The sequence below is a fragment of the Saccostrea echinata genome, unplaced genomic scaffold, assembly GCF_033153115.1.
Source record: "Saccostrea echinata isolate AGI-Se365-2 ecotype Australia unplaced genomic scaffold, CSIRO_AGI_Sech_v1 ptg000033l, whole genome shotgun sequence".
Classification (NCBI taxonomy): Eukaryota; Metazoa; Mollusca; class Bivalvia; order Ostreida; family Ostreidae; genus Saccostrea; species Saccostrea echinata.
In genome coordinates, this window is record NW_026889782.1 from 34392320 (window position 1) to 34464408 (window position 72089).

The 72089-nt window shown below is 34.5% G+C and overlaps 5 protein-coding genes across 6 annotated transcripts in view; 2 read left to right on the forward strand and 3 right to left on the reverse strand.

The window, feature by feature from the left end:
- The first annotated feature begins 10294 nt into the window (after positions 1-10294).
- LOC133198880 (uncharacterized) lies at positions 10295-11269 on the forward strand. Its single transcript, XM_061334818.1, has one exon. It carries the CDS (start codon positions 10295-10297, stop codon positions 11267-11269), a length of 975 nt encoding a protein of 324 aa, XP_061190802.1.
- A 2356-nt stretch (positions 11270-13625) lies between these two features.
- LOC133198466 (uncharacterized protein F54H12.2-like) lies at positions 13626-14897 on the forward strand. Its single transcript, XM_061334556.1, has one exon. The coding sequence runs from the start codon at positions 13626-13628 to the stop codon at positions 14895-14897; it is 1272 nt and encodes a 423-aa protein (XP_061190540.1).
- A 2015-nt stretch (positions 14898-16912) lies between these two features.
- Positions 16913-19238, reverse strand: LOC133198467 (uncharacterized). Its single transcript, XM_061334557.1, has 3 exons — positions 18641-19238; positions 18371-18516; positions 16913-18316 (listed from the first exon to the last, which is right to left on the reverse strand). Exons 1-3 carry the CDS (start codon positions 19236-19238, stop codon positions 16913-16915), a joined length of 2148 nt encoding a protein of 715 aa, XP_061190541.1.
- A 43073-nt stretch (positions 19239-62311) lies between these two features.
- Positions 62312-70681, reverse strand: LOC133199232 (fibroleukin-like). Its single transcript, XM_061335081.1, has 5 exons — positions 66223-70681; positions 66040-66143; positions 65819-65915; positions 65425-65592; positions 62312-62890 (listed from the first exon to the last, which is right to left on the reverse strand). Exons 1-5 carry the CDS (start codon positions 66326-66328, stop codon positions 62634-62636), a joined length of 732 nt encoding a protein of 243 aa, XP_061191065.1. The 5' UTR covers positions 66329-70681; the 3' UTR covers positions 62312-62633.
- Positions 70682-70745: 64 nt separating this feature from the next.
- The window catches only part of LOC133199223 (fibrinogen-like protein 1), a 6150-nt gene continuing 4806 nt past the window's right edge, over positions 70746-72089 (reverse strand). Inside the window, exon 6 of one of the 2 annotated variants that reach the window (XM_061335062.1) lies at positions 70746-71169. The gene's annotated coding sequence lies outside the window, so the exon portion shown is untranslated. Of the gene's footprint in view, positions 71175-72089 lie in introns of both variants that reach the window. The other variant, XM_061335061.1, reaches the window with a different exon arrangement.

The window sequence follows — 72089 nt, forward strand, 5'->3', positions numbered from 1 at the left end:
ACATCATCAATTTAAGATTTCCTCTCTCCCTCCCTCTCCCTCCCTCTTTTTCTCTCTTCCCCCTCTCCTCCCCCTCTCTCTCTCGATATTGAGTTATCATCGCCTTAGTTTTTTGGTTTTCGACTGGTCCTTGTTTGTGGCAGGTGAAACTTTTATACAATAATAATGAATTTTAAACATTTAAAGAAAGCTGTAAACCTTCAGGGTTTTTGTGTAAAATGGACATTTATGTGATGTTTCATTTCTGTAATCATGATATAAGTTATAAGTATATGATAAAAGTTTATTTTAGGAAATAACTCCTATAGCATGACTGAAAATCACAAAGAAAATTAGCGGTCAGTGTGCATCTTACTGTAAGGGTACAAATAACTTTACTTTTTGCTCTAAAATTGTAACCTAGGTTAAAACTTTAAACTTTATAATATTTTACCGAATGTAATCATGAAAACAAACATAATTTTCTTTTATGTAAAATAGCTTGAATAATATTAAGCATCGATAAAAATCGATAAAAATCCTGCCAACTAATGAGCGCACAGTATTGTGTGACCTTTTTGCACTGAAAAAAAAATATTTTTGGGTATCAAAAATCTAAACTGGCAATCTTGTGTCAAGTTTTTTTATGACTTGACTGCTGATCGATTGAATGTATCGTGCAGTTTAAAAAAATGAAAGAAAAAGTTTGGGCCAGTGATGTAAATTCTGAGATATTGGTCAAAATATGCGATTTTCAAGCGAAAAAACTGTAATTTTTTACATGACTTCTTAAACATATCTTCATTTTTTGGCAAGGACAGTTGAGTGAATATGGAGAATTTGTTTTTAAAATATGAATTGAAACCTATATTTAATATTCCTAGCATACAATAACGAACAAAAAATAAATATGTATGGCTAAAGTTCAAATATATTAAATCAAACAAATGTGTAGATTTGAAGAATTTTCTTCTAAATATCCTTCCAGCGCAAGAAATAGTCCCCCATAAATATTTTATGTACATTCTTTAAATTGAATATTTTGCATTGTTTAATTCATATATGTTGAGAAAAATTGAATTGTATTAAATAATAATGAGGTTCTGACCATTTTTTTTTCAAAAGCTGACGAAGTTTAATTGTTTTCATAATTTTATTTTGATTAAAGCGCTTAATTTCATTATAGTATAACATTTCAAGAATACAATGTAGAATTTTAACTGTTGTCTTTCTCTGAAGTGAATAGACCTTGTGATGGCATATCAGTCATTTCCAACAACTAAGACCCATCTTGAGATTTGCCAGACACAGAATCTTCAACTTCAAAACTTTAAGGATAGCTTTTTTTCTTTGAAAAAAAAGCTCAGGTTCTTTTGTTGTTTTTTTTTTACAAACTGAATTTTTTCCGTTTATGCGATCAAGAAAAGGAGCACAAAGAACGCTCTCTTTTTCATGGCACCTGATCCAGCCTCTGACGTTTTAAGAGGTCCGTGCTTGCTTCGCTCCTAATTTGAATTTTTAAGATAGACTTTTGGGCATGATAACTGTTCCATATCTTCATATTTCATGTTCGTGCAAAGTTTTATTTTTTTATCATACACCTAAAATCTAACCTCTTATGAAAGTAATATCAATTATATAAATGTATAAAAATTGAATTTTTTTTTTGAAGATTAAAAAGTTCTAATTTGATTTCTGTCACACTCAGTGATCTCATGCATTTTTTTTTCTATTAATCCTAGCTTCGTTTAAATTGATGTTCATTACTGGATTGGTTTATAAATTATTCTGTTTATCGAGTAATGATTCTTTAAAAACGAATTGTACAGTTTATGAAAGGAAAAGAAAAATCAGAAACACATTTTATGACAATTCCGTTTTTTAACTAATCACTAAATTAAAACGAGCAGAAATGACGATGCGTTTAGATGTTGCCAAGCAAGGGATATAACTAATGCGCAATTGTTTGATTCTTGGGACTAGAATACATCCAAGTAAGTGGAAGGAGTTATAAATTTTTGATAATTGTTGAAAAAATTGTTGTCATTTATACTTTGATATTAGAAGCATTATTTTTATTCGATTACTTTTCAGGGCACCTTTGTAAATTCCAGAGGTCCACCCTGATCATGTTTCGTATTGTTTACAGGACATCAAATTTATCACTGTTAACGTCCCCTTTTCATTTACACAATGGTAGAAAGATTTCGAACAGAAATCAAGCTTAAAAGTCCATGGAAAGAATACAAATTCGGAGCATATCAAACAGGGACCTCTTAAAACACTAGAGGTGAGATAAGGAGCCATGGAGGAGTAAGCATCCCCTGTCGACCGGTTCCACCTGTCGTGTGCTCCTTGTCATAATCGGTAAATGGAAAAAAAAAACTGTGGACAAATCAGTCTAAAAATAATGGCCTAACAATGTGTATGAAAAACCTCGATCAACATTTTCCAAAATGACAGATTGTCTTTGATGACAGTGTAATTGTATTGACCATAAACGAAACATTGACTTTCATAGGACTATTGATATTCTTGTTTTATTAACTTATTTTTCAAGAGCGTGCCTCTTTTGAGAAATTCAAACTCCCTGTGCAATGATAATAGTGAGATCCCTTACTGCTCAATGGCCCCAAGTGCTTAGGAAAGGTCTGAATTCAAAGCCCTTCACCGGTATATGGTTACTTTTTTTACATGAATGAAATAATCTCCAACGGTATATAAAACAACATACAATCAATCGATAAAACCATTTCTCAAGATAAATTAAGACGATACCTTGACATTCCTTTGCATCATAAAAATCCTTACAAACAAAGATACATTGCTGGGTCCAGCAATTGCTCTACAAAACCCGTATCTTTACTCCTTACAAAAGTATCAACTGTTGAAAAGGAGAGACTTCAGACGTACTTTGCTAAAGGATATTCTAACAGTGGAGTAAATCAGAAGTAAATCCTCAAAAACTCTAAAGAACTTTTAGAAAGTTTAAAGCCTATGACATCAAAACGTACGTATTTTTCACACTTCATACAACAACTCCTCAAGATGGATTAAAAATCTAGACTTTTCGATATCATAGACAACTGCTTCTTCAAAAAACAACGAAACTCAAGTGCGTTTTTCTGTTCACATTTTGTCCGTCTGTAAACTTTTCACCTTTTCGGCGTCTTCTCAAGAACCACTTCGCCAATTTCAACCAAACTTTCTACAAAATACATGGTGTAAAGGGGTTTCAAATTCTTTCCAATGAGGGACCATGCCTTCTTCCAAATAATTACTAATTCGTGAAAAATGAATGGCATTTTTAAAAATCTTCTCAAAATCAAATGGGCCAAACAATGCAATACTTATTTGGAAGCATCCTCAGCAATTAGGGGGGCAAATTTTTAAAAAGGAATATTTAGCAAATAAAATTAATTACTTTTTTCAAGATCAGCAAAGCCATGATTAGTCATATTAATTCATAAGCATCCTATGGAAGTGTAAAGTCTAGTTTGTAAATATTATACCCCTCCCACTTTCTAGCTCTTCTGAGCCAAAGGCTCAAAGAGCTAATGCTATGGCCATTTGTGCATTGTGCGTAAACTTTTTAGAATATGGGCCATAACTCAAGAACCCCTTGGCCAATTATTGTCAAATTTGTCAAAGGGTGTACTTGGTCTAAGGGCTCCCGTTTGTACTAAAGCTAGGGTTGTGACCATTAAATAAGGGGAGATAATTAGGAAAATCGAAACAAAAGCACCTGTTGCTAGAAATTCTTCTTCTCAAGAACCACTGGGTAGATTATCACTAAACTTACACAAAAGGATGAGGATATGTTGTAGACTATAATTTGCACGGGGATTTACCCTGGGGCAAAGGGCGTGGTCTCAAGGTCACTTCAAAGTTGACCAAAACTTACATTTTCTTAAAATGTTGATATTTTGTTTACCATAAGGACAAGGATCACCAAATCTTGTCAGAAGATGCATCTAAGGACCTCATATCATGTTGACTCAAATGTAGGTCACGGTGACTTATTTTTTAAATTTTGCGGTCATTCTTTTTCAAAATGATTAAGAGACATATTTTGAACAATTTAAGGCCTGTGATCATCAAACTTTGTCAGTTGATGTGTCTTGGGTCTTCGGAGTACGTCGACTTAAAAGTAAGTCACCTTGACCTACTTTTTGAATTTTATGGCCAATCTTTTTCAAAACAATTAAGGTTATTAATTTGAATACTTAGAGGTTTAGAATCATAAAATCTTGTAAGATGATGCATCTCGGGGCCATAAAACATATTTATTAAAAAGTAGGTCACAGTGATCTACTTTTTAAACTTTGCAGGCATTCGATTTCAAAGCGTTTTGGAGGCATAATTTGGACATTTTAAGGCGTATGATCAAAAGACTTTGTAAGTTGATGCATCTTGGGTCCTCAAAAAACGTCAATTGAAAAGAAGGTCACAGTGACCTACTTTTCAATTTATATGGCTAAAATTAAATATTTCAGGTACTTATTGTCTAAGAATCATCAAACTTTGTCAGTTGATGCATCTTGGGTCTTCGGAGTAGGTCGACTAAAACGTAGGTCACTGCGACCTACTTTTGAAAATTTATGGCTTTAATTAAATATTTCAGGTACTAATTGGCTTAAAATCAAACATTGTCAGTTGATGCATCTTGGGTCTTCAGAGTAAGTCGACTGAAAAGTAGGTCACCATGACCAACTTTTGAAAATTTATGGCTTTAAATAAATATTTCGGAACTATTTGGCTTAGTACATTAAACTTTGTCAGTTGATGCATCTTGCGTCCTTGGAGTACGACAACTGTAAAGTAGGTCACCCTGACCTACTTTTGAAAATTTATGACTGTATTTAATATTTTCGGGTACCATTTGGCTCAGAATCATCAAAATTTGTCAGTTGATATATCATGGGTCCTTGCAGTAGGTTGACTTTTCAATTTATATGACTATAATTAAAAATTTGCTAATTGGCTTAGAATCATCAAACTTTGTCAGTTGATGCATCTTGGGTTTTCGGAGTAAACTGAAAAGTAGGTCACCATGACCTACTTTTGAAAATTATGGCTTTCTTTAAATATATCAGATACTTATTGCCTTAGAATCCTCAAACATTGTCAGTTGATGCATCTTGGGTCCTCAAAGTATGTCATCTGAAAAGTAGGTCACCGTGACCTACTTTTGAAATTTTATGGTTATAATTTTAAAAATATTTTAGGTATTAATTGGCTAAGAATCATCAAACTTAGTCGATACATCTTAGGTCCTCAGAGAATGACAAGTGATTAGTAGGTCACTATGACCAACTCTCAGGTACTAATTAGCATAGAATTATCTTGGGCTCTCAGAGTGTTTCATCTAAAATGTAGGTCATGATGACTTTCCTTTGGAATTTCGAGGGTTTATCTAAATATACAGGATACTTGGAGGCTTCAAATAGAAGTGATAGGTTGTACAGTTTATCAGAAGAGCGATTCAAGGCCCTTGGGCCTCTTGTATATTTAAACTTTTCAATACTAAAGTGATTTCTGCCTTTTCCTAGCCAATGTTGCCAGGTGAACGATGCGGCCCATTGACCTCTTGTTTAGAAATATATCTTATTAAAATAGGTTAGTAAAAAGCATATATATATATACATTACTTCTTTTTTAAATGCATTGTGAATTTTTTTTTGAATAATTATATTTGATCTAAATAGTGTATTTTGATTGGACAAGACAGTCACGTGCACATGGCTATGATTTATATAGTATAAAGAATGTAAGTATAGAGCCACGCCCCCTGGCAACAGTGAGCCGGAATTACTTTCTACCATAACTTCCTCTTTACATTAGAGTTTATAATAAAATGGTAATCATTTAAAGAATCAATAAATATTTTTGAAGAAAATTCTTTTAAAAATTTTCGGTGCCGTCTTATGGTAAATTACACAATAATTATGGAAATAAATAGTCAAGGCACTAACAGATGGAACTATATGAGTTGTGGTTTGTTGTCGTCTGCACAATGGCAGATTTGGTATATTATATCAAGTCATCAACATTTTTACTATCCGATTGATATTTGAACACAAATTCCCAAAACAAATTGTATGGTTGCTTTACCATTAAGCTATCTGGATTGATATGCATTATGACTTAATAAAGTGATAAAAATGGTCCCACTTTTTGTAGAATGAAGTGTTGAAGCTTTGGGACAGCCAACTGTTTTCCATAAAATTTCTGCTACTGAGCTGAATAGAAGAAAAAAATATGGAAAAATTTATGCAGAGACTACACCTAAATCTAATGCAAAAAAGAGCACAATCTATGAGAAAAAAACCCAAATCACAGTAATACATTTAAGAGCATAAGATCAGCAATTAAGCGCCATGTCCACGACATTGCATGTCAGTATGACATAATGTGTTGCAGGTGTTTCTGCTTAGTAATAATGTGTTAGATGGAAAACTAAATAATAAAAAAATACAAGAAAGGCTCATTTGACCAACAAAACACAATGCTGTTTTTTTCTTTAAATGATATTGATAAAATTTCAAAGTACCTTTATGGCGATGCATCACCTGTGTCTTTTTAAAATTGTGCATCTGGCTTTTAATTGCTATTCAGTTTGTCAGGAGTTGAGTTTAGTTTCACGAGCAGCTAAAGGTCGACTTATTTGAGTTTCACTTCGATGAAAATGGACATGAGTATGCTGTTGTGTCTCATGAAACTAAACAAAGAAAAATGGCGAAAAAAGAATATATGCAGTACGAAATGCATGGGAACACTGTCCGGTCAACTCTTTAAAGCAATACATCTCAAAGATAGACCCTATTGCATCATTTCCTTTCAACAGATGTTCATAAGAAGCGTTAACCTTTCCAAAAAAATCTGTTACACTAACGTTCTTATCAAAAATGCCCGCGTGGCGCAGTGGTTAGAGCGTTCGCTCTAGATTCGCGGAGTAAGGAGTCGATCCATACGTCGCGGGTTCGAATCCCACCGTGGTGACCGTGGAGACCGGTCCTTCGGATGAGACCGTATAAACCGAGGTCACGTGTCGCAGTAGGTGTTGGCACGAAAAAGATCCCTCACTGCTCAATGGCCCTAAGTGCCGAGTATAGGTCAAAATTTGTAGCTTTCCATCGGCAAGTGGCGTCTCCATATGAGTGAAAAATTCTCGAGAGGAACGTTAAACAATAAACAAACAAACAAATCACACATTTTTTGGCTAACATTTGTAAAAACGCAAAATGTGAAAATTCTTACACTGCACAAAGCTTACGTGCAACCTCCATACAAGGCATGAACGATGCAGAATTTAAAGTGCGTCAAATAATGCACATGAGTGGCAATAAACACGATTACTCTGTAAGAAGTTATAGCCGAGAATGCGCTACTTACCAGAAGGAGTCAGAGAGTAGAGATTTGTCTAATCTGATCGCCCACAAACCGGAAGAAACGACACTGTTCCACATGTTACAGGACCCAGTCATGGCGCCATATGAAATATCTTGACGTTTCAGCTCCAATAACAACATCAGCAGAAATACCGTTTACTTTCAAGTCCTCTACCTTCTCCTCTGGATTCATATCAAATCCTGCTTTTCACTAATGTGTCTTTTACTTCACATCTAAGTAGATATAACCTACACTACAGACCTTGTTACGGCTAACATGTTGTTGACTTCCGAGAAAATTGCCGTCCATTAAAGCTCGTCGATCTCTAGATCACCCCGTTACTAGGATTCTTACACTGTTAAATTTAAAATTGTATTATTTTTGCGAAATAAAATTTATTTTGAAACATTAACTGTTGAAAATTAAATTATAAGGAATGATTTCTTTAAATATTCAATACGATATAAAATGGTTCGCTCGTAAACTTTCCCTAACAATTTTATATCGTTTCAAATTTAAAAAAAGTCATTCCTTAAATATTGATGGTTTAAATATATTCCAAGGTTTATGTTTTAAATGTCATCATTATTATATTGAAATTAAGGTTGAAATGTTTTTAGTTATTTGTGTTTTAAAACTCAGTGATTCTGTACTAAATTAATTGTTAAAAATTATTCCAGCTTCTGAGAGACGGATGTAATTATCGTGTAATTGACGAAAAACAATATTTCGTTTTCTTTTATTTTGCAGATTGGTGAAAACACCTAATTGATCGATAGAAGGAATATTTTTAAATTAAGTAATCGCTGTTGCTGTATAATAAATCTAGAATAACATGAAGACAATGATAAATAAGACCTAAAATACAGAACGAAATCAATACCTGCTTCTGCAGGTCATGCAGTTGCGGCTGCACCAAAATCTGTAGCTGTGGCTACATCAGAGCCAGAAGCTGCGGGTAAATCACCATCAACAAGGAGACAAAACAAGTCTCCCTGAAAAAAAGCATCCCCAAACAGTCGAGTCATCGGTTGCCCAAAGGGGCACGAGATGCCATCACTCTCCACAATAAATTGGGGGGCTTCGATGAGATGGGTATTACACCCTGCCATTCCTCCTCGCAAGTTCGAAGTACATCACCCAAGAAAAATAAAGGGAGGATATCCCCCATTTCTCATAATAAATAAAAACTAATCAACCTATGTTTACACAATGGAATTGTCGAGGTATTAAAGTCAACTTTAACGAATTATCTTTACTTATTCAGGACCATTGCCCGGTAGCTATATGTTTACAAGAAACACATTTAAAAGAAACAAATAAAATTAATATTAAAAACTATAGTCTGTAAGTAGTAAAGGGGGTAGTCTGGGGGCACTTTACGGGCACCCCCTCTTAGGGTCGTCTGAGGGCACCCCCCTCTGAGGGCCGTCTGAGGGCATCCCCGTCTGAGGGCACTACGCTTAGGGCCGTCTGAGGGCACCCCCTCTTAGGGCCATCTGCGGGCACCCCCTCTTAGGGCCGTCTGAGGTCACCACTCCAAAGGCTGTTTAAGGACACCACTCTTATATATATATATATAAGTATTTAACAATACATAAACATCTTATTTTTAACCATGGGTGATAGCAACATACAGTACAAGTGGAAAGTTTTAGCGTGGAATTGTATCAGAAGAGATGAAAAAAAAAGGACACTTTTAGAGAGCAAATGGTTTAATAAAAAAGAAGATTGTATTACTGATTTTAAGCAGAAAATGAGAGAAGGATATGATGTTGCAGATTGCTGGGGAACAAATGAATACCTATTGAAACGTCGGATTATGCCTAAAAAATACTGTCTGTAATCAGTAATGTAGAGTGTTTAAGATGAACAAAATGCAGAAGAAAGTTCAATTTGACAATCATGTACAAATTATATCAATACCACTTGAAGAACGGAAAGGAATATGGATGCAGTATGCTATAGATAGAGCACATTTTAAAAGGAGAATAGAACACGCCGAAATATTATTGTCAACAATCCTACATTTAAAATTAAACGACATAAAAATGTCTGAGGTCAATCTGGGACATCAGAGACAGCTGAGGATCTGAACGATATTAAATTTTAGTAAAACGGAAAGTTGTGACGAAAAAAAAGATAATTTCTAAGACCCTAAAGAGAATCAGACTTATACAGTAAAAAAAAATGACATCATACGAGTTCTCTATATAAATCGGCTTGCAAAATTTGAGCAAAACCATTTTTATTTAAGATGGCTGAGCAAATGGTTGTGATGGAAATTCTAAAAAGTGATAGTGTTAAAGATATGTTAAAAGAGAAATTGAAAAAGAATATTGGAATCATGATACCTAGTTTTATGGTGATTGGACTTATCATTTCTCTGTGTACTATTGTCAGTGAAAAAGATATGCATAAAACTTGTTCTTACGTGGATCGGTACCCGCTTTCCAACGACGTATACGCTATGATATGTGACAACGAAACCATACAGATTGACATAAGACGGTTTTATTCCGGAAAACCGGGTGACGAAGGTATTACCTTGACTAAAAAACAGTGGCAATACATGAAAACATATGTAGATCATATGGACGAATCTATTTTGAAAGCACAAAATCAGTTATAAAGTTTGTAAAGTAACTCAGAAAAAAGGATTGTAGAATGTTTGTCTGGTGTTTTTTGTCAGGATCAATGACGTCATGGGTCCGTCTGAGGGCACCCCTTTTAGGGCCGTCTGCAGGCACCACTGTAAGGGCCGTCTGCGGGCATCCCTCGTAGGGCCATCTGAGGGCACCACTCCTAGGACCGTCTACGGTCAACCAACCCACGTGATAATTTGCTATAAAACGTAGTGATTATTTACATTTTTCATCAGATCTAAGCCGATCTTACTAGGCATAACATCGTTTCAACAGACATGGAGCAAAACCAGCAGGATGTTATAAAAAAGAACTATTCGACCCTGGTAAAGAAAATAAAGACCTCCACGGTTGCCAGACATCTTTATGACTCTAACATTATCACAGACGAAATGAAGCAACAAATTGAGACTGAGAAGACCAATTACGATCAAAACAGAAAACTACTCAGCATCATTCTTCGGAGAGGACAGAAGGCTTTTAGGGGTCTCCGAATGGCGCTGATGAAAGCCGGCCAAACAGATTTATCCAAGCTTCTCACTGACAGCGAAGATGCCATGTCCGAGTACGATAAGAAATTAGCTATGGCCAGATCCTTAGCTGTAAACACGGCCAAAAATCAGTATGCTGAAAGCAAACCAAAGAGTGATTCTGTAGCACGACAAATATCTCAAGATGAGCGATGCAGAATCAATCTGGATGGTGAACTTTTCCTCACAGCCGTATATTTCAAAGACAGGATCAATATACACATCCGTCAGTTTACAGCAGCCAACAATGGTCTGATACCCACAAAGAAGGGAGTAACATTTCCATTACCCAGATGGTTGAGGTTTGAATCCATTCTTCCAGATATCCAAAATCATCTGCACAACAGAACAGACGAAGAAATGAAATGCCATATAGGAGGGGGAGTGTACGTCTCGATTACTCCCGGATATGGTACAGTAGATATCAGACACTTTTGGAAGCCCGATGATGCCCTGGAACCGGTTCCAACTAGAAGAGGCGTGACCCTGAACAAATACAAATTGAACAGATTACTACAGGCCCTTGAGGAAGTTCAACAGTCTGTTCCAGAATTAAATGACACCGAACTTTGTGCATTCACAGAGTCCCATCAAAATCAGGTTGGGATGTTGAATTGCCCAGAATGTACTCCATTTGGTTACGAGCCTAAGATAGATGTGTCCATGGAATGTAATGTCGGTGACTTACAAGACACGCTGACAATTGAAAGTGACAATGAATGACAGTGTTCTTGATTAAATTGTATTGCTCATGTGGTATAAAATACTATTATATGTACATACGTATAACTGCATCATGTTATTCATAATAATAACAAAGAATATACTTTAAAAATGTTTTATGATTTATTTGGTATAATACAACAATAAGAAGAAAAAATGATCAGTCAGGTACAGGATGTCAAAGTATACAGATTATTTGAGAAAACTCTACTACACTCCTGGAAATCCGGGAGCATTTGGAGGTCCAGAAAAACTTTATCAAGCCGTAAAACAAGATGGAAAGTACAAAATAGGAAGAATAAGGATCAGACAATTTTTGAACAACGAAGATCCTTACAGTTTAATGAAACCTATTCGTCGTTCATTTCCCCTCTCAAAGGTCGTAGTGAACACCATTGATTCTATGTGGGATGGTGATTTAGCCGATGTCACAAATATTTCTTGTCAGAATGATGGTTACAAATTTTTGTTAGTGTTGATAGATATATTCAGTCGCTTTTTGTTCATAGTACCATTGAAAAATAAGCAACACTGAAATATCACGGATGCCTTAAAATATGTTTTCCAAACAGGAAGAAAATCGAATACTCTTAGAACAGATAAAGGAAGTGAATTTAAAAATCGCTGGGTAAAAGCGTTTTTAAAAAAGGAGGGTGTCCATGTCATATACACCCAGAATGAAACTAAAGCAAACTATGCTGAAAGAGTTATTCGTACCATGAAAAATCTTATGTATCGTTATTTTCTGAAAAATAGAACATACCGTTATGTTGATGTTTTACAAGATTTAGTGACTAGTTATAACCAGAGACCTCACAGATCTCTTGGAGAACAAGCACCTGTTACTGTTACCAAGGAAAATGCAGATGAGGTGAGACTCATTTCCTATCTCAGTACCAAGAAAAAGAATCCTGTGAGGAAAAACAAGTTGGAAAAAACAATCAAATCGATTAATAAAAAGAAAAGAACTAAACCAATTTTTAAGTATAAAATAGGTGATATCGTACGTATTTCACAGCTCAAACATCCATTTCAAAGAGACTACCAGCAAAAATGGACTGAAGAATATTTTAAAGTGTCTAATCGCTACAAGAGAGCTGGTATACCTGTGTACAAAATAAAGGATTTAGCCGATGATCCAATAGAAGGCACATTTTATGAATCGGAACTTCAAAAAGTCATGAAGTCGGGAGATATTCTGTATAGAGTGGAAAAGGTGTTGAAAAAGCGAAAACGCGGGAATAAAAAGGAAGTGTACGTAAAATGGGACGGATGGCCTAGTAAATTCAATTCGTGGATTCTCGAAAGTTCTCTTGGAAACACTAAATAAATACAGTTTTTTAACAAATCATCATCAGTCAAGATGAGCCTTCGAATGGTGTTGAGGTCTACAGACAGTTCCGAATATTTTGACAATAAACCCAATTGTTTTCGAGTTCACTTGAATATACAAATTCAATTGGATGGATACTGGACAGTTGCTTTAACAGAATTTACTACAGAGAGTTGGGATCCAGCCAAGAAAACCCCTGAGGTGTACATATGCTGTGACATATGCGAGGAAACCATTGTTGGTGGTAAAAACGTACCCCTCTTACGACGAGTTTTTCTTGGAGAAAAACAGGAGAACAACATCATCTACACGTTACCTTATTATCTTCCCGTAAAGATTGGTCAATTACAACAGATCTGTATATATATATATATAACGGACAGAGCAGGCAACTTAGTGCCATTTCTAGACGGACCGGTGAGCGCTACACTTCACTTTAAGAAATTCCCTTACGTTTTATAATGAATAGTCAGACGTACATAAGTGACCCTAAAATCTGGGAAGCTTTTTATAAAAACATGGCAGAGAAAAAGTTCAGTCCGTACAAATATAAACCCAAACAAATTGGAAGGGGTATGAGAAAACGAAAATCTTATGTCATTCCGATTAGACCTCATTCACAGTTAGAATCCGTTAACCCTACCCCTCAAGTGACACCGGTGGCTGCCGTGGAAGAGAGAGCCAAATCGGAACATGTGAAAGACGTAAAAGAAGGCGTTCCCTTTGTCAAGGTGACCAAGGGTATAAAAAGACCATCAAAACACTCCACAGTCATTCCTACTAAAAAATTGAAGACGTCAACATCGCACAAGAGGAGGAGGGAGAGCAAGAAATTCAATCTTGGGAAGAAAAAACCAGTCTCGAAAAAGAAAACGAACGGAAGACCTAAAAAGCGACATACATCTGGAGGAAAAAGACATCACAAAAGTCGAAAAAACTCTTTAAGATCGATAGTTACAAGAACGTTTTTAAGCAGTAAAGATGGCCTTCTTAAGCAGTGATAATAAAGACATAGCCCAGCCAATGGAACTTTCTCTCTTTGCGTCACCCACTAATCGGGTAGCAGTCGAAAAAGTGTATTTTACTGAAGCCAGACCGATTTCCAGTATTGGAGTGTCAGATACTCCCATAGAAATAGTCGTATCTGGATCGGGGGCGGAATATATCGATTTAAAAAGAAGCCGATTGTATGTAAAAGCCAGGATTTTAAAAGCGGATGTTTCCTCATTAGCGGCCAATGAGAAGACTGGAATTGTGAATCTCCCATTGCAAAGCATGTTTTCGCAGATTGATGTCTACTTAAATAACAAGTTGGTTTCCTTTAATACGAATAATAATCCTTGGAAGGCATACCTGAAAACAGTCTTGTTTGGTGGAAAAGAGGAATTATCTTCCCAAAAGCAGTCCCAGTTGTTTTTTAAGGACGAAGGAAATTTGGGTGATGCGAATGCCTACAATGGTGGCAATGCTGGACTAGTCCTGCCATACGGCTATACACAGGAAAGTAAAGTATTTGAACTAGAGGGTAACCTGATGGAAGATATTTTTGACATCGACAAATACCTGATCAATGGCGTAGATATCTACATCAAGCTTTTTAGATCTAGTGCACCTTTTGTAATGACAGCACAGAGCACCCCGGCTTACAGACTGGAATTACTAGATGTCGTGTACAAAGTGGCCAAAGTGCGAGTAGATCCTGGAGTTCTATTGAACCACAGCAAGCAGATAGAATCTACCCCTGTAAAATACACCATCTCAAGAAATGAATTGAAAATGAACACCATTCCTAGAGGATCTACTGAATTTTACTGGGACAACATTTTTCCTCAGGCAGTACCCGACCGCATCGTTGTAGGATTGGTAGATCAAAAAGCTGTTAACGGGGATTACACAACCAATCGTTTCAATTTCGAGCATTTTGGTGTAACGGATGTAGGGATATACGTAAACGGAGAAAGTGTCCAAGGAAGACCCTTAAAAACCGATTTCACGACAGGACATTATTCATCAGCATATGCTCGACTGTTTGAGGCCTCTGGAAAATGGAATCAAGACGCTGGGCTAGTAATTACTCGAGACAACTTTGGAAGTGGATATTCTTTGTTCATCTTTACCATAGATCCCTGTGGTTTTGGTGAAGAATATTTAAACCTGATTCGAAGAGGAAACACCAGACTCGAACTAAAGTTCAAACAAGCAACAACAAAAGCTGCAAACGTTTTGGTGTTTGCCACCTTTTCCTCTCTACTAGAAGTGGACAAGTCCCGAGACATCAATTACATTCAACCATGAATTCAAAACAGCTCCTCGATTTTGTGCACAAGGAACCTGTCCTAAAACGATTTGTAAAAGGAGTACATGCCAGTAATACTTTACCGGAAGTCGTGACGCATTACCCAAGTGCCTTCATCATCAATACGCAACCTTTGCCATTTCCTGGAGAGCATTGGATTGCTGTAATCATACACAGTTCCTCGGAGGCTGATTTTTTGACAGTCTAGGGAAACCACTTGGGAATTATCCAGAGATTGAGAACTTTATTTATAAGAATAGTGAATTCTGTAACTTTAAATGTAAACGACTTCAACCTTCCTATTCAGATTTGTGTGGGCTTTATGTACTTGTATTTTTGATATCTAGATTGTGTCTTAAAATGTCTTTGTCACGTGTTTATACTTTATTTTCTAGTAGCATTCAACTTAATGATGACTTTGTACGTAGTTTCATACATGAATTGTTGTATCAATAAACATGATATATGACATTGGTGACTTTTTTTTTTATAAATACTTGTTCAGTATTACATGTCAAATCATTCGTTAATCAGTAGAGGAAAGGGAAACATGGCAACGCAGATCGAATGGTGGAAAACAAAATATCTACTACCATTTTCAGCACCCACCACAATTTTGATTTGTGGTAGTACGCAAAGCGGAAAGACCCATTTCACTAAACGACTCTTGCAAAATGCAGATGGCATGTTTTCCACTTCTGTAGATAAAATCATCTATGCTTATTCTGAATATCAATCCATGTTTGACGAAATGAGGGCAAACATACCCAGACTCATATTACATCAAGGATTACCCTCCAAGGAAGATATAGAACAGTATACTGAGAATGTAAACCACACGATAGTTGTATTAGACGATCTTATGCTACAAGTTGCTCAATCTCAAGATTGTGTACATCTTTTTACGGTGACTTCTCATCACCGTAACGTAACCACTATTATGCTCTCTCAAAACTTGTACCCTCCTGGTAAATATGCCAGGACCATATCTCTGAACTGTCTTAATGTGATTTTATTCAGGAATTACCGTGATTCCCGCCAGATCATCACCTTCGGATCTCAAATATTACCAGGATATGTATCGTGTTTCAAAACAGCATACGAAGCAGCAACAAGTCCAAATTTTGGCTATTTGCATGTGTGTTTAGAACCTACCCAAAACAAAAAATACCAACTGCGATCCCGCATCTTGCCTGGAGAGGACATGGTTATTTATCAACCTCTATAAAAACATGTTATCCATTGTAATTTATTCAGTATACCAATATGAATCGAAGAATACGGAAGCAGAGAGCATTTCTTTCTTTTATGCTAAGTGCAAACACTACTCAACAGAGAATGATTATTAAATCTTTGACTAGTGAACAATACGATGTCATCAGTGAAATAGCCCTGAATATATATACACAGGGACTTTTCCTCTGAGTAAGAAGTATATAAATCAACTGAAACCTTACCATTCGAACATTCGATCACTGGGATCAAGAGAAGTCACTTCAAAGCAAAAGCGTAGAATTTTATTGAACCATCTACAATTGCTGTCCCTGTTGTTGAAACCTATCGTTCATCATTTAGACAAAAATGGCGAGAGAAATGATATTATTGCCTAAATTAAAATACGAACATCTACTTAAAAAAATCGGGGAGAATGAGGAACCTATTAAGCCAGACACTGTGAATGACGATCAGAGACAACAGATACCTGAAAACACCCTAACTGATACAACAAGGAGTGAATCAATCGACAACATCTCACAGACAGGCAGTGGCTACGTCAGTAAAACGAAAACAATAGGAAAACCTCCTGGTGTGTCCATGAAAAGCCGCAAGAAACACATTCCATGGCTTTCATACTGATTGTTAAACTGAACCAAAAAATGAACTATTCTTGTTTAAAGAACGTTTATTTTGTATAATTCAAAGAATAAATAATACAAACATGTAATGAATTTTTAGTACAGATAATAAAGTAAGATAAAAAAAAAAATGTTCATAGTCTTTATTAACATGCTTTTCAACAATATCCAAATGGCAGTGTATCAAGGTTGGGAAGAATTCTCCGTTTAGTGTATACCATTTGATATCGCTTGGTTTCTCTTCGATTTAACAATTTTCTTTTTCGACTGTCCCTGGATATTTTACAAGGGTTGATAATTTCAATCTGCTTATCCTGCGCTGTACAAATTATAGACTTAATGGCTTTAAAATTAATTACTTTGGAATTTGTCCAGTTTAACGTAAAACCACGAACTTTACATTCTTCCCTACCCGAGAGCGTACGATATGCATAATTTTTTGGGCCCCCTGACACAAATTCTACAATGTGACCATCTTCAGGTGTGATTTCGTTCGTCAGTTCCCCTAAATAATTACCAATAGGTAGATAATGTAAGTCGTCAGACTTGAGAGTTTTGAAAATGACACTATCTGTATCAAAGTATAGCACGTTTTCCCCCAATCGATCCAATACACCAAATAAGCGCAAACGCGCATGTGCAGTAGTGAAACTTGCTAAAAATATATTTGTTTTGCAATCTGAAGGCATGAACAAGTGATGGTTACTCCATTCGAATTGGAGGGTGTCTCTGGATATAATGTGAAAATTATGAGGGACTTTTGTAGGATCTGAGAGAAGCTGAAAAAACTTGTCAAAGTCAGATTCATGAAAGAACTTGGACTGTTTCATGTTGAGCCTCTGACCGAATTTCCCCCAAAAACTGTTGAGACAGAGTTTAGCTAAACAGCGCAAACCTGGATTTTTCTGAATTTTATCGTATTCCAAATCTATACCCTCGTTCTCTTTATATTGTCGAATGTATTCTCGTTTCGACTCTTCACTGTCACACTCGGATGGGAATCCGGAGGCTTCCTGTTTTATCTTAAGGAATGTATTAACGTAATTTGCAAACAAACCCCCCTCACCTGTTGTGGTGTCATACTGAGACGACTGCTCAAAATGGTACACCTCATATATTTTCAAAATTTTGTACCCTTTTCTCACTGCCATTTGGATTTCAGGAGTACACCACGTCCCCGTGATTACCCTTTTCTCAACAGAACAAGTACAAGCGTGTTGATTTTCGGCATCGGCACAGGTTCGACACAATGGAAACTTCAGTTTTCCTTGGGAGCGATACGGGAGCACGGGGTGATACAGTTTTCTGGGTGGTAGGACTTTGACTTTAGCGAGTCCAAAATAATTTGATATGTCCTGAAAATCGTTCGTAATAATGGTCGGATGACCCACGGGATAACGACAATATTTATTAATCCATGGATAGAGACTTGTGAAGTCGTAATACTGGATTTTCTCGTTTTCTTTCACCTCATAATGAAGTTTCACGGCATTGGTCCGACCACCAAAGAAACTGTCACGGGGATCAAGTCTGTCTTCTAAATCCAGCGTGGAAACGAATTGCTGCAATTCGGTATTATTATCCAATTGATGTCGAAACTAGTGCTCCCATACTACGATCAGATCGTATCCAAGCTCTTTAAGTTCTCGTTCTCGCTTTTTAGTCATCTTGTACAGTTCGTCTAACGTCTGGTTTGTGGCTGGATGTTTGACATCTGATCGCTCCTGTGTGAAGCACTCCGGACATCCATGGTACACACAACCTGTAAAAAAAAAAGAGCAAGATTTATGTTTATGTTTTCAACACAAGATTCGCCGCCGCCCCCTCTCCTCAGTTAGGGAAAGGGAGGGGCAAATTCGATAGTAAATTTCATAACAATCTCTTACCATAAAATTCGTAGATGGTGCCTTTCCCCTCGGGATTCCCGACAAATCCATCGCATCGATAATTGGTGTCTGGAACGTGATGTTCTCCCCCATTGAGAGCGTGGCGGATATGTCGTGGTGTCCCTCGTTGTCGACTTCGGTACATCAACCATTCTAACCATTGAATGGATACTTTACTGTAATGATCCTTGCTGACGTATCCCTGAGACGGTACGACAGCTATGGGGCTTTTCAAACGTTGTTTCCCCACTTCCGTGTTGTCTTCTTTTTTCAGGTCACTGAGAGCACTCCATTTTCCATCGAGCCATACACCCGTCACCCCCTCACAGTCATCCAACGCCTGCCAAGTGGACGTCAAGTCTCTCGTAATTTCAACTTCAACATTGTGCTTGAGAAATAAAGTTTTGTAAATACCCATGCACACACTGGCGATCGTTACATAGGCAAAGGGGTCCACACCCTCAATGGTAGTCTTTGAAATCGTGCCATCGGGTTGAACACTTGAACTCTCTCTTGTCGTGGCTTGAAGGACGGTATTTCGAAAGGCTATACAACCCCTTCTCAGTATATCCACGTCGGAGCGACAGTACTTTAACATTTCTTCTTGAAAGTTAAAAACTTCGGAACTCTTGCTTGCATGCCACGAGGCTAACTTTTTTTTTCTCCCGACGACATGAAATCGTATCCGTAAAATTGTAGAGCAGGGTAGGGACCCACGTAAGTCTGATTTTCTTTTGTATTGAAAAAATGAGGAAAGAATCCCTTGCTGAGTTCCTCTAAGCCAAATGCGTCTGGAATCTTTGCCAATTTCATGGGAAGGAAATTTAACGAATCCAAAAACGTGAGATTCAATTTGTTTGCGATGTGCATATACATTACTTTTGACCCATTGTAAATGATTTTATCTGGTCGGATCGAATGTCTATCAATAAGAACTTCTAAAATCGGATATAAGTCAAAGCTTTTAGCATTGTGGGCAATTAAAATGGTGTTCTTCATGTGTGGTTGACACACAAAGGCACAAAACTCTTCTGCGGTCCTTTCGCCGCGAAAGATCAGTTCCCGATGACCACAAGTATCTGGACAGGGGGGACCGACAAACTTTGATTTTTTCATTTTAGCACACTTGTGACAACGTTCACCGCAGTTAACGCATGTGGAATCTTTGTTTAATTCTTCCTTTTCACAGACGTGGCAGGAGATCTGTAGGACCGCAAAGTTAACTTTATGTTGCTGTAGCCCACAAGACAGGTCCTCACAATGCCGGCAGAGCCTACAATTTACACACGGGTGGTCGTTTCTCACGCATTCACGGCATCTAATGCGAGCAGGAGTGTAACCCTGTTCGCATTGAAAAATATCATCTTGGCGTGTTTCAAAGTCGTAGAAAATGATTTTTTTTTCTCTCGCTCCCCTGGATCAGAATCAGTGGACTTCTGAAAACAGAGGTGTTCACCTACGTGGTATTCGGAACAGCTGCGGCATTCCCATTCTCCACATACGTGTAACTTAGGATCACGTTTAGACACGGACAGTTTGACGCGACATTTCTTACATTGATGCCATAAATCACAGACAGGTGGGATGGTTTCATTATTGTGAAGTCTTTTACCGACTTTGTGTCTTTCAAAACAGGCAATTGAATGGCACACACGACCACAGGTTATACATCCTACTTGATTTTCTGTCTTTGGACAGGCATCGTGTAAACACACATCACAGGAGGTTGAACACGTGTGGTTATGTTTGTTTTTATAAGCTTTCAAACAAGTATGGCAAAAATAAGACACGTTGAAAAAGCCCTGTATACTACCAATACCGTGCCAATGTTTTTCATTTTCTGTTTCCACATGGTACAAATATAATCGACTTCGATCAGTATCTTCGATGACTCTGATAAATTTGTTGCCGACTCGAGATGACACCACGTTGATGCTGACATTCAACAAATTTTCGAAAGGTTCAATGTCATTTAACCCCAGATATCTGTTGGCTGGAACACCTGCTCTTTTACGTGATCCATTGTCGTCCCAGGGTCATTTCCAATTAACTGTGACCACGTTGTGGCGTCTACTTTCTTGCATATCTTCATGAAACAAATGCCTATAGAAATGGGTAGACAAAGATTGTTGTCATTTTCAACATACAAGATAGATTTCTTTTTAATCAACGAATTGCCGGGCCCAAAGAGGGACGTTACGGGTAACTTATTCCCACTCCAACCCCCACCCTTTGGTAAATCGATGGATCCTACAGTGACAAGTAAATGTTCATCAACAGGTATTGTTTCATTGGAGTTTAATACTTTTGTTATCTCGGACATCACCGTATCGGCATTGAGATTTTCCCACGACTGCAGCGGGACGACGATAGAGTTGTTCAAATTCGGGTGACTGAGTACAACCCGACCCAAATCGGCATCATGTCCTCGGGCCTGCGACAACACATCATCGAACATGTCGTGCATTTTTTGGTAAATGTCGACCAATTTTTCTCCTCTCCATTGATCATTAAATTTGACCTTAAAACTCGTGTCGCGGGCCAGGTTCTTTTTGAAGGTTCGGGTATCCTTCTTCCAAATGTAGTAAGGTTTCTCTTTGATTTCATCCCCACCCCCAAACTGAAAGCTTGTACATGGTTGATCATCTTCATCCGATTGCCTCGGTCTCTTTGGAGCAGATTCCAGATCAAGCAGAACTTCTTCCCATAAATTGTCAATATGATGATTCCATTCTACTTCCCTTATGCGGTTCTCAACCTCAGCATCTCCGGTTAAACCATTGGCTGCAGCGAAGAGATTGATGGTGTCTACCTCAGTTAAAGAATCCAGAATTTCCTTTAACAGATTGTCAGCCATGTCTTCAATTGTAAAAAAAAAATTTTTTTTGAAAAAACAAAACAAATTTTTTAACTTGTAGCACAGTTGTTTTTGTGATAGGATTTCCATTAAAACATTAATTTTGACCCACACAATCAAATTGATAAAATTGACATTTAAATAATAATATATCCACTTTTTCATTAGAAAATTAAAAAATTACCCAGAAAATTTGCCTCCTTCAAAGACCAACTAGTAAAGAAGTGTAGGGGGCAATACCATCAATAACAGTTGATAGGGTGCTTTAAAACTATCAATATATGTAAATATTACACAAATAGCAAACTTTCTATAAAAATTGTAAAATGATATTAATAGAAAAAAAGTATCTGACCAGTAGATTCTTTTTTTTCAGCATGTAGTAAACACATTTTTTTAACAAAGTACAAAATCATCAAGATAATACTATACTGTATTTATATTTCTGTAATTAACCTATCACAGCAAAAACATCCAATCATAGGCTAGTGAAATATAAACATATGAGTATGCTTCAAAAATTAACAAACATTTCCTATTGTCCACAACAGTACAATAATTAAAAAGAAAAAAATTGATTTTTTCTTAGTTAAAAGATTACCCTAAAAAATATAGATTCCTTCATATTCTCCCAAGAACAAAAGTAGTAAATCCTGAAAATTTGAAAAAAAAACCCAATCAGGTATGATAACTAATACCAAAAAATATAACAAACATGACTTATTCTCCTTAAAAAACAACATGCAAACTCAAGTTTGCAAAACAACATAGTACTTTATAAACAAATCTTTTTTAAGGGAAGTCTTATTATTATCCCCATCATAACCTCTCTTTCGCTCTATGTCATAATGTTCCCCTTTAATTATATAAATTTTCCAAGTACATCAATAAAAAAAAAGAAAACTTTTTTCCCCCAGGCTTTTAAAACATCACTCAAAACTTCAATTGTTTGGTCTGAGACCTGGTACGTGATGCCACAGGTAGGAGAGGATTTGTACTTTCTACGGATGTTGTGGTCAGATCGGTCACAGAGGTTGCTTGGTCTGTAACACTTAACATGCTTGTCGATGGGTCTTTACTGGGTGTTGACGTTTTTGGAAGAATCGTGGAAGATGATATCTCAGAAGCATAAGGTGTGGAATAGGAGCCAAGTTCAATCTCTTCTGTTTGCGTGCTAAGATTACCAGAGGTGGGTGGCGCAGGTGTAGGTGTAATGCATCTACAGCATTGACAATACCCATGTTATCGTATACATCTCCTCAACAAGACAATGACAATAGCCATTGTTGCAGCAACTGCCCATATGAAGAATCCTATTGATGTAGAAAAAATAATATACAAATATACATACAGAAAGTGTGAACATAAAACTTCAGAAATCTTTATTTTTTTTATTGTCTCTATCATCTGAACAGCTTGAATATATTCTTTCATGGTCTAGTTCAGATTTTTGTCTCAATTTATATATCCTATTTCGACCCCAAGAAATTTTTTCTGGATTTACTCTTCATGGATTGCATTTCACAAGGACATTAAAGTTTATCTTTCACAGATACACCTATTGCAAATATTATACATACAAATGTACAACTACACATCACTAGAATTGTATACATCAGAATGGGGGTCTGACCTTTAACTTCAGGCTCATCAAAAATGGTATCCTTCTCTGGTGGTTCCGTCGTTGTCTTCCTCTTCAGATGAGTTCCTACATTTTCAAAAATAAAAAAAAACAAAATAAAAAAATAGTTCACAATCATATGAGAATTTAAAAAAAAAACTCCCTTATTAAATGATAATAAATAATTCTACTGGATAAAAAAAATAATACATCAGCTGTAAAATTAAGTGAATTATCTTTAATGTAGAAGTGATGAAATAATAAGAATAACTCACTTGCACTCCATAATGCAGATACCACTGGCGGATTTAAGGGGGGGGCGTGGGGGGCGCACGCCCCCCCCTAAAATTTTCAAACTATGATGTGACTAATATTAATAATGCCATACCTAAGTATATAACTAACCAATACCACTATTTTTGTGCCTAGTTTTACTCTTAAAATACACGAAAACCCAGGAGCTTCCGGGGGCTTCGCCCCCTGGGCCCCCTTTATTCAAAGTATGATATGATTAGTATTAATAATGCCAAACTTTGGTACATATAAACTAACCAATACCACTATTATTGTGCCTGGTTTTACTCTTAAAATACACGAAAACCCAGGAGCTTCAGGGGGCTTCGCCCCCTGGGCCCCCTTTATTCAAAGTATGATATGATTAGTATTAATAATGCCAAACTTTGGTACATATAAACTAACCAATACCACTATTATTGTGCCTGGTTTTACTCTTAAAATACACGAAAACCCAGGAGCTTCAGGGGGCTTCGCCCCCTGGGCCCCCACCAGGGCTTCGCCCTGGACCCACTGGGGGCCTTAAGGCGGCCCCCAGACCCCCTGCCTGAACGAAGTTATCCACGCCCCCCCTAATCACAAAACCTGTATCCGCCCATGGATACGGTAGAATCTTCTCTGACAGCAGTGTAGGGTTGGACTGTGGAGGGTCGGACTGTAGTAACTAACTCCTCGACAATGGTGGAGGGTCGGACTATAGTAACTGACTCCTCGGCAGTTGTGGAGGGTCGAACTGTAGTAACTGACTCCTCGGCAATGGTGGAGGGTCGGACTGTAGTAACTGACTCCTCGGCAATGGTGGAGGGTCGGACTGTAGTAACTAACTCCTCGGTAATGGTGGAGGGTCGGACTGTAGTAACTGACTCCTCGGTAATGGTGGTGGGTTGGACTGTAGTAACTGACTCCTCGGTAATGGTGGTGGGTCAGACTGTTGTAACCGACTCCTCGGCAATGGTGGTGGGTCGGACTGTAGTAACTGACTCCTCGGTAATGGTGGAGGGTCGGACTGTAGTAACTGACTCCTCGATAGACTGCGGTACCCTCATGGAAGTTGGAGCTGTAAATATAAAGTTATGCTATTGATAGACAGCTGAGTTCACACACACACACACACACACATGGGCATAAACCACGTCATTAACAGCGCACACCATTATTAATATCAGCAACCACTCTCAGATAGACACATTTAACATATGTCAAAAATTATTTCTGCTCTATGGATAAATACCACTGCAATTCTAATTGTAAACATAAATTAATTTTTTTTCATGGATAAACTGGGTCCCTCAGGCAAGGCGCTTGACGTTTTTTTTTTCTAAAGATACATGTATGCATAATGTCTCATGTTTATTTAGTTGTCGTCTGAGCATCCCCAAAAGTTTAGGTGACTGAGACTATTAAGTACCGAAACCAGGTCTAGGGATTCCTCGGCTTAAAAACACCCCAATAAACTTAATCTTTCCATGAAACTTGATCTTGAACTTGATTTGTTACAGTGTAACGTCCTTTGACATTCTTACACCATTCATTCATTGGTGTTTTTTTTCAACATAATATACAATAAGTACCTCTGTCAATGTCTAACCCTGGTTTCTTAGCAAACGGAAGTAAATCTAAAATACACAATATCAATCTCTACCCAGAGTTATCGTTCGTACCACATTTATACAGCTGTGAGGTACGAACGATAACTCTGGGTATGAAAAGTTCATATCGTGTCGCCCCCTACACTGTGATGCATGATGTCAATGTCCGAGCAAAAGCGATGAAGTTAGCCTGTACAAATTCTACCAATAATAGACCTAATACAAAGATATGTTGTGTCTCTTACACCTGCAACTACACACACACATCGATAGTTTCACGAGTCGTACCATCACAACCATGAAGTGTTCACGTGATCGAAACCTGAACTACCGAGGTGTTCCGAAAAAAAACAGGTCTGGGGATTCCTCTGCTAAAAATAAACTCAACCTTGTCATGGCTATTTAGCGCTGTAAGGATCCCCAACCGTGTGAGAGCAACAAATTAATTCCTAAACAATGCACCTAATATAAGAAATTTTATCTGCATACTATATGTGTATATGTATGACTTGCGCCGCGTGGGTATCAATTAATAGATAAATAATAAACAAATTTACCATTGCATGACACTGCATTCCCAGGCCCAAGTTTCTTTGTAAACTTCTGCCACTTTCTGGGGAATATTTTCTGAGAACACCTCGATACATATACTTCTCGAATCCTTGTTTCACTGTCAGGACTAAATACGCGAATACATTTCAAGGATGTTCGACTGCAGTCCGCTACACCGTCTCCATTTGAAATGCAAATTCCACAATTCAGAGGAAAGGCACCCGTTTCATTTAACACAAAGTTAAAAACAATAATCAGCATCAAACACATAGGCCTATTCATCATCAGTGTGATGCATCTACCCAACTTCTGCTGCAAAATCCGCGCCGTTGATGTCTCTGCACGTGCAGAAAAAAATTTTAAGCGCTAACGTATTGTCACATGACCGGATGTGGATCATGGGGTAAAAAAAACAGTGTACATTGAAAAGCCTTATAGTTTTGATTAAAATGATGATATATATATTACGAAAAACACTCTCTCTGTTGTATAACGCAAACCTTTGAACAAATATTCAAAATGATGACAGATATCGGCGGCTAGTGGGGATTAAATAATAATGCCAATGACACAAACTTAATTTTTTTTTACTATGAATTGTGCTCATAGTTCATAACGACAGACACACTGTGTTGTTCATTACATTGTGATATTTCGACATGTAGTTAATTAATATGGTTTAATATTACAGACACAAGAAGATTATTGTGTCTGTATAATAAATCTGGTTACTCAGATTACACGTAAACATTTTTTTTTAATGTGATAAGTATTTATTAGGTTAGTGTATCCATCCTATCGCACATCGACAGTGTACATAATCTACTAATCTCGCTTTTGAGCGAATTAAGTTTGTCGTCGAAAACCTACATCAGTATATAAAATGTACTATTTACAAGATTGTTTTCTAGATCTATTTTACTCTTTTATAAAACTTACTTCAGTGATCTTTTTGTAAATGACTGTATGGATAAGACAAGTCATTTAAAATGGTGTGAAATAGCTAGGATTTCGTCAATTTATAGGAAAATTAAACTCAGGATAATTATAGAATATTCTCATAGCAACACATACAAATACATGCAACTACAGAAAACGAACTTTATACAGGTGTGAAATAACGAATAAATTACAGAAAACGCGCGCAATATTTTTTTAAAAGGTGAACGGAACTATTAAATCGCTTCGGTAATTACAGAAAGCGCACGTGGTATTTTCTTGATTTAAAAAAAAATCGCTTCGGTAATCAAGTCGTGTCATGGCAATTTAACTTCACACAGATGTAATTATAGAATATTAGTATGACAACACATGCGAATAATTACAGAAAACGCGGTATTTTCTAAAAGGTGAACTGAACTTTAAAAAAAAAATGCTTCGGAATTACAGAAAACGCGCTCGATATGAAAACTTTAATAAAAAAATCGCTTCGGTGATCTGGGCGTGCCATGGTAATTCAGCTTTACACAGATGTGAAATAACGAATAATTACAGAAAACGCGCGCAATATTTTCTAAAAGGTGATATGAACTTAAAAAAAAAAAAAACCCGCTCCTTCACATCATACAAGATATCAAACAATTACTTAGATTAATTACAAAATGTCATGCTTGATAATAAAAAATAGATATAACTTGTACAGTAACTAATAAGATCATCTGTAAATTTGTGAACAGTTGTAAAAATGTTTATATTAGTTTACAAAGGTAAAACTTTATCACCACATAGTAACAATTTTGTGTCAATATTAATGAAATCAAAAGTAAAAAGTCGATTCTCAACAACATGTATAACTTTTTGCTTGAAAAATATGTGTTTTTATAATCACTCTTCTTCTTTCTGTGCTGAATGTGTAAACATTTGTATGCATGTGTTCTTTTATTTATTTATTTGTCTATTTATTTATTTATTTATTTTTCATGCTGTTTATTGAGGCGCCTTAATGGGAAAAAAATATTTACGACTTTGTAGTACCAATATAGTATTTTCTAAAAGTTCAAAAAATGAGACCACGTTTTAAATTTTCTTGAAGGTACATTGTACTTTTTAAGAAAATCGCTTTGGTAATCAAGTCGTACCATGGCAATTTAACTTAACACAAATGTAATTATAGAATATATGTGAAAAAATACAGAAAACGTGCGCGCAGTCATCATCGCGCAGTATTTTCTGAAAGGTTAGTCGAACTTTAAAAAAACGCGCGCGATATTTTTTTGAATGATCGTTCGAGCGTTTTTTGAGACGGTTTCTATAATTTTCTATAATTTAAATAAATACAATTGTTAAACGCCAAACCCTGCCCCTTTTCTCCCGAATCAGTATAAATAGAGAGGATCAATGCAAAGCAAATCACAGTCTTCAGAACAAATCGTTCAAAATGGCACAAGCTTTTTTAGATTTCGAGCAAAAGTGGATCGAGATGGGGGAGGAATTCCAGGTGGCGTTTGAATCAGGGTAAGTACTCTTTTTAAAATTTATCACTTTTTAATATGTATTAGCTGTCATTTTGAAGTCAAAAATTTTTTTGATGTTGAAATTGTGATTTTCTGTTACAATGAAAAACAATGTATATATAAAAATAAACAGGTTAACATTTGTTTGCTTCAATTTTTTTTTTAAATAATGCTCAAAATTTATAATTTATTAGAAACTCCCCGGAGGACCCATACCAGATTGAAGAAGATAAACCATCCCCTAAACAAAGTCAACCTACATACAAGAGAAAATTAAGTGAATCAGAAGACTCAGTAATTCTTTTGAGAAGGTAAATTTATTTAATCTCTACTCTTATTCTAAAAAATATATAAGAATACCCCCACTCCACCACATACTATTAAAATCTTTTAAACTGTAAACATAAACATTTTTTACTTTTTTTTTTTTTTTTGAAAATCTTTTCATAGGAAAATGAAGAAAGAAAACAGCCCTGAGAGTGAGGGGTTCTCGCAGCAGACGAAAGAGGAGCATCCACTGCTGAAAACATTCAGGTAAACTTTACAGACTTTAAGGCACAAAAAATCAAATAAAGGAATAGTAAAGCATGAAGCAGACTCACTTTGGTTTAAAGTATTTGTTAAAAATAAAAAAAATGAATATTTTATTTTAAGTGTTTTTTTGCTTGTTTGTTTTTGTTTGTTTGTTTGTTTTTTAAATTATTCTTAGTATACTTATCTATTTTTTATTTATTTATTTTTTGTAACAGAGAAGACAACCTAAGGAAATATACAACGTTTGAAAAACGTATCCGGTCAACGTTTACCCTCACGACACCAGTATGTAACACGTTGACTGTTAGCCATAAACCTGCGTCGACAGAGTCAGGAGAGTTCAACCCACCAGTGCCTATAAAATCCCAGGGATACAGTCCCTCATCTCCGGATTACAGTCCCTCATCTCCGAATTACAGTCCCGTATCTCCGGATTACAGTCCGGTATCTCCAGATTACAGTACAGCATCGACACCAGTGCTAATAAAGTCGGAACCTACATGTACAGTCACCCCAATGATGACTCTGACAACAACACCCCAGGCCCCCCTTCCGTCATTCGCCGGATATAGTCAGGTATCTTCGGAATACAGTCCGGCATCGACAACAGTGCTAATAAAGTCGGAACCTACAGTCACCCCAATGATGACTCCGACAACAACACCCCAGGCCCCCCTTCCGTCATTCGCCGGATATAGTCAGGTATCTTCGGAAAACAGTCCAGCATCGCCACCAGTGCTACTAAAGTCGGAACCTACAGTCAACCCAATGATGACTCGGATAACAACCCCCCCACAATCAACACCGAGTCTCTCTCCAGTTGTAGCACCAGGGTTTTGGATGCCACCTAACAATTACCCTCTCAAAGAGGAGCTCAACGCTTTAAACGAATTGGTAGATAACGTCCGTGTGGACCTTCTCCAAACGTCAATGGTGGTACATTATATTCAAGATTTCATGAAAAAATTTCAGTGACATTTTTTAAGAGGAAAGGGTTAAACTAAATGTCCATCTGCTTAATTTACATGATCATTATATGTGTTCTTTTTTTTTTTTAAACTCTATCCAAGTATTTGTTCATTTTCAAGTATGCAACTATGTCTTAAATGTTTTTTCCTTCTTTCTTAATGATTGGTATGATGATGTGTTCAGATTATCTATTTGTTGTGAAACTCGCAATAAATTTTATAGTCATATAAAATTTCTTTCTTTTTAATGAAATAGAGTAACATTACAACATGTACTTACTACTATGGGAGATTGATCTGCAACGTTCAAACAGAAAATTCTGACTAAAAGAAATACTATTTGGTTGTTTATAGTTCTCTGAACAGTGGAGTAATCTCGATGTGGTGTGTTGCTGATAACTCGTATACAGGCTATATATATATATATATATATATATATATATATATATATATATATATATATATATATATATATATAAGAATGGTGTCCTTAAACAGCCTTTAGGAGTGGCGGTGTCTGCAAAGTGCCCTCAGACGACCCTAAGCGTAGTGCCCTCAGACGGCCCTCAGAGGGGGTGCCCTCAGACGGCCCTCAGAGGGGGGTGCCCTCAGACGACCCTAAGAGGGGGTGCCCGTAAAGTGCCCCCAGACTACCCCCTTTACTACTTCTGTATAACCGTTATGCTCAGACTGAGAGAGCGTCTGGTGGTACTTCTATAGCAATTAACAATAAATACATTCATGGCCAAGTAGCGTTGAAAACTAATCTACAAGAGGTACCTATACGTCTTTCTCTTGAAAAAACAATTGCCCTTTGTTTTCTATATGTACCTCCAAACTATCATTTACAAACTTTAGAAAATACAAAATTAATACAACAACTCACTGCTCCATTTATGATTGTGGGTGACTTTAATTCACATAATCCATTATGGGGTAGCGACAAAATAACAAATCAAAGGGGAAAAAATTGAAGATGCAATATCACATCATAATCTTTGTATACTTAACGACGGCTCTAGTACTTACCTGCATCCGGGTAATGGTTCATATTCTTCAATAGATATTACTTTAGTAGATACTTCTTTACCCTTGGATTTCAGTTGGTCAGTACATGACGATTTATGTGGGAGTGATCATTTCCCAATTATAATTAAGTAAATAAATATAAAAATAGGAAAATATTTCTCTTCCAAACTGGAAACTAAACAAGGCCGATTGGAAGCAATTTGAAAGCTTATGCTTACAAAATATTTCGGCTGAAAAGTTCGAAAACAATCCTGATCCAATTCAAAAATTTACTGAAATACTATCGCATACTGCAAATAATTGCATACCTAAAACCTCGTTTCCAAACTTAATTCGCATACTGCTATCAATAAAGTTTGGAACGCAATAAGGAAAATTAAAGGAAAAGGTCTTGAAAGATATCATCATCTTAATGTTGGAAATCAAATTATTACGGATAAAAAACAAATATCAAATGAAATAGCTAAATCAATATCTAAAAATTCCTCCACAAATTGTATGAGCCCAAAATTTAGTAAATATAAAAATTCACAAGAAAAAAGTTAGATTTTACATCTGAAAACACTGAATGCTATAATCATCAATTTACTATTGACGAACTTTAAAAATCTTTAGAAAAGTCTCATGATACAGCTGTAGGACCGGACCAAATCCATTATTAAATAATTAAACACCTCCTTATAAACAGTAGAGAATATCTTCTCCAATTTTTTAATACAATTTGGGAACGAGGTCATTTTCAATCTGCCTGGGCCCAAGCTACAATTATTCCTATTCAAAATCCTGGAAAGGACCATACAGATCCTAATAATTACCGACCAGTTGCTTTAACAAGCTGCTTATGTAAAACCATGGAAAGCATGATTAATGAACGCCTTATATGGTTTCGTGAAACCAATAACATTTTATCTAATAAACAATGTGGTTTTAGAAAAAACTGAAGTACTATTGACCAGCTGGTTAAGACCGGAAACCAAATTCACCAAAATGTGAATTAAGTTGAGCAAAAATTAGTTTTTCTAAACAAGATTCAAAATTGGGCTGATGTAAATGGATTTAAGTTCTCAAAAAGTAAAACCGCTTGTGTACATTTTTGCTCTAAACGGAAAGTTCATGACGAACCACGTTTGCTGCTAGATGGAAATCCTATAAAAGTAGTTAAAGAGATAAAATTTTTAGGCATAATTTTTGATAGAAAACTCTCTTTTGTATCACATATTAAAATGTTAAAAGATGTTAGATGTTATTAGATTTATTTCAAACACAAAATGGGGGGCAGATAAAAATACTCTTTTAAAACTCTATCGCTCTTTAGTAAGATCCAAGTTAGATTATGGCTGTATTGTATATTTCTCTGCAAGAACTTCATACATAAATGCTCTTGATGCAATAAATCATCAAGGCCTTCGACCGTGCTTAGGAGCTTTTCGAACTTCTCCTGTGAACAGTTTATATGTTTAGGCAAACGAACCCCTTGGTCTTAGATCTAAAAACATATCAGACATTCCAGTTTACCTTTGGATATAATAAAGCCTACTATTTTCTCCGAAATACCGCCATGGAAATTAATAAATTCAATTGTAGATTTATCTTTTACCGAATTTAAGAAATCAGAAACGAATTATCTTGTTTTCAAACAAAACTTTGCCGAAATTAAACATTCTAAGGGTTCTACAGTCGAGATTTATACGGATGGTTCAAAGGCTAAAAAATAGAGTTGCATCAGCTGCAGTGATGGAAGGCAGTATTTTCTGTACACGGCTTCCAAATGAAGCAACAATTTTTACAGCAGAAGTAAAAGCCATTCAACTTGCATTTGAATATATCAAATCATATTTACAATATTTTCGGACTCGCTCTCTTGCTTACAATCTATACAAAATAACATTGATTTAGATATATTAATTCATTATCATCATTTCGGGCAACAAGGTAAAACAGTTAACTTCTGTTGGATTCGTATCGGCATCCCTGGAAACACTAAGGCCGACAATGCTGCAAAAACTGCACTTCAACATGAAATTACTTTATTCAAAATTCCTTACACCGATTTGAAATATCTAGTTAAAATTTATGTTGATTCTCATTGGAAAATTTATTGGGATTTTTGTGATGAAAGTAAGCTATATGCTATTGAAAACAAAGTTAACAGATCATCTGACTTCGGTCTGAAACGTCAAGACGAAGTAATTATTTCACGAATACGTATTGACCATTCAAAAATTACACATGAATACTTATTGAATCGGGAGTCTCAGCCAGAATGTATATCCCGTGACTGTCCGATAACTATAAACCACATGCTTTTAGAATGTTCCGATTTTACACCTATTCGAAGTAGACTTTTTGGTACTGTGAGAACGATGTATGAACTTTTTACAAATGTTAATGTTTATAAAATTTTAGGATATCTACAAGAAACTTATTATTACAGTAAAACTTATATTTTTAACAGTTTACATATTTTTAAATTTTACGTCCGTCGGACGGAACATTAAATGGTGCCCCGTGTTAAGGATTACAACCCCCTTGGCACGTAAAAGATCGATTCTCTGGATTTCGAAAAAGAGAAACCAAATACCTTTCATAAACCGATTATTTAAAATAAGTTATCCGTCCGCCGAAACATGGCTGAAATATTGCAGACTCGGCGTTAAACAATCAGGACGAAACCAGCCTTAAAAACAGCTTAAAGGAGACTTAAATTACAACACGAAACCACCTTTAAAGACAGCTTAAAGGGGACCTAAAATATATAACAAATCTCTCTTAAAGACAGCTTAAAGAATACTTAAAATACAGAAAGAAACCACCCTAATAAATAGTTTAAAGTGGGCTTAAAACACAAAACGAAACCACCTTTAAAGACAGCTTATTGGGGACTTAAAATACAGAACGACACCACCCTTAAAAACAGCTTAAAGGGGACCTAAAATATATAACAAATCTCTCTTAAAGACAGCTTAAAGAATACTTAAAATACAGAAAGAAACCACCCTAATAAATAGTTTAAAGTGGGCTTAAAACACAAAACGAAACCACCTTTAAAGACAGCTTATTGGGGGCTTAAAATACAGAACGAAACCATCCGTAAAGACAGCTTAAACGGGACTTAAAATACATAACAAATCTCTCTTAAAGGCAACTTAAAATACAGAACGAAGCCACGCGTAAAGAAAGCTTAAAGGGAGCTTAAAGGGGACTTAAAATACAGAACAAAGCCACGCTTAAAGAAAGCTTAAAGGAGCTTAAAATACAGAAGGAAACCGCCGTTCAAGACAGCTTAAAGGGTGGCTTAAAAATACAGAAAAAAACACCCTTGAAGGACAGCTTAAAGGGGACTTAAAATTACAGAACAAATCACTCTTGAAGACAGTTGGAAGGGAGCGTAAAAATACAGAACGAAGCCATGCTATAAGAAAGCTTAAATGGAGCTTAAAATACAGAATGAAACCACCATTCAAGACAGCTTTAAGGGTGCTTAAAAAAAAGAACGAAAACATCTTTAAAGACAGCTTAACCCCTTCACTTCCACATCGGTCAATTTGACCGGTGGCGCGTTAAAACACGACTTCGCGAAAATAAGATCTCTGTATTTATTTCATGAAAGCATAAAGGTATATAAACTATATATCATCTTTTTGGAAATTTTCTCTACTTTAAAACTATGTAGAAAATTTATGTCATAATGTAGGTAATAAATAGATTTTACGTTTTGAAGACATGCATGACTTTTTGAAAATGGCGCAATTTTCCAAAGCAATTGACGATTTTCCCGACGATAGACATTTTTTTCCCTGATTAATATAAAAAAGAAAGTGTGATATATTCTTAAAGCATATTTTCTCTGCTTTTAAAATATGTAAAAATTATTGTTATTGCTTTAAAATATTTTGTAAAAACAAGAATTTTCTTGCACTTATGTGTTTTTTCTCGTTTTTAATCGTAATATTTAAACAAAGCTCAGGTTTACGTGTATTTCTGTATTGAAATAGGGAAAACAAAATAAAGCTGGTAAAATAGAGAAAATTTCCTTTTCAACAAGCGTTTACTGATCTTCTTACTCTCAGTATTTTCTTAATAACGATAGTTTGAATTTGTGACCTTTGCATAATTTTTATAGAAAAATCGGGGGCAATCAATATTTAACGTCAAGGTCGATTCTGTTGGGTCTTACTCGGAACAAAATATTGTTTTAGGCCTATAACATACATGTAATAAGTACTATTTTTATATATACTTTTAATGAATTAAATGCTTAATACAAGATAATTGTTTTGAAAAAAACATATATACTATCTTTCTACCTTTTGTGAAGTTTATTATTTTTAATATAATGAATTTATTTATCTATATTACATGTACAATAATGTTGATACGAAATGTAGATTCCCTAAACGTCTTTACGTCGAAAAAAAAAAACAAAAACAGATTTAATATTGCTGTATGTCATATATTTTCTTAATATGAAATTTAATTAAATCTATACCATGTATACTGACACGGAATTGAACAACTTTGAAACAAGCACAAAAACTCGCATAAATACACGACTCATCACTGTAAGAGTTGATACGAATTGAGATTACCACGTGTTTCCGCTGTAGCAGTAAACAACAACATGATGATGTTTTCATGATTATTTTACAACGAAGAACATCACATCAATGCATCAAATAATACGGTCTTTCCTTTGGTATTAGAGGTGAGTAAGTATTGACTGAAGAGTTTAAAACTGTCTTTAAAACGCATTAATTCACATTCAAATGAAAACAAAATGTACACATGTACTAGGTCTTGATGTATCTAGGCACAGGAGTCAGCAGTTTTATCCATAAAACAAAGTAAACACTAACCAGTGAGCTTCGCGGGCGTATAGCGAGCTCGCTCGCGAAGCTCAATGGTTAGTGTTTACATTGTTTTATGGTAAATACTGTCGACTCCTGTGATCTAGGCTTTAGCCTGTTTCAGTGTTTGAATCTCGTATTTTAGATTGAAACTAGTTCAGCCAATTTTGTGTTGCTTTTGAAGTGTATACTTTCGACGACCACCCTTAAGTACCTTTCAAAGTAAAATCTAGTCGGCATAATAATGGAGAGTTGTTGTCAGTATGTGTGTACATACACTATCACATTGAATTTTTAGGGTACTGGCACCATATGCTTCAGTACTTTCATCTGTGAAGACCCAATTGCTAACCCTACCATGCACTAGAAAGATCATTATGTGGGGACACAAGTGCTTATGACCAATGAACAGGTAAATTTCTGTTTTGGTAGTGAAAGTTTCTGTATCTCTAAAAATTCTAAATAAAGTGAAATTTTAATTGCATTCTCTTGATATTGCATTCACACAAGTTTATAAGAATTTGATTTATATTTTGAATTAAGTGTGTGATACACATGATATTTATGATTCATGATTATACTTTTAAACACACTATTTAAACACACAATATTTATTCGAATTTATGCCCAGAAAGGGAACAAGCAGTCTTTTATAGACTGCTGTGGTATTTTCAATCTAGTAAAGTATGTGGTTAGAATTTCTATTTTCTCAATTTTTCAGTCATTTTCGAATTATCATGTACATGTATACATGGATGGACAAACTATATTCACTGGATGGCTATATATCAACACTCCCATGTACACGAACAGCCTTGCCCCAGGAGTTTTGCCCTGAAGTAACAGTTTTCAGTTCATTGTGTCCTTTCTCTTAACAATCCTGACAGCCAGGTATGCTATTTCTTTTAGTTCAATAATTCAACCATGATGGTTTATTACTAGGTTGATGATTTTTCAGTCCTGATACATTGACTTAAACAAATCATTTAACTACATGAATCACATAAATATACTTTTGATTTTAAAAGGAAAATTATATCAATGTATTAATTGTAGCATTCTAATTTTATATCTGTAAATTCACATAATCTGTTTCAAAATATTTAAATCTTTTACAGGATAGTAGCTGATTACATATACTTGACAGAAAATGGTCATGTCTTAGACAAGTCAAAGAAGTTCCTCGTCTTTCAGAGAAATGACAGTTGATGAAAGAATGGTGGCCACAAAGTAAAAGTGCTCTGGTCTTCAACATTTTGTGGAAGATTAAATCAGTCTGATTTGGAATTTAGCTTGCAATATTTCTGGATTTGTATATTTGGATAAAAACATAACTTTTTCAACTTATTGACTTAACAGTTTTGCATTAGATATTGCCAATGCCATCTTTTATTATTTTTTCCCTCCAAGATGACATGTCAAGTCTTTATTGTACCCCTTAAGCACTGTTACCAGAAAAATCTTGTAATGAAATCAATTAGTTTATTTTTTCTTGTTAAATTTAAAGTCGGGGGGGGGGGGGATCAATGAAGTATAGGTTATTGTTAATGGCATCAAGAAAATGGATTTGTTTTTGTTTAACAGAAAGATTGTATACATGTTGTAGTTACTGTTATGTAATTTTTACATCACTGTTCAGCCAGACGTTTTTGTCATTTTTTATTTTTATTTATTTATTTTTTTTTTTTGAGTGAGAAAAAAATTTAAAAACCTTTTAGCCACATCTTTCATGAAATGTATAGGACCTGTGGGTCTGTCAATTTAATTTGCTAGTAAATATGCATAAAGTTGCACTAGTGGAAAGTACTGTTTATTTTTTAATTTACTTGATATTATGGTTGTGAATTTTTTTTTTTTTTTTGAATTAGAACACAAGAAACCCTGTTTGTAAATTGTACTTCAAATTTTGGACAACCTGATTTTTAATAACTTGCATTGTCCATTTATTATTGCCTTGAAAGACCAAGTCAAATGTTTCTCATCAAACATGGCTAGTGAATGCCCTCTTCACCAGCGAAGGGATTTGCTGTTCTTCTCACAAACCCATGGTCTATCTTGCTATCAAAAGTCAGGATTATTTTCACAAGTTGTGGTTGGAGTTTATTGACATCATTTGACCAATCAGCAAGTGCTATAGTAAATGACGATATCTTCATTCAGGATATTTCTTGACTCGCTAGTCTCAGTAATAAAAACCCTTGTAAACATTGATTCATAAGATAACATTCCATTCTTGAAATTGCTATGGCATATCATCCAACGTGAAGATTATGTGCACATAATGTAATCTGGAACCTATATTGCAGATAAAGACTTGCAAACTTACTAATAAATAAACATGTCTGCTTGTTAGTTATTCTTCAGATACTTCACTTTTTATTAATGCTCTTTATTTCTATGAATGATGCAAGTTGTGATTCGAGATCAGGTGACGTAAACAATCCTGACTTTTGATAGCATGATAGGCTAAGGGTTTGTGAGAAGAATAGCAGACCAGAATACTTTGCTTGCAAAAATGAGCAAATGCATGTCACATAAATTTTATGAATGAAAGGATTGTAATGCAAAAGCCACTCATTTGAAAAAGAGATTCCAAGTTCCATCCACTGTCCATCTTGTGAGGTTTCTTCATGCTTATCAAATGACAAAATTGTTTTAACAAGTAACTCAGTAAAGACAGGAAATCTGTTAAAAATTGGATATTTAAGATAATTCTTGTAAGATTTTTTTTTTTTTGAAAATGATGAAATAAGTACTTAATTGTATAATTTATAAAAAAAATTTGATACTGCTTGCATTTTTTTTACCATATTATTTTAATATTGTGTTATAAATGTTGAATTACATGCAATCACATCTTACAAATTTTATTTCAGTTCACAAATTTTAGATGGATTTTTGGAATGGCAACCAAGATATGCAAAATAAAAAAAGATTAATTCATTTTTTTTAAAATTTCTCTCAGGATTTTGTTGTTCACAATTTGTTTATGTCAACTATTAGATCATTCATCCGTAGTGATTGCAGCATTTTAAAAGTGATATATACTTGCAATTTAAGGCAGAATTCTGTACTGATATGACCTTGAACCCCCCCCCCCCCCCCAGAACAGAAGAGTCAAGGTCAATACTTAATTCAATAATGTTCTTTACATTATTTTGGCCCATATCTTACTTATAATATCATGGAATACACAAAAAGAATCTAGAATGAGCGATAACAAACATACAATGTATACAGCCAAAAAAATAAAAATGTTGTTGCTTAGCAACCACTTAAAGGTCATTTAACAAATATTCAAACTGAAATGGTGTATGGATATTGCAGTTCTGGTGTTTTCTTCAGAGTATATTCAGAATTTTCTATTTCGGCATCCATTGTATAAAATTTTAGCAAGAATATTGAAAAGTGTTGAAAAAGTTGATGAAATTTTTGCACTTATTTGACCTTTGACCTCCTAAAAATAGTTTTAATGAGGTCAAACTTTAAGACAATTTATCTGCTGTATATCCCTTTTAATTTTATGACCTCATATCTGACTTTGAAATGTGCTGGAATGCATGAATGTGTCTAGGATGAGCAAAAAACGAAAATTACTGCCCTAAAATTGAAAAATACCCCGTTGCTAAGCAACCCCTTTAAAGTCATTATATGCAGAATTGAAAAAAAAGTTTATGTGATTCATGTAGTACAGTATAATGCTCATTTGTAAGTATATTCCAAATTTCCTATTTCAACATACATCATTGTTAATGCTTAGCTTGAAGATTAAAAAGTATCAAAAAATTCTATAAAATTTTGCACTTATTTGACCTTTGACCTCCATTTCTTCTAATAAGGTCAGTCGTTGGGTATCTGAATAGTCATGAAATATCATCCCTAAGAAATTCCCTACAAAATGGTATGCATTATGCCTAGCTTTCCCCTTGGATAAAAAGGTTAGAAATAATTCGATAATGCTATGTCAAAAGGTCTCCAAAATCACGTAAAATGCGCCGGTAGAGAAAGGGTTAAAGGGGACTAAAAATACAGAACAGAACCACCCTTAAAGACAATTTAAAAGTGGGCTTACAGCACAGGACGAAACCAGCCTTTTAGACGGCTTAAAGGGGACTTTAAATACAAAACAGAACCACCCTTAAAGACAATTTAAAATGGGCTTAAAATACAGAACAAAACCACCCTTAAAGACAGCTTAAAGGGGATTTAAAAAAAAAACTACAGGACAAATCACCCTTAAACACAGCTTAAAGGGAGCGCAACAATACAGAACAAAGCCATACTTAAAAGAAAGCTTAAATGGAGCTTAATATACAGAACGAAACCACCATTCAAGAGAGCTTTAAGGGTGCTTAAAATAAAGAACGAAACCATCTTTAAAGACAAGAAAAAAAATTTAACTTCAATTTTCATTACTGATTAAAAAAGAACATTTCCTAACCGTTTAAAAATTATATACTTTTCTATCGGTCTAGAATAAATCTAAATTCTCGTTATGTGTTAAATCATAAATAAAAAAAAATAACAAAGGTGTAAGTGAATAGATAAATAGAATTAAATTTATTAATTGGTTGTTAACCATCGTCTTTGTTTGACATCAATATAAACTTCAAATATTGAAAACATAGAAAGAATTATTAGTTATCAACTTTGTTGTCAGCTTAATTCGCAAATTGCTTATGAGAAAGGATGCAGATGGATATTATACAACATAACAACCATATTACTAATGTTTTGTGTGAAATTCGTGTATAATCCTCTACAAAGACATTGATAAGATAATACAGCAGAATAATACTCATATACAAAATTAATATGTGTTAACTAAATAACTTTTTTAAGGTCTTCCGTTTCCAACGGAAGGCCTTCTACTGATTGTAATGATTAAGATTATTCTTTTTTTTTTTTTTTTCCTAGACGCCAACTTTGACGCTTCATATCTTCCTCATTTTTAAACAGATTTTGTTCAAATTTTCAGAGCTTTTAGACTTTACAAAACACTGTCAGAATACCGTAATACAATTCGGAAATGACCTTCTGTTCACGAGTTATTCCCCTTTGATTGAATTTTGCATGCCTCCGATTTCCAGACAAAGGCTCAGAAATGGTTATAATTGGAGCACAAAACCCTTTGAAATTGAAAAGAGGAAGCATTGAAGTTGTGCACATCGGTTTTTGTTTTTTGATTTTTGCATTAAAAATGGCGCTAGAGAGGGGTCAAAAGTTAGAACGCGGAAAACAGCAAAAAATTTGACATATTTTCCTTTATATCTTGAAAACTAGAAATATTTTGTTAAGACATGTAGAACAAAAGTTGTGCATAATTGCAAGGGCTTTCATATTATACTATTTAAAAGGGGCTGGCCCCTATTATTAGGGATCTTGGGCCCTTAAAAGTTTTTGCTTTATAACTCAAAAACGGTAAATATTTCGATCTGGATCTTGGGAACAAAATTGTTCTTTTACACCTTTTTGATCTAATGAAAATGTTGTTTTGTTCGAGTATACCATAGGTACTGCGTAATACGTATTAGAAAGCAGGCCAGGTAAACAGGTAACGTTTTTCATTCAGCAAGGAAATCAGACCTCTTCATGTGTATAACTTAAACAGACTTGCTATCAATAATATACCCTGCGGTATTTAATGTTAATTTTCTTTTTAATAAGGTTTAAAACGTGGTTTATGGTTCACTATTAAATTATTTATTACAACTAGTCTTTCTTTTTTTCTTTTTTAAATTAGGTTAATAGTGTTCAAAAGCGGAGAATATTAAATCTATCTTTCTACGTTTATTATTACAACAAACTTTGTAAGTGATTTTAAACTGTATGCATTGAATAATTCACGATCATTAGCTGTATGCATATTACGGTCTCCATGTTCAGCTCGATGTTTAGTTATGTAACCCAACGCGCAAATTCCCACGCTGTTGAACGAGGTCACCAGTGTACTAGCCACCTGTGGCCATAAACAAAGCTAGTATTTGTGATCGCGTATAATGTCAATTTTGTACAAAGAGCTATTAATTAATGGAAAGTTATGTTTTTAATTATATCGAATCAGTAAGATTACTTTACCGATCTTTTATAATCTTAATTCCAAACACTGGTGCATAAAAATCATTTTGAATTTTAATCGCTGTTTTTGTCTGTTCACGCAACAATATACATTTAAAAAAAGTATTGCTCTATCCCGTGTTCATCTGCAATTGTAATTGAATGGGGGATTCGGTAAATAATTGTAATTACTACGCATGCTACGCACATATTATTTTTACCATCACTCTTGTGAATGTCCATTTATTATTTATAGAATGAAATAAACATTAACATAAATAAAAATTCCTTCAAATATACATGTACTATAATTCAAGTCTTTGTAATATAGCAAACAGTTTCATCCATCTCTGCCGCTTTGTGTCTTTAAGTGTTGTAGTCCAGTCCTCGTTTACATACACGTGGCCACAGAGAGCCGCGGGCACCTCGATGTTGAAATACATTGTGTACTCTGATAGTTGCTCTTCACCGCACAAACAACTAACGTGTACATGCAGTGTAGTAATTGGCAAAGATTGTTTGAAAAATATAAACTCGCATGTGTTCGCTACGAAGCATTCATTTTAAAATTTTATTTACATGTAGATACCTTATTAAGAACAAAATAAAGTAAATTTATAACACCTAGAACAATGTTTAAAAATTAAAATACAAATATCGTGTGCTCGGAAGGGAAGATGGCTTGAAAGGGTGTGTCTGTGAATGCTTAGATCTAGCAACACACTTCGCAAAGTTAAGCATACTTGTGTCCAAATCCTTTAAAAGTGGGGGCAATCCCCAATCCTCGCACCCTTCCTTTTTGAATCTAAAAAGATATACCATACTGAGAGTTGTATATAGAGCGGGAATGTTATTTTATTAGTCCTTAAAGGCACAACTTAAGAAATGACATGATTTTTTTTTAGATAAGATTGTTTCGCGATACAGCTGTGATAAATCTTAGGAACTTCTAAAGTTATAACTTAGGCATATCTTAAGATAACTTAGGAAACGTTTTTGAAACAGGCATGTCAAGCATTCAGTCAGATCTATTACGACGTCCATATTACCATATAAGAGAATGAAATTTTGTTTTGTATATAAAGTGGTTATTACAAATATGCGTGTTACAAAAATGTATGTTGAAATCTTTAAAAGCTATCGAATTATTTGCATACGTGTACTCGTACATATGAACATTGATCAACACTGATCAAGTGTATACCGGGACCCGGGATAGTCTTATTATAGCTCTTGCTTTGTCAAATCATTACTTTCATACCCCTTGCATTTAAGAAAAACAATGTTATAAAAAAATAATAATCTGACATATAACAAGTATACATGTAGCGTGTGCAATTTATTTGGCTAGGGGCATGTACACACGTGGTTCGAAACTGTAGGGGGCTACAAATGCGGCCATAACTAGTATATTTTTGAGGTGTTATAAAAAACAAATAATACTCACAAAAGCTTATAAAATTGCCGTTCTATCGATACCTTGTATGCCATGTTTCATCCACCAACAACGCCACGACATCGATGAGAAATACGTTTCTACACGGGCATTTTCTTCGAAAAGGATAGGAAGTTAATGAATTAAAATAATTAATTCTTTTAGTTAACGCATTATGTTTACCTCTTTATTTGTTGTATGCAATAAGTATAGACCTTACTAATAATGACTGGTTGGTTGTCACACCTGTGCATGTGTCGTGCGAGGTACAGCGGTAAGGTAAATTACCGAGAGTCGCGATGTGCGGGGTGATTCGGAATACCCTAAATGACTGTGGTCCATTGAATTTCTACTAGTAAATCAACCTGTCAAATCTAACATGGGCCCACATAATACGACTAAATTCGTTTCATGAATGAACTGGTTCTTAACAAATATATGTACAGCATACAATATCTTTTCTTTAGATCTGTTTGTTTATTATTTTCAACCACAATCTGCAGTGCATGTATATATAGTTACACGAAATCCATGCACAACGGCGCTACACCTGTCAATCAAAATTACTCGATATTGTGAACTCAGTCTGGTGTTACGGCAGCATTTCCGAAGTGATTCAAAATATTCTATCGGCTAATTCTAATTTTTCGCGTTGAATAATAATATTTTGGAACAAAGTTGGAATTAAGGCTGGAGCTGCATGCTGTGAATTTATCACACCTGCAGTCTTCCCTTCTTACATGTATATGAAGCATCTGTTGAGTAATGAATCAGAGAGCATAATATGCGGAACAAGTTTGATTGAGATTTTTTACTTTTCCTTTAAGATAAAATGATTAATAACATAATTTATGCATCTAATAGATACATATAAATGTACATGTATAGCTTTTTAAAAACAAGAAATCTGTAATTGAAAATGTGAAAGTGAAGAGTTTAGGTAATTTAGTTCTTAACCAAAATTTAATGACAGTACATTCCTTCCTAGTCTCTATATAACTTTTAATTACGGCCGTGCCCTCTCCCCTTCAAAAGATGTCTAATACATGCTTTAAATATTCTGTTTATGTATCAAGAAATTTCCACAGGTACTTGTGGACAGGACCCCCCCCCCCCTCCCCAAATTCAACCCCAATGTTTGTTGGACATTTTTTTCCCACAGATTATATTTATTACACTTATTCATCATGTGTACCATAGGAAAAAATCGAGTACAAGTACCTGTGGAAATTTCTATTTGCCCCCCCCCCCTTCCCCAAAAAACTGAAATTGTTTTCTACGGGCTTGACAACAGGTACTTGTGGACAGACCCCCACCCCCACCCCCCCCCCCCCCCGATATTCAACCCCGGGGCTTGTTGGACATTTTTTCCACAAATTATATTTATTGCACTTACTCATCATGTGTACCATATGAAAAAATCGTGAAAACCCCAAAAAAATCGTTCCACACAAAAAATGCCTCACTATGTATAGTTAAAACATTAATTTTTCATATTTCTTGATGAAATTAACATTAATAAAATCAACACAAAATTAATACCGTATTACATATCACTTGAATTTATCATAAAGCAGAAAATCTGTTCTGCGGGCTTCAAGGCCAGCTCAGGAACCTAAAGATGTCCTCATTTTCCAAGTCCAGTACAGAACGTAAATTAAATGAAATAAATCACACGATCACTGGGAAGAACTCAAAGAAAGAAGACTCTTGAGGAAAAGATATTTTGATTCGACTTATAGACTGAAATAAACCGATATTCTCTTTTTGCCACTCTTTCCTGGTGCCCTGGGACTCTGAATGTAGGATCAGTATTTTTCTCACAGGTCCGTTGTACGGATTGTACGGGGGGGGGGGGGGGCAGACCTTCTGAAAATAGTCTTTTGTTGTAGTTTTAATATGTAAATTTTGATTTAGTTGCTGCTTGCACCCTCCCCACTCTTTGTTTCTCTACGGTCATACATAGGCGAATCCCAGCAAAAATGTAATGACACCCCCCCCCCCCCCCTCCAACACACACTTTTTTTTTAAATGTGTATTGCGATAGGACTTAAAATTGGAAAACATTTTCTGTATATCTCTACATCGAAAAATATAAAACAAATATTTTTTTTATATTTCCTTTTTAAAACAACATAGATAATTATGCATAGCTAATTAAATACTGAATTAAATATTTATCTTTGCAGACAATATGCTCTGGGTTATAGAACATGATGTGAAAGCGTATCGTAATGCACCTTGTAATCCTTTGGATTTTCAGATTTAAGGCCAATGCGAAAACCCAAAGACGCCGACATTTTATTATGCTACTGTAATCGAAGATCCGGGGGGCATACGGTTTTTGTCCTGTCCACCTGTCTATTTGTCTGTTAGACTGTGTTAGCCTCTTTGTCCCCAAAAACTTTAACTATGCCCATAAAATTTGATTGGTTGGAACTACTGCTTTCATATTTCTTATGTGTATTCCTAGTAACAAGGACTTCCTTCAGGTACCAACATATTTGACCTCTTGACCTTGAACTTGGAGTTTGATCCTCTTTCGCAAAATTTTACCAAACTATAACCTTGGCCAAAACTTTTGAACAGTTGGTGCTATGGCTTTTATACTTCACATCTGTATCCCTTGTGATAAGTCTCCTCCTTGGGTATAAATATGTTTGACCATTTGACCTTGGAGTTTGACCAACTTTTAAACAACTTTAGCCTTGACAATAACTTTTGAATGACTAGTACTAGGGCTTTTATATTATATAGGTAATTTTCTTGTGACAAGGCCTGTCATTGTATACCTTTAATTTTGACCATTTTACCTTGACATTTGAGTATGTCCTACTTTTGAAAATTTTAACCTTGGTTTTAACTTTTGAACAGTTGGTGCTAAGGCTTATGTTTTTTAATACCACATGTGTATTCCTTGTAACAATTAAGACCTTCCCTCAAGTACAAACAATTATGATCCCTTGACCTTGGAGTTTGACCTTTTAAAGAAATTAACCTTGGCCATAACTTTTAAACTGTTGCTGTTGTGGCTTTCATACTAGTATATATTTCACAGTATATTCTTTGTTCAAGACCTTTATTTGGGTAATGACATTTTTTTTATCTTTTGATCTTGACCATGGAGTTTGACCTGCATTTGAGAAACTTTTAACTTTTGCCATAAGATGCCATATGGGGGCATCAGTGTTTCAAAAATCACACGTTGTTCAGTATCCAAATCGGGCATAAAACATTTACAATGATCCTTTAAAGCAGTGAGTTGAACCTAATAAATTACGACTATAGAAATTATGATAATTTATTTCGATGTATGGTCTAAAAAAACGTTTATTATACCTCTGTGAAAACTAGCTTACAAGTGAAAAATCACTAGTAAAATAGAATTTGATTGGCCGAGAAAGTCACGTGTCCATCATGTTTGCCCTGCAACAAAACGTCGTGTTTCACGATTGTGACGTCACAATTAAACGAGTGAGGAGTTAGATTGTTTATAGCGACGCTGCTAACTTCGTTCGCGCGGTAACAACAACTAAAAATTCACCCCAAAAAATCACCTTAATTAATGGAATTGCATACAGATAGTAGATTAAACGTTCTTTGTTAAAATGTTTTCACTTTTCAAAATTCGTTTATGGAAATACAGCTAACATACGTCATGAGACGTCACAGTCTAGACGTTCCAAATGTCTCGTGCTGTTTGAAGAGGCGGATCTTAAAATTAAGTGAACAATGCACTCGCCCAACGGTCGCACCGTCAACATATTATCGTTGATTGATTGTGTCGATTTAAATGTGTAAAAATGTAATGGTGTTTGAATGTTACTGGTGTGATCACACAAACTTGTCACGTAGGAATTTTTTTTTAATGAAACGAGGCTATTGGTGTACCTGTAACTTACATCTCTTTCATATCGTTCTCATCAAATGCATGTTTGCTTTATTCATTGGATCTCCTTTGTAATTCCTGCATTTTGGTTAATTCGGTATTATAAACAATTTATTGCATAATAGTGAGGGAGACATAAAGATTTCTTCGCAAATGAAAAATCATATTTCTCTCGGGCGTTGCCTTCGGGGAGTATGATTTTTCATGGGCAAAGAAATCTTCATGTTGCCCTCGGGGAATATGATTTTTTATGGGCGAAGAAATCTTCATGACTCCCTCACTATCATGCAATAAATGCAAACTGTGAACTTGTCAATTCCGAAACACACAAAAGGGTATCGCTGATACCATACAGAGTGTATCATTGCCTTGATCAGGCCCATAGGAAGCAAATTCAGGGGGTTTTTTGGGGGGGGGGGCACAGCCATACATTTTCAGTTGACAGTTGAGGGGGCACTACTACCATAAATTTCCTGACAAGCAAAAAAAAAAAAAGGTCACCAACTACCAAAAATTCCTTGACAAGCAAAAAAAAAGAAGGTTATCAGACGTTTTTATTGAGGTGGCACAAGCTATAGTATCTATGTCTACTATAGTAATCTATATATCGGCAAATTTTTTGGGGGGCACGCCCCCCCCCCCTCCCTCGGTTCCTACGGCCATGTTGATTAAATTTAGGGTTACTAAGGAAAGAATGTTTTGACTGGATGAATGGTCTGAAAGAACATGTGTTAACTTGTCGAGTCGGTAACACATAGATGGGGTTTGCTTAAAACCAGAGTGTGTCATGGTTTGATGCAAGGTCATTTGAACGAGTTCAAGGTCAGAAACAACATTCCTTAACTGTCTTTCTACTGGTGAGACATTGCAAGTTGATACCCCTTACAAGATTGCTTATAACCTTAGAATGTGGCATGACCTTGACTCAAGGTCACTTCTTCCTGTTCGCAGCTCCAACGGAAGACCTACTCGTTGCTTTGCAACGAGCTCTGCTCTAGTTTTTATTTATAACTGTACACATACACTGATATAGTAAATGTTATGATTTTTCGCATGAAATTACAATAATGTTAGTCTTAAATGCAAGTAAAATATTTTATTTAGCTATTTTGTACACAAAGGCCAATTCTGGCTCTAAATAAAGAAAAAAAAATCTATGATATTTATATAACATGATTTTCTTTTCCTTACGAACAACGTCTTCTGAAGAACTGCATGCTAAGTCAATTCATTGTGGAAAAAACAATAGTCTATTAATTAGTCCCCTACCGGTGAAACCGGAGGGGACTATAGGTTTCCTCTGAGTCTGTCCGTCCGTCTGTCTGTCTGTCTGTCTGTCTGTCCCTCTGTCTGTCTGTCAGTCTGTCCCACTTGGTTTTCCGCACTTTTTTCCTAAACGCTTGCAGATATTGAGCTGATTTTTGGTATGTGAGTGTATCTTGATGAGTTACAGATCAAGTTTGCATTTCGTTCCGCTTCATCGATTTTTGACGGAATTACGGCCTTTTCAATTTTTAAGGGTTTTCCGCAATTTTTTTCTAAACGCTTGTAGATATTGAGCTGATTTTTGGTATGTAGCTTTACCTTGATTAGTTATAGATCAAGTTTGCATTTATTCCCGCTTTATTAATTTTTGACGGAATTATGGCATTTTCAATTCTTAACGGGAACCAGATTACACTTGCCGGTAGGGGACTAGTATTGCTAATGCAATACTCTCAGAATGCTTGTTGTTTTACACGTAGAGGCTTAGCGAGAATATTTTCTAAATTGTGTATTGTGTTAAACAGAAGGTTACCCCTACAAATTTAAGCCCCCTCCCCTCCTTCAAAAAATGGATAGAAAATAGATTCTTTCCATATTTAGGTATATACTGATGTGGTGATTGTCAATACTACTACATGTACTAACATTTCTTTATATACGAGGGCTGTTCGGAAATTATTGAGACAATGTGTATATTCTTTTTTCTAATAAACGTTTTTCGGTGACAATTTGCATATACGTTCGACAAATACTAAGAATTAATAAAAGCAAAAATTATTTTACAAATATTTTATAGCTTCTTTACAGTGGTATATTAATGTGTCATTGGTCGGGGTACCCGGCGCAGTCCCGAAATCAGATATTGAAAAAATGTAACACCAACGTTCAAACTCCCGGTTGACCCATAGTAAGAGCGAAAATAGTTCAATTTATGTATATAATTTTTTAATTTGATTTTGACTTCATTTTGCCCAAGTTTGTTAGAATTTCGATCAGAAATACGGAGATCATCAATAAATTTAAGCGCGGCATAGAAATTTGAGAACGACAACAAAATGGATTTTGACGTCAAGGCGGCGCAGCGAGCATATAATTTTGTGTAGCGCTATAGAGAACTTCTTCCAAACTAAACGACCTACTAAAACAATAACAATGGGGAAAAAAAACATGCCTAAGGTTTTTATTTTTTCATTGGTATAATTTTTTTTCTTGCAAAATATTCAACAAGAGTAAAAACAAAAGCTACGGACGACCATCATTATTACGGACTAAATAACGTTGACCTGCGTTGCATTTATCGGTACTGCAAGATGCTTATTCAACCTGTATATGACACTTCATGTGTTTTTTTTACCTTGTGTTTACTCTCCTTTTTTATAAATAAATTTTCAAATTTTATGTGAAAAATTCTGATACATGAAAAGGGTGAGGGAATTTTTTCTACCTAAAGGCAAAGATATTTCAAGTAAATAAACAGGTCCCGCAATATCGTCCACTGACTATATTTGATATCAGGCTCAAAATCGAAACCCAAAAAGGAGGGAGTTCAATACAGTATCTAAAGCCGAACGAAAGAAAAAAAACCAAACCTATATTCTGGAACCGTCGTTGGTGGTAATTAAATTATTTTGTCTTGATTTTCACAAGTGTATACTAGTCTAACATACCCTAATCCCTCCTACTAACTAGCAATTTTTGACACCGAACCTTTCCACCATCACTAAAAATAAAATACTGTTCTTTATATACAACATATGTATGTTGTAATGTAGATCATTTGCATGCTAAATGCCCATCAAAATTTACAGAAGACTTCAAAGGATAATAATATTCTTGTCACAAAATAATAAACAGGTACCGTAATAAAAAGTCGTCAGACGTTTATTTTGAGGGACGCAACAGGAAAAAAGCTTTGTTTTCTATGCTGCAAAAATATGTTTAGGGACCTATTTCATGTCCACTATGCCACCCCTCCCCTTTCATTTTCTACGGTCCTCAACTAATATTCATTTTCTGACGGTAGTTCCTTCAAGTGTTCCTGTTTAAACTTTAAATTTTAAAACATGTAAACATGTATAAAGTTTAAATATCTTTTCATGTGACATTATACATTAATCAGAATAATGAATAATTTAATGAGAAAGCAGTATGAGGAGGAGGGGGGCACCGGACATTTTCTGTTTGGATGGGCACTACGTACCAAGACCCCCCCCCCCCAAGTCCTATAATTTTAGGGGTCACACCAGAAACATTAAAAGTCTATGGTCAAACTCAGAAAAACGCTTTTCTTTCCTATAGTGTACTAATTATCAGCAAATTTATTGAGGAGCACCCCCCTTTCCATGAACAGGGAAGAACTTCATTAAGGAATTTATTTCTTAAAAAAAGTGAAAGTGTCAATGTCATCTATTACGATTTTCTTTTATTCGTTTTGTCGATTTTTTTAAGTATTAAAAACCTTGAAAAAATTTGAATTGTACGAAAATTAGATCATCAGAAATATTTTGCTTTTGCCTTGAACAACATAAACAAAGACATATTTGATAAAATGCATTTTCTACTATCACAGATGAGAGGAAGTGCTTGGTCCGGAGATGTTAAAATATTCAAAGAAGACAGTTACTTGGACGACAGTAAGAAAGATGACAGGACTCTCCGCACTATCCTTGGTAGAAGCTAGCAACGGAAGCGAAAGCATTAGACATAACCTGCACCGTCCTATGGAAGACTCCAGAGTAATGTTTGTAGCAATTCTCGTACTCTGTCCTAGATCAGAGCTTCAGATCCAAGAGAAACTGGCAGTCTGTTTTGTTTTAGTGTGACAAAAATAGAAGCAAGCTTGTAAGATTTTCAAAAAACGTTTATTTAAGATTTTTCCGAATGGAGCGGGACCATTTCCATAACTGGAGAAATTGGAAATCATTTTTGGGCGGCCATCAGTTAGCAAGACATCGAGAAATTTTGTAGCCTACCTTTTCATCTCCAAAGGTGGTCTGGGACGTTAAACAAGAAACAAACAAACAAACAAAGGTGGTCTCCCTAGTAACGGTTACAATGCAGTCTTTGTGTCATGGGCAAGTAAATTCCGATTTATTTGCCTCTCAGGGGTTCAGTCGTCAAGGTAGCACAGTCGTTAGAGCGTTTGCTCCTTGATCGGAAGGTCATGTGTTCGAATCACGGCCGCGATTGACCTAAGTCGATAAAAACCAAGCGCTCGGCATTTTGAAATGAAAGTTGCGGGTCCTTCGGATGAGACCTTGAAAACCGAGGTCCCGTATCATGGCATGGGTTGGCACGATAAGGATCCCTCACTGCTCATTGCATGGCCCTGAATGCCGAGTAAATGTCTAAATTTGAAGCCCTTCACCGGTATATGGTGACGTCTCTATATGAGTGAAAAATTCTCGAATGGGACGTAAAAGAACATATAATCAATCAATTGTCTGAAAAGAACAAGGTACGGTTTCAATACAAATTTTGCCTTGTGTTTTTCTCAAAAATAAAAGTGATGTAAAAAATTAAAACTCATGCTCTCTGAATCATTGAAATTCCATGCAGAAAAATCATACAAATCATTTTTTCTCACATGACCTTCTAAATGCTGATTGTGACATCATAAACTTGTGCATTTTCCCGTATTTTCTGAAAAAGTTGCAGAAGACACCAATTTTCAATGGAATTTTCTTTCAGAAAATATTGTCCACAGGCATCGCCCACAAAGATTTTGAGATATGTGATTTTTCAAAGAATTTTACACAACATATTAAAAAAATGAAGTGGGCGACGGCTGTGGACACTTTTCTTAAGAAAAATGACCCTTGAAATGGGTCATTTAGAGGCTTTTCTGTTTAAAATAGAGAAATGCATCAAATTAATGACTTCATATTTCCAGATTGGCACTCCTTCATGCCATATTCTTTCCTGATTCATCACAGTCATATATTCAATTAATATTTAAGCCAGTTTCGAAAGTTTTTGAAAACATTAAATTTTTAGGGCACAATAAAGCTAAAACCGTACCTTCTTCTTTGTACACACATTATTCTTCGTATGAAGGTGAACACCTGGTATTTTCATCATGATTGGATAATTTTTCAGCATTTTAAAGGTGTTTTTCTCCATTTTTATTGACTTAGTCATTTTGGGTTCATGTAGGTTTGAGAAGTGAACTGCCAGTTGGTACATCGGTACAAAAATGAGAATTGCAGCTAAACACCTCGTATGAACTCTAAATAAATCAAAAGTATCAGTGTTGTCTATAAATGACTATGCATAAAAATGTCATCAGATGATGATAAAGGGTTGTAAAGTGTAGACTTGATCCCTTTTGTTGCACGGTTTGGAATGGAACGGTCATAAGCTTATACGACAGTGTTGTTTACTTTGTCCCCACGCAGTTGTTCTCCCATTGAAATATGCCAGGTTTGAAGAAGTGATGTTTTTGCAATATCGATTGGAATGTACTTAATGACTACCTAGTTGTAATTTGCAATTTGGTAAAAGGGTGTTTTAACATGCCAACAGTTCCCACTTTTCCCATCACACAAGAACAACTGGCTTCTACGATAGATAAATATTTTTTTTTGTCTATCTGGCACACAATCTAATTAAAATTAGATCTTAGATCCGCCCCAACTACACAAAGTTCTAACGAAACCCCATTAGTAGGTCAAATCCAGTGACCTTTCAGTTATGCATATTCATTGTTCAGTTCAGCCTATCAGGGAGCTTTTTTATACGCATTTCTTGGAGAAAAAGTTCAGCAAAAATTACGATAATGGCGATCGACATATAGAATGCTTTTGAGAAAGTATAAAAAGATTTTAAGATTCAAACGTTAAAAGAGGAACAGAAAGATATGTTACTAACAGTTTTGAATAATAAAGACTGCATGTCAATTTTACCAACCGGATATGGGAAGTCATTGCCATATCAGATGTTGATACCTGTGAGAAAACAGTTACAGATTCAGCGATCCTGAGGCGCAAACTCTTCCAACGTTCGAAATATTGTTGTTGCTTCGACTATAATTTCGTTAATACAAGATTAAGTGGACAGATTGAACTCTATTCCAAACGTGGAAGTAGTTTACAAAGTTTTTAATAAAAACTGAGTAATATTATTAGGTGAGGGGGACAATGCGAGCTTAGCAGTCCCCCTCATCATTTCCGCTCTAGTGCCTGCGCTTAACACAGTGAAGTAAAATTTTATGTATTACAATCTGATATTACGTGTATATTATGAAGATTATAGATGTTTAAAACTTTTACAGTCGAGAGTAAAGACAGTGACCAGATTATAGCAGAGGGCAAGTCTGATTATTTCATTGCATCGCTAGAGGCGTTGGTTGGCAGCAGTGCCTTCCGGCAAATACTTCAGGAATTTAAAGTAGACACAATTGTCTAAGATGAATGCCACACTATGTGCACATAGTAAGAAACCTGTCTTTTTTATATTTTTAAACTTTTATCCACTGCACTTGATGACAAAAAATAATCATTTTTAACTGTAACACAATACCATGCACCTGGCCAGATAGTTCTTTTTATTTTTTTTGTTTTTTGTTCGTTGTATTTATACTATTGTAGTATATATATTATCATGCAATTTTACTTCCAGGGGAGGATTAGGGAATGACGAGCAGTTAGCCTTTAAAAAATGGTTCCGGCACATAGGGGAGCTAAGGTCTATGTTTCCCTTTGCAAATTTATTGGCTGTCAGTGCAACTTGGAACGAGACAATTCGTCGAACAGTTATGAAGGAACTTGGGTTACTAAAAGAATTTATAGTATTGATTAGAAGATCACCAGATAAATCAAATATTAAATATTATGTTAAAAGAATTGACAGCTCCATAGAAATGTCTATGCAGTTTTTACATGATTCTCTAGAATTAGAGGCTTTTCCAAGCACAATTATTTATGCTACCAGTGTTAAAGAGGTGTTTGAGTTGTACAATTATTTATGTAATGAAAACCCACCATTAATTTATAAAGTAGATATGTTCCATTCCGAGACGTCAGATGAAAACAGTGACATAATTAAAAAGCTCCAGGATGGTGACAGTCAAATAAAACTTGTAATAGCAACTTCTGTCCTTGGAATGGGAATAGATATTGCAAACTGTAATTCAGTAATGTTATACAGTATACAATCTACAACTACAGACTTAGTACAGGAAGTAGGAAGAATTGACAGAGATGACAAGGAGTCTATTGCATTGTTGTTATACAATAAATATCATCTGCAACCTGTAGATATCAGTATAAAGCATATATACACATCACTCAGACATGTCGACGGGCTTCCATAATGAAAGATTTCCTTTCAACATCCCAATTTAGATTCTTTGAAAATAGGGAATCACAGTTGTGATATTTGTGAATTGGTGTAAACTTGTCAAAACTGCAAACAGATACCACTTCAGCGGTATTTTCATGGACTCGGAAGACTCGGATAGTGACTCGGAAGACTCGGATAGTGACTCGGAAGACTCGGATAGTGACACGGAAGACTCGGATAGTGACTCGGAAGACTCGGATAGTGACTCGGATAGTGACTCGGAAGACTCGGATAGTGACACGGAAGACTCGGATAGTGTTAGTACTGATTCAACTGATGTTGAGTAATGAAATTCTAATCTAAATGGAAACATTACAAAATATAAAATAAATTGTTATTTAAATCAAATTTGGTGTTTGGCTTTTCCTATTATATGGTATTTAAAACTTCTTAGCATCTTTCATATTCCTCTTGAAAATTAGAGCGTGGAAGTCGCTGGAAGAAGCACACATGCTTGATAATATAAGGCCAACTTTAAAATAATGGTTGTTTGCCCTCTCTTGACTCAGGATGAAAAAAAAATGGGTCAGTAGGTATGTGGAGAATCCCCCCCCCCTCAAAAAAAAAATTAAAACCAATGCTAAATTTTCAATATTAATTTTCCATAATGCATAAAAAATAGTTGTTTCCTGGAGGTTAAAAAATGTTTCGAGTTGGCTATTTTTAGCCAGTCGGTTGGACGAGGGCAACCAAACTTTCTTTAAAGATGGCCTATGCAGTTCATTTTTAAATTTATTACCTAAATCAACCACATATTGATCAAAGTTTGTGGCACTTCACGTTTTGATTTGTTTCTTCACAGATCAGATAATAAACAATTAACATTTTACTTTAATACAAAATGTGCAGTAATTGAATAGTATATAAATAATGAGATATAATATAATCAAAGATATTTAATGGTAAAACATGACAAGGTTAGGGCAACTGTAAACATTATAATGAAAAAATGTTTTACAGGGATTTGAGAGAATATCAAAAATTTTGAGGGGCTTTAAAACAAATATTTTACCTTGTGAATTTTCAACATGAACAGAAATCAGTGTGGGAAATTGAATGGGCAAACTATATACAAATACAAATTGCTGTATATTTGACTAGTATCATGTTAAATTATGTCCAATACAGTAAAATAAAGGTTTCTTTACTCTGACATGGAAGAGCAGAACTTTACATTGTGTTAAAAAAAAAATCAAGAAAATTGGAATTAAAAGTTTTAATGTGCACCTTCCTAAATTTAACACATATTACACAAGATATTTGATTCTCATTTTTTTAAAAATACTATTAGCGCATTGTTTCATTCTTGAAATCCATGCAAATTTCATGTGCATTAGGAACGTATGTTAAATAAGTTTAAATACGGGGATTGCGCAGACGACGATAGGGAAATGACGGTCGATGGCGATGTATCATGGTGGACAACCCATGATAAGCATTGTTGAATGGATTCATCTCTGTGGACAGGCCTTTACATTTCAAGATGCGCTTAGGGATATGTTCTAAAATGTTTAGCTCCTGTAGATCCTGAAGAATTTTTCTGACATCCTGTTTGAAGGATGGAAGATGATGGAATCCCTTCTTACCCTTAATGCTACTTATAATATCATAATGTTTTGCAATGCTAATGAAGAGTGGATACCCTTTGGAATGTTGGACAATACTGTCTCCTGTTTGTTGCCCAGAGCAAACAACTTTGCTGTCTCTATTTAGCATTTCTACAAATTCATCCAGAGTAATTTTGTTGTTGTGACCACCTTGTAGATTGATGAATCTGCTTGCTTTTTAATCTCTCATCTTGGCTGGCAAGAAGCAAGCCGGATGTCAAAGTCGTAAGATGAATTGATCCAATACTGTATTTTGTCTTATTGGTCTTGTTGTATATTGGCAATTCATACTTTGTTGATCTTACAGATCGATCCCCATCTACCAAAACCACAGCACTGTCGAGATTCTTATGTAGCATCACAAGTTTGAAGAGCATTAAAATGTAGTTCTGAAGAACGTCTGAGAAAACATTGGATTTAAATTCTAGTTTGAAAATCATTGTCAATCCACCTCATCTACGCTAGAAGGCAATGTGTTACTGATTGACCCAGAAGAAAAATAATTTCAATTTTGGAATATTTTGAATTTTAAATATATAAATCAGAATTTCTGACCAGTGTTTTTAAAGAAATATAAAGAAACAAATATTTGATTTCTGTTAGGTATGTGCATGCATGTGTTGGGGAGGGGGGTGAACTATAAAAAAATAAGAAAGTTTTATTTTACTTTGGACAACCCTCCCTGTTTTTGATTGTCAAACATTTTTCAGTGAAGACAAAACTAAAGAAAATACCTCTTATCATCCTAGGAATAAATATATTTTGTCATGTAAAGGCATGATCTGACGCGACAATTTTTATACCCCCCCCCCCTTTCTAGAATCAAATAGTCATCCCCTGAAAAAATAATCTCTGTCTTGTATTACTTTTACGTGTCCTTAAAATTATAAGCTAAAACTCATATAAACAATGATAAATATGAATTTCAAACAACGTATTTGGGAATCGAAATTATTTGTCTTTTGGATCATACTCTGCGTTCGAAAACAGCTCATGTGGATTGAAAATGAATTTTCAAACTAGAATTTCAATCCAATGTTTTCTCGGACGTCCGTGCCGAATTGTACCCCCCCCCCCCCCATTTCATTGTCTATCAATAAATGTTTTGACTGTGACAGATGCAAAAGACGTAAGCTGCATATTTCCAATTTTCCTGGTTAATGTTCCGCAGTCTTAGCATAAATTCTATTATTTTTTTAAAACAATATTTAACTGCAAAAATATTAATTACAAAACTTGTTCAGGTTCAGTCAGATCAATTTAGGCAAGACTTCAAACTGCAGTTGCTCAGCCAAACTGTTAGAAGTTTCAGCACCGTAACATTATAGTGCATGTATATAGATATAGATACTCGTAATACCGGTAAGTTTTGAGCCATATTTGTCAAAAATCATATTTCTTGTGACAGCTAAATTACAATGATGTCGTCAGAAACCCCTATTTCAATATCGATTATACATTAGTCCTCGTGTTTCAGATTGCAAAAAGCGTGCATTCAAATACGCCGCCTTTCAGTGATCCACGTTTATCATGAACTTTAATATCCAAATGTTTATTTGGGAAAAAAGGGGGTATTCTTGAGCTGAATATTTTCCCTCTTAATAAATGACACAGCTTTATTTTACAGATTTTGCATGCCCATTAAAATTTTTATTGTAAGAAGCTTCAGGTCAATGAAAATTAATTACGCTGTTTTTGTTGTTAATTGAACAATTTCACTGGGGATGGGAAAAAATCATGTATCATATACGTATCAAACATTTGTTTCTAATGTATTGATTTAAAATAAGTAATTATAGTTGGAGGAGAAAAATCTTGATTTCTACGGGATATTCACAAGATCATCCTCCGATGAAAAGTTCTCTTTCTCAGTTGCTATACCTAATTATCGGTTAGTTCAAATAGAGTAAACTGTACATTAGAATCGAATAGCTTATCTGTAAACATAATCACATTTATATCCCCCAAAATTACTAAAATCAACTCAATGAAATACGGTAAAATTACACATGACCTATGCGTTATTTACATCAGTGGGTCTTCGAGACGTCCTAAAAACATAAAATCAAGAACGATAAGCGGATATCAAATTTATCAAGTGGACAAGTTTAGGCCTTCATTTTTCAGTTAAGCAAAGGCAATTTTTTTACTAAACGTAATTAAACATTCTATGTCTTCATGTTTAAAAAGTAGAATCCTAGTGTAAAGAACCCTTTCATATGACCTTTAAATAGAAGATGATAATTAAGAATTTTGTGGTACGTTTACTTATTATTCCCGAATTAGATCATCCCCCCAAAAAAGATTTGAACACTGAAATCTAAATACTAGAATAATTTTAATAATAATGGCCGCGGAAAGCGAGGATCGAATTGTAAGCTTCGACACACAGCATGGTAGTGTTGATAAGGTGAAAGTTAATTTTTTTAACTTTCAAAAATCTAAGATCATATACACCTTTAGATTTACATCTATACCAGCACTACATGGATAATTTGGTTGGAAGCTGCCTTTCCATACACACTGCATTAGCGCTGTAAGATACTGGAACCGTTTACTGACAATGGAGGACAACCGTATAACAAAACATGTTATCTTTTGGGAATTAAATCAATGTAATAAAATAGCTGGACATTGCAAATTAAAGAAGATGGGTGAACAAGGCGGGCGAAGTGCCTATAGTGCGACAAACATGAAGTGAAAAATAAAATCTCAATTATATAAAAATTTTCTTTGATATTTCATCTACCATTAAAGTATATTTTATGCTAAATCTCTACAATTTACAAAAATCTCACGAAGACTGAAATTATTTGCCTACGAAATAGCATACACACACTTAAGAGGACAAAAAGGATCATTTTCTCACACTTTAACAATTTTTTCGATATGAGTGGGTCTTCGCTCCATTTTTTTGAAAGTTGATCCTAAAAGTTTGCATAAAAATATACATTTTTTTGTTTACAAAAACATGGAGCAAAGACCCACTATACCTTAAAAGTACACTTTTATGACAAAGCATTCGCATCTTTCCGAGAAATACTTGAAGTCCATTAAGTCAAGGGTCATATCACAAACATGATTTAAATGCCACTATTCGTCAGGAGCTGCGTGGCTTAGTGGTTAGCGTGTTAGTCCCAAAAACAATATGATACTCCGGATTTTTATTGTTAGGGGTTCGAATCCCAGGAATACCATTTTATTTTTTTAATAAAAGAATATTTTTTTTCCGAGATCTTTTTTCTCAGAAAGTTTTGTTGATCATAATTTCATAAATTTCAATAATGAGAACTTTATTTTAAATACTTAATTCACAAATTGAATATGATTTTATTGATATCTTAAGCTATAGGCATTCTGCACGCCTTGATCACCCATCTTCTTTCTATTTGAATCAGTTAATTCTGAACACGTTTATAATAGGTTATTACTGTTTGACATTGTTGAATTTGAACGAAAATTGATTTTAAATTATGAGAGTGCTGAAATAGATATAAATATTTTGAGGTCTGCGTGGGAAAATTTGTTAAAAGCACTCGTCTTCTACTTCATCTATAGAAAAAAAGGAGAAGACGAGTGCTTTTTATTACATTGTACTAAATATTCAAATTTCAGAACAGATTTATTTATTAGCATTAAATGCAGCCCCACTTTGTCTATGTCAGATCTAGAAAGTGTAATTTTCCATTTAACAAATTTTCCTAGGGAGATCTCAAAATATTTATATCTATCATACATGCACAGGCAATGTTTGTTGTGCAAAAAACGCTATGCGTAATATATATATATATATATATATATATATATATATATATATATATATATATATATATATATATATATATATATATATATATATATATATATATATATATATATATATATATATATATATATATATATATAATTTATTTTTGTTAAAAGTGACATATAGGTCCGATGGGCTTGGTGTTTGAATATTTAATTGCATTAAATGATTCTCATTGTACTGTAAAACACATGTCACTATAATAGATGATTTACTTACTTACTTACATACATGCATAAATAATGATTAGACCGACTTTAGAATAATGTTTTTTTACCCTCTCCCGACTCGGTAAGTAGGTGAGAGAATTTGTTTTTCCTCAGAAAATTTCATTGCAATTTTTTTTAAATTCTAGGTACATGAAAAAAAATATTTACTCCATTTTTAGCCAGTCGGTCAGGAAAGGGCAACCAAACATTGTTTTAAAGATGGCCTTAGCGTTGAATATCTAGCCAGAAGAAGTACCTTAATAAGCTAAATCCAAGCAATGAAATTTTTGGTGAAGAACAATTCATTTAGGACAGATTCAAATCCTTTATGGAACAAAAATTCTGCATTTGATCATACATAATAAGTAAAACTGTCGACTCTATGTTGGCCTTTTAACTGCCGCTAGGGTTCGATGTAAAGAACGATAACTCATTACCGGAACTTGTTCACAGCAGGTCGGAGGAAGCTGATTGTTTTTAAGCAGGTCGAGTTTTAGCATTTTCCAAGTGTTCCTTCATTTTCAGCGGAATCCAATGATTTTAAAATTTAGAACAAATGTCAAACTTATTTATCATGTTATAATTACCAACACTGTATACTAATATATAAGCGAAATTTTTAATTTGAATACAAAGTGAAATCTACCCCCCCCCCCTTCCTTCTTAATTTTATCCTGGTTAAATATTTATAGTTGGTATAAATTTTTATACTTGGTATAATAGTTAATGATTTGTTGCATTTAATTGTAGAAATATATATCTGTATAGAAGGCGCACAACAATGCACCCGCAGAAAAAGTGAGATTATATTTCCTTCTTCATAAGAACGGTCAGAGAGTTAAAAATCTTGAATATACATATAGTCAGTTCCCCATTCATTTGCTCCCAATATTTCAGGTAAACTGAAGACATTCTCCTTGTTTGGTCAACCCTTTTGTGTACAAAACAATGTAAGGAACCTTTTGTGTACATAACAATACCATTTGAAGCATCGTATATGTCATTCCTATAAATGATAACTCATTAGCATTAAGTGAGGAGCTATATTTTGTGGCGGAAGTTTTTTTTTAGAAGAAAATGATCATTTTTTCTCTTTCGAAGTATTCAAAGTATGTTAAGTTTGGACTCCTATTTTTACATGCAGTCTACACACATAGTTATTTTGTGCAGTGGACTGTTTCATACTGGTCCTAAATTATCTATTAAATAAACTGTCATGAATTCTATCATCATATTTGATAAATATAGCAAATATATTGTGAAAATGAAGAAAAAAAAGCCCTTATTTAAGCTTAAGATTAGCTCTATTTCAGTAGTATCTAAAAATTAACATCACAAACCCCAACTTTTAATTTTCTTTTCTGAATATATACGATACTTTTAACCATTCTTCTTAAATTCAGTAAAATGTCATTACTTTCAAATGATATTTTTGCTGGTTAAATTTTAAATGCCAGAAAAATGAAAATGTTTGAGTGCAAAAAGGTCAAATAATTGAACATGCGGAGTAATTTGAAAATTTCTTCATTGTCACAAATTTTAATGTGTCTTATTAAGATGAAATAAGACTGTTTTTGTTCCCATAATTTATTTGAACAAAAAAATTGGAGGAAAAATTTTGAAAATTGATTATGTTTAAGACGTATTAACAGTGCAAAAAAATGCTCTGTAGCGCCAAAAGAAGCGCATTGGCCCCCATTTTTTGTTTTGATATTTAATAAAGCTATGTGTTTGAAAATATGCTTGATAAAAAATTCACATTACTTTTGATGGCAGGATCCAACCTCCTTAAATTACCTGTCTTTAAAACACAACATCTAACAAGTCAATTTTTAATAATTTTTTTATGATATAGTTAAGGGTATGTATAGGATGTAATATTTGTTAAAGAATTTCACGTACCTACAAATCTATCAATCAAATGTTTGTTTTTTTTCATAATAGGTGCAACTTGAAAAATTAGTTGAAAGACCTACTCTGTGTGCAAACCATTACATTTAAGCAATATGTATTACTTGATTAAATCATCTTCATATCGAGACATCACGCATCAAATGTTTCGGTGACATTTTAAACTGTACTTGGTGAACTTCAAATATACTTATAAAACTGAGTTCAATAAAAATATTTTGTTTTTAATGTTTTTTCATTGTATCAATTTTATTTTTAACTATTCGATTAGTTATCTCCATCTTACAGAACTAGTAAACAGATACAGGTTATTTCTTATTCTCAGTTTATTTTAAATGCATAAATAAACAATAATTTGAAATTTCAACATCTTTGTCCAGATGGGCCCACAGAAAGACATATATTCACAAGAGTGCTTATTTTATTCAGAAACTTTATTAAAACTTGGAATTAATAGAACACAAATATTAATAAAAATAAAAATGTGTATTTTATGAACATTGCCTATCAGTGACTCGTGGTAATAGTAGTCTATTAAATTAGCTATCCATTTCCTTTTTTATTGATCTGCATCTGTAGAGAAAAAAAAAGCAATATAAAAGAAAGATCAACAGCAAAACTTTACTTTCAACTCCTCATACCTTCGATTTCTAAATAAAAAAACAAATTAAGCCTAAAATTATCAAAATACGCAGAAATTAATAATAAGAATGACAGATGTTTTCCTAGTGACGCCTGATCAACATCAGTGTCCCCTTCACATATTTCCCTTTCCCTACTGTAGGATACCAAGGTACGGAATAACGTGCCGGTGACCATTGACCGTTGAGGAAGGCGTAGGTACACCAGTTAAACCACCAGCCTCCTCCTCCATAAGCAGCACAGTTATCTTCACTATTTCTGTCATTATCCTTGTCTGGTTTACTAAAGTTCATCCCAGACAAATCTTTGTCAGAATCACCAGTGTTTAACATTCTGTCACCTGTAGAATTAAAAAAAATATTCAAAACGTAATTTAAATAAGGCTTTTCACTGTCAATATTTGAAATGATTAAAATCAATTATAAATACCAAACACAGGATTTGAAAAAATAACACGAACTTTGAGATAATTTGAATGAACTTTTATACCTAAGAAAGGATGTCAAACAAGTTACATGGACTCTGAAATGATTTAAATGAATTGCTCACACCTAACTCACGATTCAAACAAGTTAACAAGTTACATAAATTTAAAAATAGCATTTTATCACGTGTTATGTAGATTGTTATTATTATTATTAATAAATGGGGTATTGATATTCGTTGTTAAATCTATTTCTTTAACTTAATTCCACTCGACTCAAAACAATTCTCCCATATCTAAGTCATATAGTCAACAAATATGAATACTTCAAAATGACGTTCATTAATAATAACTCTTTCTACGTTGCATTTCTCCTGCTAGATCTATTATTTTTTTTATAACATATCTACAAAATCATAATTCAAGCTCTTGCATAATCTTATCAGCCTATTGACACCAAATAAAACAAGCAAATTCAAAGAATTGTGGTCCCCCGCATTCGGTGTCTTAGTGAATGGAATGCCATTATATATGGCATATTGTGTCAAATATGAACGCCCTATCATATGTCATTCAAAAGTAATCGACAAAGGTAAAATTTTAAATTAGGTCAAACATGATGGTGAAGGGGTAAAAAATTATTGCATGCGCAGAAACATCTTGTCACAGGTAATGAACATGTAAAATATGAAAGCCCTATCTCTTCTCAATCAAAAGTTATAAAGAAAGATAATATTTTTGAAAAGTTTGTCAAACTTCAAAGTCAAGGTCTAATGGTTAAAAATCATAGTATTTTTTAAAAAGGCCTTATCACAGGTAACATATATGTCTAATATTAAAGACCAATTTAAAGTAATATTAATTTTTTTGAAAAGTATGTCAAACTTCAAAGTCAAGGTCATATAGACAAAAATCACAGTATATTTGAAAAAGTTTTGTCACAGGTAATGTACATGAAATATATGGAGATAACGAACAGTATTCAAGCTCAAAAGTCCATTAAACAATACAAAATAGGAGCAGAGCAAACACGGACCTCTAAACATCAGAGGTGGGATCAGGTGCCATGGAGGAGTGAGCATCCCCTGCCGACCGGTCACACCCGCCGTGTGCTCCTTGTCATGATCGGGAAATAACAGAAAAATCCGTCGACAATTCAGTGTGTAAATAATGGCCTAACAATTAGTATGAAAAACGTCAGTCAGCATTTGACTCAATGATAAATTGTACTTGCTGACAAGGTCATTGTATCGACCATAGAACTTACGAAATGATGACTTTAAAGGAGACGGCTTATATTCTTGTTTCATCAACTTGTTTGTCAATAATTTACCTCGTTTTAGAAATTGTACATACGTAGAGCATGCTCTTGCGTATCGAATCAACTGAGAGATATATACCCCGCAGGCAGGTGATGAAGGTATACATAAGTAAGGGAAGTTGACGATTGAAAAGTTAAAGTCATCACGTTTATCATAAAGCTATAAAGCTTGGTTGTTAGATTACCATTAACGTCTTTTTCAAGTAAAATATCCAAATATGAAACAGATGTATCAGACTCTGTGGTATCTTTTATCTCAAGCTCACCAGGATATATCGTATCGACATAAGAATGAAAATAGCCATTGTTAATTGACAATACGTCGTCGATATATCTAAATGTCGAGTTGAAGGCCACAGCAAGTGTTTTCTTCTTTTCACGTAAAATATTTTGGACAAATTCTGCTTCATATGAATACAAAAAAGGTCTTCCAATAACGGGGCGCAATTGGTACCCATGGGTAAGTACATTTACGAGTTACATGTGAAATATGAAAGCCCTACCTCTTCTCATTCAAAAGTTATCACCAAGGTTAATGTTTTTGTGACAGACAGACAGATTGACAGACTAATGAGATTTATTGTTTCCTCGCTTTTGCAAAAGCGGGGACAATTAAATAATTTAAAACCAATGGTTTTATGGTGAAAAATGTGACATATAAATAAATCAGGTGAAAAGAATCTTTAAAAAAATGGTAAATCATTTACACACACAATGACTGTAGCATAAAATATTTCAAATTATTTTTCTAACGCAATAAATAATTTTGTCAGAACTTATCATTTATATCAATTTTTGTAGATACACGGAAAATGATAAAGGTGTGAGTACTATTTTTAAATAACGTACCTTCGAAATACTTTGACCTTATTAAAAAAGAATCATTGTTTTGAACTGGGGGTGGGTCTACTCAAGGATAATAAACAGAGGTTACATATACATTTTGCTTGTGGAAAACATGATATTAAATTAAAATTGCCAAAGCCCTTTTTATACATTAAGCATGTCTCATCTCCTTCTAGTTATTTTTCCCTTCTTCACTTCTCTAACACTATCTCTTTTTATCGATAGTCAAATATTCTTTCCCCTCTCTCAAACACAATAGTCACGCAATTAACTTATTACTTACCCAAGGTTCCGGAAGCAGTCCCTCCAAGAAAGAGTCTGTAGTTATCTATTTCATCATTGATAGAAAACTGCTGATATAGTTCATACAAAGTTGTACCATTTTGTAATGTAATGGAGACGTAAAGGGATGAGCTTTCTCGCTTGGTAAGCTGGTGAATGACGTCATTTCCTTCAATACGTTATTGAAAGTGGATGAGGTATAAAAAAAGTACATTGGAATAGACTGAGTATTCTCATATATGCTTTTTTCATGAGCATTGAATTTGTACTGTATTAGATTTAACAAAATATTAATTGCGAAAAGTGTTAATATAAAGAATTCCATTCCTTAAAATGTACGCAGATGAAAATAAGTAGACTGCTTAAGATACTAACAGATATAAATAAACATTTACCAATCCAGTATGAGTCATCAGGGTTCCCAAACCCATTCTTGTAGTCCGCCCACGTTCTGTTAAAATTCACTGATATATTCACCCGTTTCTGAATTGCCTACAAGTTATCAACAGAAAATAAATATCCTGAAGTCTGACAATCTGTTCATCTTTTTGTTTTGTCTTACTTGTAATTTCATTGAGAGAGAGAGAGAGAGAGAGGGAGAGAGAGAGAATCTTACTGTCCACCCTCCACCATCAATTTCCATATCACAGTACCCGCTGACCAGGGTCTCGTTATCAAAGGGATATATTTCATAAACACCAGACTCCGTTAGATTACAACCTTGAAAAAGAACGACACTTAATTATAATAATAATAAAAAATAGAGAGAGAGAGAGAGAGAGAGAGAGAGAGAGAATACCTTTCTTAGCAGTTTGCAATGTTCTGTTATTTAAAAGGGCGTAAATTTCGACAATGTTTCTGTTAAACTTCTGCTCAATTTCCTGAATCTTGTTCTCGCAATTCATTTTAATCTTCTTGTTTTCCCTTCTCTCTTCTCTGTTTCCGACGCAAAGAATTAACCTGTGTTTTCAATGTATCTACCGTGTGCTTTGAAGCGGTATCCTTACTTAGAGTGTCAAACCGTCTTTCCAAATTTTCTATCTTCTGTACTAAAATCTTGTCCTGACTAATCTGAATATCTACCTGTCTTTTTACCGATTCTACCGTCTGCGCTAAAGTATTGTCCCGAATTAAAGAATTAACTTGACTTTTCAATGTATTTAGTGCCTGCTGTAAAGGGAGACCATCGTTTCTGTAGACGCCATGCTTCGCTTCACAGAACTAACGTCGTCCACTAATGCCTTTACATCCTTGACCATGGCTAAACGGATGAGAGTTTCCTCGTTGATGATCTGCCGATTAACGTCGATTTCCTGAATGTCACGTCTTTCATTGATCAAAGCCGTAGAGTTCGGATCATACATACCGGTTAACAAGGACCGGTGATATTGATATAAAAAGCAGTAAAAGAATGGAAAACATCATCCTTTCAATTTCAAGGCGAACTTACCAGAGCAGAACAATGTTGTGTCTCAATCAGAGATTTCATACGGTATATTTAGAAAGGTTTGGGGATTTCCTCAATCAGAAGATGCCATATGGAGAGATGTCTCGGGATTTCTCAGTATTAGCGGGATGTAAAAACCAGAAATACTTGAAAGTACATATTGTTTGAAGTATAACAGGAATCACTTTCACTGGGCCAAAGGATAACATAACTATCTCACAAAATGTTTTTGATTATGTCATTAAAGGTGCTTAGACACAGATTTAAACTTAATATTTTCTCAAATTTTCTGTATAATACCACGACATATATATTGCAATATCATTTCACTCGAAAATATAATTAAAATCTTATTTTATCTGGATATTATTGGAACTACGAATTCCGGGACGCGTTTGATTAACACATCTTTGCACTTACACAAATTTTAACTTTATCCTTAATATTCAAGAAAAGAAGCGATTTTGCTATGTATAAATGAAAAATATTACATCTAAAACGCAGAAAATTCAGAGTAGAAATGTTCGAAAGCAAAACCAACTCACCAGTATTGTCAGTCCGTGTTCTGTGATGTGTACAGAGTTTAACAAATTTTAACAGAGTTTAACACACCCGTGAAACGTAAACTGCTTTTGTAAACAGGGCACGAGCTCTGTTATTGTTAATGTTTACGATTCACCACTGAGCACGGACTTACAATACTGTGAGTAGGTTTTGCTCTCGAACATTTCTACTCTGAATTTTCTGGGTTATAGTTTTAATATTTTTCATTAATACACAACAAAATTGCCACTTTTCTGAAGTATTTAGAATAAAACTCAAACACGTGAAAGCGCAAGGATGTATCAATCCAACACGTCCAGAAACTCGAAGCTGTAATAACTTCGAGATGAAATAAGATTTTTATTATATTTTAGTATGAAATGCTATAGCAACATATAAGTCATGAAATTTTACAGAAAATTTCAGAAAATAATAACAAATCTGTGTTCAAGCACCTTTAAGGTGTTTTCTGTAGAAAGAGAAAAGATAATAAAACATAAGTACTCTGGCAATTGAAACTCTTTGCTGTTTTCTGTAGAAAGAGAAAAGTTAATAAAACATAAGTACTCTGACAATTCAAACATTTTGCTGTTTTCTGTAGAAAGAGAAAAGATAACAAAACATAAGTACTCTGACAATTCAAACATTTTGCTGTTTTCTGTAGAAAGAGAAAAGATAATAAAACATAAGTACTCTGGCAATTGAAACACTTTGCTGTTTTCTGTAGAAAGAGAAAAGATAATAAAACATAAGTACTCTGACAATTCAAAACTTTGCTGTTTTCTGTAGAAAGAGAAAAGATAATAAAACATAAGTACTCTGACAATTGAAACACTTTGCTGTTTTCTGTAGAAAGAGAAAAGATAATAAAATATAGGTACTCTGACAATTCAAACACTTCGCTGTTTTCTGTACAAAATGAATTGAAACATTTTGCCGTGTCATGTAGATATGTTAACAAAACAATTTAAACTATCATATGCTACGTGTTTATTTCACACTTAAATATATAAGTACTTCCTGTAAAATACAGACAAAGAACCTAAGAATATGAAATCTTGAAAACGAATTGAGTTTTTCTATATTTTATGTACTTGACCAGCACAAAATTCACAATGCAGACATACTATTAGGATTTTAACGATGAAAGAGTACAATCAATATAGGATCGCAGCATTTTTTACAAACTTCAATAACTTTTAAAAACATTTATAAATTTAACTTTGAATTTAAACTTGGTTATGCCCTTGCACTACTGAAATTTATATGTGACCTAGATATTGCAGGTTTAAGTGCTAAAATTACGTGATTGTCACACACATGACGATTCTAAATAGAAAATCTAATCATCCTCAATATGTAGTTAATAATAATAATTACATTTGTCAGATATAAGAAAGGTATTAAAAAGAAATGTTTTCCAGATTAAAAATTTATTTTAGATCACAAACAAGCGCTTGTCCTTCCCCGGTTAAAAAAAAATGGTAAGTAGGTGAGGGATTTTTTTTATTCATATAACATTATATAATATAACTTTGAAATGAATAAAAAAATATAATTGTTTCCTTGAGGTTAAAATGTGCTAAGTCGGGTAGTTTTTAAGCAGTCGGTCGGGAGAGGATAAAGAAACAATTTTTGATAGAAGTTCTGACCAAAGAATATTTTAATCACAAGAATCATTTCACTTGTAAGATCTGTATTACAGATGTGAAGGTATTGGTTTTTGACACACATAATATATCACCAAAGAATCAACAATTCCAGTAATGGTATCAATTACTAAAGTTTATTCTTTTTTTTATTCTTTTTTTATGGTTTACTGTACTAAACGCAAATCATTTGCCACACACCACGAACAATATTTCAAAAATATTTATTTTAGCCTGGTTACATGTATTTTACAAACTATAAATGATAAAACATTCTAAAAAATCTATGATACACAATAAAATAATATTTGGCTTAATATTTTTTGAGGCTGAACATAATTCTTAAGAACCATTCGACCGCCATATTTTTTTTTCATTCGACATAATTTCTACAAACCCTATACATGTAAAAACTGTTCACATGGTGACGGTTCAGTGTCATATTTATTTCAGAGTTCGACTATAGACATCCTAACATTATGCATGAAAAAGACACGGTAGAGAAACAAATAATACTTGTTTTTTATTCCATTACTAATCATGGATATAGCTTGTGCTACATAGTTTTAGCTCCTCACAGTTATTAACCTCAAATTTTATAGTTATCCTCTTATTTCAAGTATGACAAGCCAATTTGTTAACAACACAGCTATGGTAAGGACGCCCATGAAATATACGCCTTAATATATTCAGGAAAAATGAAAACAATTTTAATATTTTCTTAACAGCATTAGTTTTGATGAATGTGAATTGTGGTGTTTGCACTTGTATATATCGCGTCTCTGCTAAAAGTTCTACGATATAAAGGTATCTTTCCGCTACAAAAATCTATTCTGTTTTGTTTGAGACAAATTTCTTAACATGAAAAGTGCTGGGAGCAACTTCCTCATGTTCGGGAATTGTATAAAATTTAGCTGTCTTTCCATGAACTGCAGACATAGATGTAATACGCACTGGAATAATGTTACATAACAGAATAAATAAACAATGCACAACCAGCTCCCAGTACTTTTCAGAATAGTAGGAATAATACCTACACGTGTTTAAAAAAAATCAGAATTTATAGTGAAGTGTCTATCGTTGAACCTTTGATATTTTAGAGAAGATGGACCCCCATTCTAGCACGTTACTGTAAAAATGTGCTCCCTACGGCTCTATATAAAGTCTACACACTATCAATTTAGTTGGACTATAAAATGTGGATTAATATATTTTAGAATATGTCTTTATTTTGGTTCAGTAAAGCTTGTTTCGTATCCATTCTTATTTTTACAAACTACGATAATAGCTTGATCCACGCCTCAAGTACAGAGAAACTGTCTGTCAAACTAAGAAATGACGTCATCTCAGAAAGTACAGCGAGATCAAGCTGGCTTTCATTCTAAGTGCTATTTTGGCAAGATAATTTGCATATCCATTTATCGTTATAACATTTATGAGAAACGAAAGTATTTGAGTGTGTTTTAAAAAGAACTATAGTATTTATTCATCGAGATTCATTAGTACCGTTTTAACGTGACGTCATAATATCTTTCCCGAACCTCTGCATAGGCTGACGTAAATATGGGTGTCCTTAACCTAGCTGCGAAATTCATTTCAGTTATGATTTTTTGTTTGTAGTATTATTCTCTTGAATGCCGTGTAATTTGAATAGAATCTAAAAATTAAAAAAACCCTGCAGCATTCATTTATACATTCATTAATTCTATAAAATACATGTGAAAGCATTCAAATCAAGATGAAATAAACAATACAAAATTCTTAAGTAATACATGTCCATGTGTATGTTTTTTTTCGACAATATTTGGTAAGGAATGAATGAATACTGAACGCCTTGGTAAATGTATCATTGCCTTCCATTTTCTATCGCAAAATAGTACGCATTCGCTAACAAATTCATTTGAGCCAAATTTAAAAGACAGATTCATTTTCCCACATCGTCTCTGTTTTTTTTTTTGGTTGGTTTGGGACCTGTACTCATCGAATGACAAACCAATTCAACTTTTCCGTGAAATGTGAAGATAAAAAAGTAATGATTCTAAAAAGTCACAAAAATTCCTCAATGGCTCTTGTTCCCATCTTTGATGTTTTCAGAGGTCTATGTTTGCTTTGCTCAAAACAAAAAATTAAAAGAATTAAAAAAAAAAAGAAGAAAGAACAATGAGGGCAAGTATCCCTTAAGTTATCTCTATGTGGCAGAATTGTTAAAAAAAACCCAGAACATTTCTTATTATCAGTTTATATAAAATGCATAAATAGACAATAATAATGATTTGAAATTTCAACAATTTTTTTAAGCAGGGCCAACAGAAAGATAAACATCCACAAGGATGTCAATTTTATCAAGAAACCTTTATTAAAACTAGGAATTAATAGAACACAAATATTAATAAAAATGAGACTGTCTATTTTATGAACATTGTTTATGAGTGACTTGTAATAATTCTGTTGAATTAGCCATTTTTTGTCAGTGACGGTTTATAATTGTGTTCTATTTATATAATAGTGTAATTATTTGGATGTACTATGCCGAAATAGTAGTGAGGGTCTGACACATGGTGCACGATCCATTATGCTGACTCTTGTTTGTATACGACAATTTAATTAAATTCTCAATCCCAAACCTGTTTGGAGACCAATCGGAACTCCTCGGATGTCTCGCGAACTTGAGTTAGCGAGACATCGGAGGAGTTCCGATTGGTTTGCAGACGTTAAATCTAAATGAAAATTTTCTTAAACATTCTTTAATCAAGCGTTATATCAGAAAGCGTTTTAATGACTCCGAAGTACCAATAATTTTGGTTACTGATAAATTCAATTATTTGTTAGAGAATTTTTCATTCAGATCCTTGTCAATAATATCAGTCTTTTAGAAATGATATTCATTTATTTCTTGTTTTGTGACAAATGTATAAAAACTACGTTTATATACTTGAAAATACGTTCCGGAAAGTAATGGGGTTTGTGGCGTAATCGGTAACGCATTGGACTGACGTTCTCGAGATCGTGAGTTCGATCCCCAGCGTG

What these genes read in the sequence shown, in the direction of transcription:
- LOC133198880 (XM_061334818.1), top strand. Translation starts at nt 10,295, where the DNA reads ATGGAGCAAAACCAGCAGGATGTTATAAAAAAGAACTATTCGACCCTG.
- LOC133199232 (XM_061335081.1), bottom strand. Translation starts at nt 66,328, where the DNA reads ATGAATTGCGAGAACAAGATTCAGGAAATTGAGCAGAAGTTTAACAGA. An exon ending in TGATGACTCATACTGGATTG is followed by an intron (nt 65,593 to 65,818) that starts GTAAATGTTTAT and finishes AACGTATTGAAG; the next exon opens with GAAATGACGTCATTCACCAG. An exon ending in GACTGCTTCCGGAACCTTGG is followed by an intron (nt 62,891 to 65,424) that starts GTAAGTAATAAG and finishes TTAATTCTACAG; the next exon opens with GTGACAGAATGTTAAACACT.
- LOC133198467 (XM_061334557.1), bottom strand. Translation starts at nt 19,238, where the DNA reads ATGTTAAAGTACTGTCGCTCCGACGTGGATATACTGAGAAGGGGTTGT. An exon ending in CACCATCTACGAATTTTATG is followed by an intron (nt 18,517 to 18,640) that starts GTAAGAGATTGT and finishes TTTTTTTTACAG; the next exon opens with GTTGTGTGTACCATGGATGT. An exon ending in AGCTTGGATACGATCTGATC is followed by an intron (nt 18,317 to 18,370) that starts GTAGTATGGGAG and finishes ACCGAATTGCAG; the next exon opens with CAATTCGTTTCCACGCTGGA.
- LOC133198466 (XM_061334556.1), top strand. Translation starts at nt 13,626, where the DNA reads ATGGAACTTTCTCTCTTTGCGTCACCCACTAATCGGGTAGCAGTCGAA.